This window comes from Chenopodium quinoa, unplaced genomic scaffold (assembly GCF_001683475.1).
Source record: "Chenopodium quinoa cultivar QQ74 unplaced genomic scaffold, ASM168347v1, whole genome shotgun sequence".
Taxonomy (NCBI): Eukaryota; Viridiplantae; Streptophyta; class Magnoliopsida; order Caryophyllales; family Amaranthaceae; genus Chenopodium; species Chenopodium quinoa.
The window spans coordinates 2,006,161-2,078,249 of record NW_018742963.1 but is presented as its reverse complement, the minus strand read 5'-3'; the positions used below and the strand labels follow the sequence as shown (position 1 = coordinate 2,078,249).

Sequence of the window (72,089 nt, the reverse complement as noted above, 5' to 3'; positions counted from 1 at the left end):
ATGGCATGAATGAAACCAATCTCGATTCTACTTCAGAAGACTAAAGGGGTTCTATCTCAAAATCCTATGGTTGTAGCTAAGAGGATTAGTCCCTTTACCATAATGTGCTTAATTCTCTCCATTTTTATTTTTATTTATTTTATTTTATTTTTTATTTTATTTTTTGTTGTTGTTGTTTTTTTGGCAATGCAGAACTATACACTCACTTGTATTGTTATAGAGGATTATGGTTCAACACTCCCCCTCAATATGAGCTTTATTTTTAATTCGGTCACATGTGACGTTTTATGGGGCTCGAGTGTGTTTTCAATAACCCTTGAGTGTGAATTGTTGTAGATAGATGGAAGGTTAGTACTACATATATGGAAAGAGAAAATCTCTGTTTCTCACCGTAAGAAACAGAAGAGTTTCTCACGATGGCATTTCTGTAATAAAATTAATGTTTTTCACTTACTGGGATGCTGACTCGGATGTGCCTATGTGGCATTTTGCTGAGTGGACGCTGAGTGGGGACATTGTGAGAACGGGATTCGCCTATGTTATGTTACAGATTTCGGTGTTTAGGCGGGATACTATTCACACATCACATCAGTTAAACAGTTGAATTAGCAGGTACTATCTTCGTCCAGTCGCTTCGCTTCTTCTAGTGCATTCTTGCAGGTACTATCTTCGGGAATTCACACATCTTCAAACATCTTCGAGTTGAACAGCTTCCCAGAACACTATTTCCAGACCCAGTTGAATTAGCAGGTAATTATGATGTTACAGAGCTCATAATTGCGACCGAATTCAGAATAATTTTGAACGTAATGGTATAATGAGGTTAATGCCTCTTTTATAATTGCGGCCGAATGATTTTGTTGAAAATGCAATTTATACTTGTTGATAATGTGTTGTCTTCGTATGCTTTGAACAAATCCCTCTGTTAATGCCTCTGTTAATTTTTGAAAATTGGTTGTTTTACTTTGTTAGTTGTTCAACTGGTTGATTGATTTGTGTCGGTTGGTTGTATTTCTGTGTTGGGTTGAATTTGTGCTGTGAAAACGTGTTGGTTGATGAACTGGTTTAATTTGTATTGTAATTATGTTGGTGTTCTGTATTAGTTTGTATTGTTCTGTATTTGAAGGGTGAATTGTTTTTGATGGAGAAGACTGGTATCATGACTGATATTATGGAAATGGAAACTGAAGGCGTTATTAGGGGCAGTGAGGTTGGTGTTGGTGATTGTGGGAGTGTCGTTAAGTTTAGGAGTAACGTTGATATAGAGGAGGAGGGCAATGACATGGAGGGTATAGAAGACATAGTTGTTGCAGATAGTTGTGATGAGGGTGTTGGTGTAGTTGGTGTAGTTGGTTCAGTTGACATGAATGTAAATGTTAGGTATTTATCCCCCGTGAAAACAATTCATACGACTCACACTGTGGTTGGTAGCAACGAAATGCGTGTAATTGTTGAGGAGCCTAAGGAAGGGATGGTCTTCCGGTCTTGGCAAGAGGTTGAAGCCTACTATAAGGAGTATGCTGAGCAGATGGGGTTTGGAGTGTCAAGGGTTCAAGGCGTAAATTCTAAGACGGCGGACAAACAAAGAATTGCAAGCACGTAGAGGTGTGAGTGTTGGGGTAAACCCGACATGAGGGCTAGGAGGGAAGCGAAGAAGAGGGCAAAGGCAATGGGTGTTGGAGGTTCAGGTGGTTTAGTTGATGGGGTGGTATGTGAGGATGAGTTAAGTTCGTAGGAAGAGGACTTCGAAAAAGTGTGAATGTGAGGCCCGTGTTTATGCTAGAGTGAATGAAGATGGCATGTGGGTGTTGAAGACAGTGCACTTAAAGCATAATCACAAGATTGATCCGGCAAATTCTAAGCTTGTGAAGGAGTACCGCATGAAGCAAATGACCTCAACAGTGAATAAGAAGCTGATGGATTTCTATGAGCAAGGTGTACCAATTTCTCAAATACACGGTTTCATGGCGACCGAACGAAACGGTAACATGGCTCTCACCGTCAAAGATTTACAACATGAGGTGTACAAGGCTAGGCGGTTGAAGATGGTTGGAGGGGACTCGGTGGCAATGATGGAGTACTTTGAAAAAATGCAATCCGGCAACCAAAATTTTTTCCATGCTCAACGTTTGGATGAAGAAGGGAGGCTTAAGGATGTGTTGTGGGTGGATGCAAGAAGTAGGGTAGCTTATGAGGACTTTGGTGATGCGGTTTGCTTCGACGCAACATACCTAACAAATGAGTACGAGCTCCCATTTGCGAACTTTGTTGGTGTGAACCACCATGGGCAATCGTTGTTGTTGGGATGTGCTCTTGTTTCACATGAAGACTGCGATACGTTTGCGTGGATATTTCGATAGTGGCTAGCTTGCATGAACAACCGAGCTCCTAAAGCCATTTTGACCGACCAAGCGGCAGCTATGCGGATGCCCCTTGCTGAAGTCATGCCAAACACGGTTCATCGTTGGTGCCTATGGCATATCATGAGCAAGATCCCTAAGAAACTTGGCAAGTGTGCACGGTATGTTGTGTAAAATTATGTTATACAAATCTGCACATAAATGTAAATTTGCTATGTTGTAAATCTGCAAAAATCTCAAGGTCTTGAGATCAGTTTCATAGGACGAATAAACTGAATCACTTATGTAAAAAAAGGCCTTGAAATTCAAGGCAAAGCTGAGAGACAGGCTATTGACTTTTCAACAGATTGTAAAATTATGAGTTAAACTGTTGTTCTGCTGTTATGGACTCTAACGTTGCTCATTTTTGTCTAGTTACCAAGAGTTCATAAACCCCCTCAAAGAGCTGGTGTATGAGAGCTTCAACCCCGAGGAGTCCCAAACTCGATGGGCAGAGTTTATAGCCGAGTATAAGTTGGAGGACAATGAATGGCTACAGAGCCTACACAAAGAGAGTCGTATGTGGGTGCCTGCTTACATGAAAGAGTTTTTTTGGGCTGGTATGAAGACCACACAAAGGGTGGAGAGCATCAATCGGTTTTTCGATGGCTATGTTAACCGCAAAACCAAGCTACATGAGTTTCCTCAAAAGTATTGCATGGCCTTGGATCAACGCGTTCGAGATGAAGTGAGTGCAGATGAGCGTTGCTCGAAGTACCTTAGGAGGTTGGTTAGTGGCTTCAAAGTGGAAAAAATATTTCAAAAGTTGTACACGGACAACAAGTTTCAAGAAGTTCAAAAGGAGTGTACGAGAATGATGTATTGCAACGTCCGAGGAGAGAAGGTTTTGTCTGAAAACCTTATTCAGTATTCGGTGGTCGATCGTGTATGGATAGTACCTCCCAGTGCTAGTGAGGATGTCATTACAGATAGGCGACGAACCTACAATGTTACTTTCTTTCCAATGACAAAGGAGGTGCAGTGTGACTGTAGGAAGTTTGAGACAAGTGGCATACTTTGCAAACACTGTATTAGGATTCTCGATGAAAACTTGGTTGAAGATCTGCCAGAGAAGTACATTGTAGCCCGTTGGCGGAAGGACATACCCCGGAAGCACACTAGGGTGAAGGTGGCCTACCATGATCCGGGCGACACGGTCACTGTGAAGAGATTCAACAAAATGATGGTTAAATTCGAGCCCTTATGTGAAACCGCCGCCATGGTGGATGATCAAACGGTCCATATGGTAATGAAACACTGTCGAAGCTTCAATTAGCTGTTAATGACCGTAGGGACAAGAAGAGTCAGGAGAATGTTCCTGTAGTTAGTACACTATCATCAGCAGGTGAAGATAGAACGATTTCCTCAGTTGGGAATCCTGCTCCTACTGCTCCTGCAGAGCCCGGAGACCCCTGTCCAGCTGCCATGGACCAAGTTCTCAAAGACCCTATAATTAAGAAACGGAAAAGGGGCAGGCCTAAGGGTTCAAGGCACAAAACGTTAGCTAAAACTGGCTACAAGAACAAGAATAAGAAGCCTAGTCCTGTTAAGATTTATGCTTTGTTCTTTGTTCAATAACTGCTTATCCTGTTATTATTCTATTCACTCTCTGACTGCTGTTATTATTCTTTAGGACGCAGGAGATGATGTTGGTGTTGAGGAGGATGCAGGAAATGGTGTCAGGAGGATGCAGGAAACGGTGTTGAGGAAGAAATGGTGTTGCAGGAAATGGTGTTGAGGAGGATGCAGGAAAAGGCAGGAATGGGAGAACCAGGTAAGACAAAGGGGAAGACCAAGGGGATGGCAAAGGGGAAGGGCATTCCAGTCCAGGGGAAGTCAAATACGTCTTCTCGAAAGCTACCTGTAAGTATGAAGGACCAAATTTATGTCATTCTACTTCCAGTGATTATTTATATCACATCTAACTAATGGCCGCTAAGTGACCATTTAAGTTTGCTGCACATCACAGGTGAAGCAAAAACGTCTTGATGAACTAATGGCCGATGAGTGAGTCATGTTTAAATATGAAGAGTCTGAGCATAGAAGAAACAAATCTTTTGTCCAAGCGTATGAAGACCAGGCTCTTAAGATGAGTTTCAAGGAAAAAGATTGAATAAACTGATTAATTTCAAAGTTTTGAGATTCAACTCAAAGCTTGTAAGTTAAACTGAAATGTGATCATAAGCATTTGAAACATGTGAAACAAAAGCAACAATGTGTTGTTAAAAGAAAGTTTATCAGGTTAGATGTTCAAAATAAGTGGCTCGATTACAAATGTAGTGACAAACCCTAAAAGCAACTAAAATGGAGAATAAACTTAGAAAAATGCTTTTACATTAGCAGCTTCTCACAGATCTTCTCACTAGACAGAACATCCTTCACCATCAGCAGGCAGCATGCACGCACTTGGTACTAGTCTTCACTGTAACTAGAAACCTGTTTTCCAACATTCAAATTAAAGGATTAGTGAGTTAATTAAGTAACCTAATAATATGATTTTTTAGACAACAACATTGAGGAAGTTCAACCTCAATTGCTTTAACGGTGCCAATAATACGATCATCATCATTCGAGTCATCAGCAGCTATCAGCATGGTCGACTCCACCCTATGAGGATCGTAAAACACCACGGTCCCTCCGAGCAAACCTCCACCCGCGTCATGCCGCCAGGACATAGTTGTGCCTAGTTTCGCTAGGATCCTTTCACAATTGGTGGAAGTTGCCCCCACCTCTGTCACTATCATCAGAATTGGGTTATGGGTTGCAACAATTTGTTCAAAGTGGTCGATAAAGGATGGACGGGTGATCCTCCGACCATTCCAAAGCACAACAGCAGCTCCAATGTCCAGTTTTTCATCGTTACCATCTAGCTCCGGACGAAGGGCGACAGTATGGTAGCGGCTTGTTAGGTCATATGGGATGAACTGCCCCCTAGACACGGTGTAATTGATCTCCGTGATAGGAGACCTCACCTAAACAGATGTTGTGAGCATGCCATGTTAACTCAGCAATCTTATGAATGGGCCACTTATCATCGTTTATCACAATCACGAGTCATGGTAAGTGAAGATGTTTTTGTTTACTTATGAATGATGGAAGTCAAACCCATGTTGCAATGTTATATTATGTTATGTTCCAGGCTGATGATAGTGGAATTTGCTTTTATTTCTATTTAAGTGAATTAGTTTCTTCCGCCTTGAAACTAATTGAAACTAATTTCAAGCCCTTGAGATTTATAATTTTCGACAAGCTCCGCTATTCCGGAACTTAAAATTATTGTGATGAACTTAAAAATAGAATTAATCAAGCAACCCGACTACAATTGGCTAAATCAGTCTACTTCGGTACTACCATCCAAACTTAAATGTTATATTTTGCTCAAAACCCGGTAATCGATAATGGAACAAAAATTGGCATCAAGTAAATGCACTTAAAATTTACGTCTGAAGGAGGCCCAAAAAAATTAAATTAGGTCATATTGCAGGCAAAAATTACGGTAAAATTAGACGAGACGAGGGTACGTATGTATGTTACCTGCAAGAAAAGAACATCATCCGTGTAGCTGCCGAAATCGGCTTTGACGCCAGCCAGTCCGAGGGAGTATATAGGGCCAGTCGTTGGGATTCTTGGCTTCGGGTCTATCTTGTCCATCAACAATTTCGGAATGATTTTGGTTTTACCCTCGTACTCGACATTATCATGTTTTCCCAGCTCACGAATGGCAGCTTGCACCTCCGGTTTCGCAACGACATCAACAAAGTTGGGTAAGTGAGCCGGAAAAATCTCACGAGCCTCATTGACCATCATCATCCTGTCCATGCGGTGCTGCTCTTCTTTAGGGTTGGCGACAATTTTCCTCATGAATATCGTATCCAATGACATGCAAGGTCAAATTTCCTCTTTGGCTATGAAAATAGACATAGTCATTGAAGTTCATTTCTTGTACAGGGTTTGTGTTGTACTTGAAACAGTATTTGATGTTATCAGTCGCCGTAGCCGCGAAGAACCCAGGTGGATAAGGCACTTCTTGGTTAGGTTCCATGGTGGGAAAGAAGAAAAGAGAACAGAGGGTAGGTGTTTCTAAGAAAAAAAAAATTTCAATGAATATACTAAGAAAAAAAAAAATTTCAATGATATCATAGGGGCCAAACAAGTTCACTGCTCGTTGTCAACTTCACTAATTGACTAGTGCCATAAGTTGGATAAGTTCAGTGTTGTTGAACAGGAGTCCGACTGACATACACTTTGAAGACTTGAGTTGTCATTGTCAATAGCCGCCCGACTGACACATGACAACTCAAGTCCAATAGCAGTCCGACTGACCTTTGGCATTGAGTTGGTCATTGTCAATAAGGTGAATTACCGTGTCCTTTTACCATGTCCTTTTACTTGAATCGCATGAACTAAGGTGAATTAACGTGGTGAATAAGTGAACCCGTGTCCTTTTACCACGTCAAATATCTTACACACTCAATCGTGAATCGTATCTCCAGTGTTGGTAGTGCAATTGTGACACGTACAATGATAATTACTGTACGAGAGCACATTGTATATGTGTAACAATAATATATTAAATGGGTTATAAGTTGCATAACCTTAGTATATATTATTTAATGGGTTATAAGTTGCATAACCTTAGTGTATATTAAATGGGTTAATTGAAATGGGCGAGCCCCAGTTACTCACGAGGAGAAACGAGTTTTGTTTCTCTAGTGGCAGTTTCGAAATTACTTCCAACTTTTTTCCTTTCTGAGCTTCTGAGTAGGCATGCTTAGTTGGCTATCATGTGGAATGGCGTTAATTTCGATTCAAACGTTTTCAGTTAAGCTTCTCCTCCCCGTAAAATAATTTTACAAAAAAAAAAAAAAAAAAGCTTATCCTCTCTCCGTTAATGGTGAATCCTCTTAAAATAATTTTTTTTTTAAAAAAGAAAGCTTATCCTTTAAAAAAAATGCTTTACAGAATAAGTAATAGTTATTTACATGCAATTCATACAGGTTAAAACCAACGGTTATAAATGATGAGTCGCCTACCTACTTCCTCCTTGTTATCTTTTGCAGGTACGTAGGTAATGAATACATGCATATAGCTACCTACTGCCTGCATTTCAGAAAGGCCAAATCACTCAAAATCCCCCAAATTATGGATCTTAGACAATAATTTCCCATGTTAAGTTAAACTTTGTTAATTTATCTTTTTACATCTCACATGCCTGAAGCACGAGTCCGAGCTTGTTAATTTATCTTTTTATCTTTTTACATCTCACATGGCTGAAGCAGTCAATTTTCTTTTGGGCGCCATTGATGAAGGAAAGGAAATAAATTTCCAAGAAAGTGAGAAAGATGAGTTTAGAGAGAGAAAATATCAGAAATTTTGGAGCAGGGATGAAGAGAAAAAGTGACGGCTGACAGACAAAGTGAAAAGAAGTGGGAAGGTGAAAAGGGTAGAGGTGAAACGATGTGATGTAGGCTGACAGACAACAATTTCCCAGTTGACTGAGTTACCCTAAGCCATTAGTTTTTTTTATGTTACAGTTTCATATACAACAAATATTAAAGCCAAAATACTTATCTTCGCCATAAAACAGTTCAACTTTATCATGAACAAAATTTATATATCTATGTAACATTTTATCTACTTGCAATAAGAAACCGTTAAATTTTGTCAAAGTGATTTCACCTTGGATAAATTATTATTGTCAAACAAAACAACCTAATATCCACATCAAAAATCTAAATAACTTGTTATATGACTCGGAAATAAGCACGGTAATAATTGCAACGAAACAGACAACTAATCAGTTTAGTAATATGTCTGACGTAGAAAATATTTGATAACATAATTGGGTATCAACACCACTTCAACTATCATTAGGATATTACAATATTAATTTAACTACGACAATGATAATAACACGATCAGTCATTGCAAGGACCGTTTCTCCCTTAGTCGTACCAATCATGAATGGTTGGGTCATCATCTAACCTCACATTTGAAAACCAATCTGCTTCATACTCCTCCGAGTCGCTTCGTGCGTCGTCAAGAACGTATACACTGTCTGAAATGTTCTCAATCACCGAATCCAAAGTGGGCTTCGGCTAATAAGAAGGATTAATGTTACGTGTGTTCTTTACTGAACTTAAAACAAGTTAGCAAAAATTTAATATAACGTATTATACTTTTCAGTAACCTTTAATTGAATGACGTTTAATTGAATGACGTAAATGAATCGAGTTTGGTAAATCATGACTACTCCAAAGTGTCGGAGAATTATGTTTAAGATCATAGACGGATAAGTCAGTATGTCAAATTACCTTGGGACACTTTAGCAACTTCAATACGTAACGATATGGATAACATCATAAACGGATTGTGACATCCCTTTATGACGAGTCACTTAACCAAATTACCTCAGCCCACTATAAATAATAACTTTAAAAATTAACGAATTACCCTTTTCATTAACCTCTACAATGCCACCTAGAACATTGAAGCATTCAATTATTACAATAATATTTGGTTTTAGTTAATTCATGAATTCATCAACGTATCTTGATATTATTACAATCATAGTGATAAAGTCAAAAAAATCTTTAATCGATTACTTGATTAAGTTTATTATATTATATCAAGAGAACTCGATCGATGACAATTAACTTTATCAAGGTATTACAAATTGTCTTCAACCACTTTGATTAACTCAATTCACTATTCGACACCGTATAATTTGAACTTGAACGTGATCAAATGACTATTCACAACTAATTAATGAAATTGAAATGATCAAATCACTAACCACTAACAAAACACTTATGAAACAAAATTATCTAGGTGGTTGCAATTTTTTATGATCTACATAAACAATTTGTTGAAATATTATTAAATAATAAGTTCACTTGAACTATTAATACACTTTCATGAAGATCAAATTAATAAAATAGTAGAGTAACACATGTTATTCATTGCTGTTTGACTTTATCACTAAATCATTTAAGGGTAAGGGTTTGGAGGGTTTGAAGGGTTTGGAGGTACCGTAGGGGTTATAGGGGTGTAGGGATAGTAGCGGTTGTTGTCCACATATAATATCAATGCACAAGAATCAATTAAATATTCAGCAAATTGTACAACAAAAAGTACCAAACTTTGTCTTTTACTTGCTTGGCCTGTTTGATTGAAGTATACCAACTACACCTCCTTTCCTGACATTGTGTTAATTATTTCGCAAATTGTATTTATAGGTCGCACATTGTATTTATTAACAAATAATTATTATATTATTACATAACCTTAGTATGATTTAATAATATCATCTAAATTACTTAATTCCCTAATATCATTCCATCCATGAAGAAATTATGATGAACTTAAAAAAAAGGAAAATCTACTGTCAAAAGTTTAAAGTTTATATCGGAAGAATTAAAAGTTTATTTCGATCTAGTAGGTAGTAGATTAGATAAATCGAAAAACGTTACTTGGAAAAACGTAACTAACAGCGTTATTTCGTTCAACTCGGATAATGTACTTCCACTCGGAACAATTGGCACAATATACACATACTAGCAAAGGACCAATGAATATCGATACTTTGATCAACTATAATTACAATACCTGCTTTATGTCTATGTTACGTTATGCATAACAACTTTACTTCGGTAGAAGAACAATAAATGCAACAACGTCACGTTCATCAACAATACGATCAAATACTCCGGGTAGAACATTAGACGGAACAATTGAACTTCGATGATTAACTAGATGGTGGAGAGAATTGCATGAACGACACTACTTCGTTCATCTACTTATATAGCCGAATTCAGTGAACTACAAAGCTATGATGTATACGAAATAATGTGCCTTATTAAATGCATAGTCGATTAACGAACGACGGATTACAATTTCCAAATATTAGTTACATTATTATTAGATTTGACTAAGAATTTAATACAACAGCGTACGATCAAATAATAGGCAGTGTAGGGTTTAGGGTTTGTAGGGTTTAGCGTTTAGGGTTGAGGGTTTAGGGTTTAGGGTTTAGGGTTTGGAGGGTTTGATTGTTGATTTGTCTTTTATTACAACACAATATAGGCAGTGTAGGGTTTATGGTTTGTAGGGTTTAGCGTTTAGGGTTTGGAGGGTTGAATCTGCAGTGGCTGGTCCCCCTTATTTCAATTTTACGTAACAGTTGCACTTGTACAATATTAGTTTTTATTTTGCAACCAGTTGTTATTAGTTTTTATTAAATGTAGTGGACTTAGTAATTTAATACTCCGTAATATCATTCCAGCCTTTGATCAAGTTAAAAATAGCTCTTACTATCTTATTAACTTATCAGTCTAATTAAGTAACTAACTATATACATAGTAATTAAGTAATTAACGTATCAGTACGTCAGTTATTCTTTGATCCATTACAAAATTAGCGAGTTATTCTCACATGTTAAAAAGCAGTTATAAACCGGAACTAAAATGTTAAAAACCAGTTATTCTCACATGAGATGGTTTGAAACGCGGACAAAACCGTTTACACCGACCTGTTAACAAGCCGCATGGAACCGATTGAAACCGTACAACAGCAAAAGGAAACCGAATGGAACCGAACTAAAATTGAAAACTGACACGTAACATAGTCGAACCAAATTCAAACCGACCGGATTTCATACCGAATCGATTTCAAACCGAACTTGAAAACCGTTAAAATTCAAGTTTATATATTCCTAGTTCACACCCACGAGAAATATATTCCAATGACATGAAAAAACATTGGCAGCCCCGTGTTCAGCAGTATCACCCAGTCATAGATATTCAATCCAAATGTTGGAGACTATGAGCGGCCGTCACAGCCTACTTGAGCAGTACGCGGTTGGCTTTAGGGTGGGCGGACGAAAACGCCGCCCTGGAGTGCAGTCCCAACGATGTGTTGCTTCGACCATCGAAGATCCTGTACTTGACCTAACGACACATAGAGGACGTGCTGCTAAAGCACCTAAGGTTGCTTTACCTTCCGAGGAGAAAGATGCTGTTTCTGAGGAAACCCAGAAAAGCCAGAAAGTTGATGCTGAGGAGAAGGAGAAGCATGATGCTGCCGGCGAGAACAAGGGTGTTGCTGCTGAGAAGAAGAATGAGGTCGTTGATGTTGTGGACGAAAATAATGGCCTTGGTTTTGTTGTTGAGCAAGTGATTAACATTCCTGCAGACAACCCCGTTCAGAGAGAAGATGTTGACCTGGATGCTGTGGTTGTCATGGCACCTGCCACTGCTAAGCCAAGGGCCGTAGAGCCTTCACCCAAGCGAGGGGCTGTAGTTAAGCAAGCAATGGTTGGTCGTCCAAATCTCGGAGGATTGTTTCCAAAGATCTCGTTCAGGGTTCGGAGCCTAAACGACGACGACCTCGGTGTCGAGTATGAGCTTAAGATCAATGAAACATTCCAGAAAATTTACTTTAACTATGCTATGAGGGTAGACTGTCACACGAATGATATTACCATCAACAATGCTCGCGGCATCGTTCTATGTAATATGAATCCAATGTTGGTTGGGATTAACAATGGGGCTGTCCTGTTTGTTCGGAGCGAGGTTCGGTTCTTATGTTCCTGTTATGAGAATGAAGTCAAAATGTTATGTCAATTTACGAAAATGTCGTCCGATCCAAATGTGCATGTTTATTTCGTTTAATTGAAGTTGGTAATTTGGCTAAATTGCAGTTGTTAATTTGATAATCTCGTTGAAGGTTGTTTGGTTTTAATATTACGTTAGTTTATGCTAAGCTCGTTAAAATGTAGCTAATTTCGTTACAGTTAGGGTCGTGAATTTAAATAAATTTCGGTGTGTCATTAAATTATAACCAATTTAGTGGTGTCATTCATTAATTTCGTGTTCATATTAGCTCGTTCAAAGGTAGTTTTAATTTCATGTCATTTTACGCTTATCTCGTCATACATTTCAGTTCCCTTAAAATAAAGTTGTTGTTAAAAGTGCAGCTTGTATCGAGTGTTTTTTGTCGTCATAAGTTAAAATTTAGTTAAAATGGGGCTGTAATTTGATTTAAACGTAGGTACCTGAGGCCAACATGGATGTACGTAAGAAGCTAGTCTATCTCCGAGAGCCCCAAACACGTTCAGTGAGGAAGAAGGTATTAGTCATGGTGGATGACGATTTTGACGGGCTATATCGAGTTTGGAGTGACGAGGTGGATGTGAGTCTAAACAAAATCATTATCATTCACGAGAACAAAAAGGTGTCTCCACTAGTAAGTCTTCGGGGTGTGAGGTATGGCGATGAAATATTTTGCTTCACAGACAAATAACCCATGTGTATGTGTGTGTCAGCAAAATCAACTGAACACCCTTTGTAGGAAGCCTACTGATTTCACCTTTGCACTTCATGTTGATCGATCAGAGACTTTAAACTTAAAATCAAAGCTTTTGACATACTTAATGATGTATTTGACTTTTTTAATGTACTGCACTTTGTAACTTGTTGTATTTGGTGGCAATGTTTGTAATTTGATGGCAGTTTCTCTATTACCCTATTTGGTGGCACTGTCCTCACTTTACTTCTTCATTTCATATTATCTTGTTTGTGTAAAACAACCTCCTTGCACCACATTGTTTGCCACGAATAATCACTGAATGCTGATACTATATCCTCCTATTTCAATCGCCATACTGTTTCCTCCGTTGTTTTCCATGAATTCTCTTTTTACCTTTTCCGGCCAACAAAGCACAAATCCAAATTCACCATGAATTCCAGAGTGCAAGTGCCATTTTCCATCACGAAGCAGCTTGGGATGATGCAAATTTCTGGTTCCTCTCGAAATATCTTATACCACCCGAAAGGCCCATTAATGTACTTTAGTAGGGTTCCTTTTGAAAACGTCCCGGAAATGGACTTCAACGAAACCCGTTACTTTTACAATGATCAAGATCTATCCGAGTTCAATCAGGTGTGCTTGCGTCAGTTGCATGCCGAGTTGTGCTCCAAACCCAAGGACGGTATCCCTAACGGCACCCCTTTTAGGGTGATGCGCAGTCTTTCCCAACCAAACCCACTCCGACCGGCGTACATGCCTTTAACCGACGACGTGGCGGCATACCTACCCAAAGGGGTCGCCATTTTCATGAAATGGTTTTGCATTCGGGAGTGCCCTTCATCTCCTTACTACATTCCAACCGAACTTGTTCTTGTTTTTGATATGAAGATTGTGCTTGATTTGGCCAACACACCGACTTTCTCACTCCCAATTCCGTCTCGAGAGGTCCTTTTTTGTGCAACTAAGGTTGGTCTCCACGTCATGCAAATTAATACTCCATTGTCTTCCATTTGGTTCACCGTTAACTCGGATGTGACTCGTTTAGGTGGTACCAGATACTTCAACGTTGCCGTTAGGTCTGAAGATTTTGACCGGTTTAATAATGGTCTAAAGTTTGCTAAAGGTCAACATGTGGTCATTTGGAATTGTCGTAGCGTCCACCAGCCTTCTTTCCGTGAAAATTTTGAAAAAATCCACAACAAATACAACCCAGTGCTATGGGTGATGACAGAGACGAGGACTAGCAAGCCTATGATTGGGTTCGTTATGAGTGGATTAAGTGGTCATTACCGTGTCGAGGCATTAGGCCCAAGCTCAGGTCGTGGCGGTGTGCTGGTGGCGTGGAATGCAGTGGTGGAGCCCTATTTCTCAAGAAGCCAGGATACATTGTACGGACACATTTTGTCCATGACAGTCATTGTAAGTGATATTCATTCGTTAGTCCCTTTGTTCAACATTGGCTATTTTGTTATAACTTCATTAACGAACACACGTAACGTTAATCTTTGTTATCAACCAAAGCCCACTTTGAATTCGGTAATTGAGAACATTTCAGACAGTGTGCACGTTCTTGAAGACGCACGAAGCGACACGGAGGAGTATGAATCAGATAGGTTTTCGAACGTGGGGTTAGATGATCACCCAACCATTCATGATTGGTACGACTGATCGTGTTACTATCATTGTCATTACTGAAACGGGGACAGATAGATTAAGTTATTATCATTGTCATTATTAAAACAGGGACCGATCGTGTTACTCTCATTGTCATCGTTAAATTAATATTGTTATGGGGTTTGTTATTGGTGTTGTTGCCCAATTAATATTTGTAATGGGGTTTGTTATTGTTGTGTTGATGCCCAATTAATGCCCTTTTTTTGTTTTCCCCGTCCCTAAACTAAATTTACATGAGAATGCAACATAAAAAAACTAAAACTGCAAAGTAATTTTTCATAGTGAACTACTCAAGAGTGAAGCAGTCAAGTGGCCTTGCAGAACCGTCACTGCTGTAACCATCATAAGCAACTCACGTCACTATTCAAACCTGCCAAGACGTCAAATCATCTCACATTTTGTTTGGCCAGAGTCTCTGATATTATTGATGTTGTAAAGTCACCCTCTCTAATTTAATTTTTGTCATAATTTAATTTCCCTCTCTAATGTAATTTCCCCCTTTAATTTTTGTCAACATTTCCTTACCCTTTGTTCTACCTCTGATTTCTTCACTCAATATTTGGATTATAAAATACCCACAGCGTTTAGCTTAAACATGGCATTGTTGACTACATGGTGTACGTCCAGTATTTCGGAATATTAGACAGAGTGCACCAGTTTATGTCTAAATGAAGGCCTTGAAACTGTGTTATGGCCAACAATTTTGTCTTTGAACTTTTTAATATTTGGTCTGTACTAAACAATGCAATTGTCCAAAAAGGGGAGAGTCTAACGCTATTTCTGTTAGTATCTTGAAGTTTTTGAATTGAAGATCCATATCTTCGCATAGTTTGACCTCGGTTTTAAAAACAATTTTGAAATGGTAATTATGCCTTATTAACCGTCACATCACTACATTCATCCCTCTTTGCATGCATCTTCATTTACTCTCCTTGACTCCTCACATCTCGTCTTAACCGTCATCTCTCTCCTCCTTTTAGAGACTCTGTTTCTCTCTCTTCCTGCACTTCATCCTCCTTTCTCAATTTTTTCCACCTCAATATTCAACGTTAGTCTTCGTTCTTCATCATCGATGGCACCTAAGAGAAAATTCAGGGCAACAAAACCCTCCCCCAGTAAAGTTCCAAGTACTCGTGCTACTCGTGCTTCGTCCAGACGCCACGTTCCTGAAATCAGTCTCTCCTCCGAATCAGCGGCATCGGATTCTTCTCAACAGCCAACTGTCCGATCCGGTCCAGTCAATCAACGTGACACAGAGGTAAATTCCTCAATTCCATCATCTTGGTTTCGAAATCATACGGCCCATGGTAAATGGAAAGATGGATTTCATTGTCGAAAACTTTGCTTTCCTGAATTGATGGATGTCGACTTCATAAACTCTGCCCAATTAAATTGTTTTGAACTTTTTTGAGAGTCAAATTTGTTTAATTTTTCATGTGTGGCTGATTTTACCGTCCCTCGTCTTACTCGTCTGTTCTACTTAAACATGGTTGTCTCAAAGAGTCAGGGAGAAATTTTTCTAACTTCTGTAGTCAAAGGGAAGGAGATCTCCCTGAATTCTTCAACCCTTGCTCAAATTCTCGGCACCTCTCTTGATTTTTCAAGGGATTCCCATCCTCCCCGCGCAGAATATGTCTCAAAGGCTAAAGAACAGTTCTTGCTTCCAAATTCTTCTTCCTCTCGCCAATTGACTCATTCATCTCTCCTGCTTGAGCCCAAAATAATTTTTACTTATTTGGTTCGTTGCATTCTTCCCCGATCAAATTCACGGGAATTAATCACTGATCAGGCCCTTGAGATTCTGTTTCTGCTTTTCAATGGCTATAATGTGGATCTGCCATATTTGGTTCTTAATTATATGGTTCATTGCGTCTCCTCTACAAGGCCTATGCCTTTGCCCTATGCCAATCTGATTCCCAATATATTGTTATTTTTCGGTATCTCTGTTGAAGATGAGGAGCGACAAAAAATTCAGACTCCTAGGGTTGGTCTTCAATCCCTTACCAAAATTGGTATTCTGCTTCTTCCAAACGGATCTTGGAAGCTTCGTTCTGACCTTACTCCAGAGGAAACTGCTGCCCTACCCTCTCATTTGTCCAAGGGGAAAGACATTGCTGACTCTTCTGTGTCCTCCTCTCGTCTAGATGCTCTGGAGTTTGGTTTGGATGACATTCGTCGTGATATCCAAGACCTTGATTCGAAGCTGGACCAAACTCATGAGCTTTTGGCCATTGTTAATGCCAAAGTCAATCAGCTCTTCCATCTCTGCGCTCTCAATTTCACTGCTACTGGCAGCATCATGCCCCTCCACGAGGATGCTGCTGAGCATGCCCGTGAAAAATCTGCCAATGTCCTTCTCAACTGTGAGCGCTCTGTGCGTAACCGTCCTATTCTTCGTCCTTCGGTGTCTGAGCCCTCTATCATTACAGTGGAGGAGTATGGGGTGGTTAAGAAATACAGAGAAGCCGAAGAGCAACGGAGGCTGGATGAGATGATGAGGGACAAGACCATGAGAGAAGCTCACAGGCGCTTCGTAAACAGGACTCAGGCTGATGTTCGTCATAGGCAAAGCCAAAAATGATTTGATGCTTCTCTCAAGGCCTTGACATATGTTGTTTCGCTGGACTCTTTTATTTTGAACATTTCATCTGTTATTTTGGTCTGTAATCTTTTAAACAATTTTTAACTTCCTGCCTGTGTTCTAAACATTGTTATGGTGTAATCTTTTATTTTAACATGTGATATGTTATGCTGAACCGTTTCTATTTGCAGGTTGTAATCCTTTAAAATGACATTGTTATGGTGTTTTATATGTATGATGGGCTATATTTTTTTTGTGTATGTTTGTTATGTATGTATATTCTGTGCAGGCTGAGAACTTGAGAACTCAGTTCAACCCCCCCCCCCCTTATTGATCCTTCAATGTGTGATCAATTACCATAGTATACGTGTCTTGTCTCAAGTCCTAGAGATTATGTCTGCAAAGATTGCGAATTGAACCTGGTCAAATAATTGATGTTAAAGCATTGTAATTTTGTCCGTTGCTATTATTGTTAAAGGGAACTATTTATTTTTTTATGTTCAGGTAAATGAAGAACTTCTTACAACTTAGTTCATCTAGTTCAAAAAATTTAAGGCAGTTTTGTCCCTCATTAGTACAAAAATTGAAGGCAAGCATTAGTACAAATTGTAATTTTGTCCCTCATCATTTCATCTATTTCTTACAACTATTTCAAATGTTGGAGGTTGGCAGTTGCAATTCATGACTTTAAACCAGTCACCTCTTCCATTTCCATTGCTTCAAGATGAAACCCTGTCACATGAAGCCATTGACTGTGCAGAAAAATATAAGTTAAACCAAAACAAGAGCGTGAAATGGACAGGGGGAGTGCAAGCAAGGAAAGTGTATAAGTGGGGGAAATGTCGCCAAATAGGAGGGAAACACAATTAGTGGGGCAATGCAATAATTTCAGCCTCCGAACCTTTCAAACGCTGTCACCAAATACCTGGTGATAAAGATAGTTTAATGAAGTGTATCATTCGTGAAAGTCAAAACCTGGAGTGTACTATTGATAATTTCCCAAATAATAATTAACTGACATGTTCTCATCAATGTATCATCTACTTCGTACATTTTACATTTTCATTAAGTGCTTGTCTCGAAAAATCTATAATCTTACCGTTGAATGAAATTAAATGAAATTTGGAAAATTCACCTAATCTAACAAAAATTCGGTCAAGTAGTCTGCTTGAGTTGGCTTCGGTTTTGTCTCATTAAGTGCTTGTCTCATTTTTATTTATGTCAATTGCATTACCAACACTACAGATACGATTTTAAAATGGGTGTGCGACATATTTAAAATTATGGGTATGAACTATGGGTATATTATGTTTGAAAATATGGGTAGGTATGAAAAAGTTTTGGCTTAATCAATTGGGAAATGTTTGTGACAATGACAATACAATGACAGGGATAAGGACAAAGTACTGGAGGACGTACTATTTGACAATGACAATACAATGACAAGGGCACACTTCCTAAAAAGCTGTTACCAAAATTTATTTTTTACCCTACTTCCCAGTGCCAACCTTTATTTTTTGGTTTTGTAAACGTTCCTGAAGTCCGACCGTACTGCTTCCTTTCTCATTTCCTCTGTTGTCCGGATGTGAAGCTATTACCGGAAAAAATAAAAAAAAATGTTTCAACCTAACAATGAAGCACCATGTACCCACCACCCTTATGTTCCTGGGCAATCTATGCCCCCTTCAATTCATAATCCTTCATTGACGTACCCTCCTCAGTTTCAATCTGTCTACTCTAACCCTTCTGCCTTTTTTGAACCGAGGCAATATCCATCAAACACTCCGGGTTTTGTTCGTGGGCAGTATCCATCGAATACTCCGCGTTTTGGTGCTGGGCAATATCCATCAAATACTCCGCGTTTTGGTGCTTGGCAATATCCATCAAATACTCCGGGTTTTGGTGCACCACAACCTGTTTATTCGGACCCTCGTCATTGTCAATGTCTCTACTCTAACCCTTCCGTCTCTCTTCCTCCGGGTTTTGCTCCTGGGCAATATCCCTCAAATACTCCGGCTTATGGAGCACAACCAGTTTATTCGGACCTGGGTGGTACTTCAGCAAATTGGGTTGTCAGACAACCGGCCCCTGCTACGTATTATGTGGTATGTTTTCGCTTTGTCTGGAAAATGGATAGTTGTTGAAAGTTTGTTTGTTGTTTCTAATTTCGTTTATGGTTTATGATTGAGTTTATGGTTTATAATTGAGCTTATGCTTTATGGTTTGTTGTTGAAAGCATGAACATGTGTACTCAACTATGGGTACTATGATTGGGAAACCAACCAAATCATGATTTCATCATACCTTTGAAGTTTTAAATATTAAAGCAAATTTTTTAGGGGGTGATGAATTGCTTATTTTCAAGGGGGGTTGGTGTTGGATTGAATTAAATGAGGTTGTGTTGAGATTGGCGGTCAACTTCATTTGGTCGAAATTGAAAATTTTTATATATCCGGGGAAATTAGTTGAATATGTTTACTAAGATCAGGGATTAAGTCAAATTAAATTCAAGCTTGTATTTAGGAGAGGTAAGGTTGAATCGTTCATGGATTGATGTTTACAGTGTTTGGTTGTTACAATTACAAATGATCTTGTTTCGATAAGTTTACTTGAATTAATGATTTAACAATTATGCAACTATGTTGTTGCATACAATTAAAAAAATTTCAACATTTCCTTGTACTCAATTTCAACAATTCCTTCTGTTGTTATTATTAATAGTGATACTTATGCAGATTCTTATTTTTATAATTCGATTATAATCTTATTTGTTGTTTAGATTATGCGACATTAATCTGATCCAATCTTTGCACATTACTGTTTGTGAAATTCGAAGTTCTGTCTTTTGTTTCTTTCTAATCTAATTTCACCAATTTTCGGTAAACGCTGATAATCGGATTGTACAGCCCAACCCTCCAGAGATAACAAAAACCGAAGGACCGTGGTGTGATGTTTGTCAAATCACCTGTACGAGCACTGACTGTCTTAATACGCACGTAGTGGGAAAGAAACACCAGAAGAGCTTACGAAAGCTCCAGTAGAACTCCATTAATACTGTCTCAACTGTTGCTTCATTGCCCCACACAGCTGCTGCTAACACGCAACTTGAAGTGCGTACCGGGGAAACCAGTGCACAACACAACCTTCCAAAGCAAAGAACAGAAGGAGAACCGTGGTGTGATCTTTGTAAAATCAGCTGCACAAGCGACAATGGTCTTCAGACACATTTGGTGGGAAAGAAACACCAGAAGAACTTACGTACGCAGGAGTCTCTGTAGTTGTCTGTTTTAAAAACATGGACATTAGGATGTAATAGTTTAATGATCGATTCTGCTGCATAATGTGAATGACTTAAACATATGATTTTATTATCCTAACCCCCTCGGTTGGTAACCATAAAATGAATTAGATTTTTTGAAAAGTTTGTACCGCATATGTTATGGTCATTTTATAAAAACCGTGCAATATCAAGTACAAGTAGCGTTTCATACGGAGTGTACAAAATTCTGATGCACAGGCAGTTAATGATGCATTGCTTCAGTTATGATGCATTAAAACTGTGGTTTAAAATTGTGACATTTCAAAAATGTGCCTTTTCAAAAATGTGCAGTTATTGTGTTTATTGTGTTTTCTTTTATGTGCAGTTAATGTGCAGTTAATGTGCAGTTATGATGTGCAGTTAATGTGGAGTTATGATGCATTGCTTCGTTTATTGTGTTTATTTATAAACCGTCCTTCAGTTTTCTTTTCAGTTCTCCATGTTCTTTGAAATATTTTGTGCTTTCTCCAACTTCTTTTAAATCTTTTCCTCTTCCTACGAGCACCGAAACCATGGCTAACAAAGAAATGCGACAGTTGAAAGCGGATCTTGAAGTGTTGTACGTTGAACTGGCTGAAATAAGTGCGCAGCAGAAGGCTAAGGGAGAAGAATTGGGTGAAATCCGTGCGCAGGAGAAGGCTTAGGGAGAAGAATTGGGTGAAATCCGTGCGCAGAGGAAGGTTAAGATAGAAGAATTGGCTAAGATTAGAGCAGCACATACCGCCAAGCTACAAGAAGCGAGGGTTTTGTCAGCCCAGTTGCACCGGCTTCGAGACCAGCGCATTGCAGCGCTTTATGGGCAAGTTGATGAAATCCGTACAAGGGGTTTGGCAGGTTATGGCGGAGATGGGCCGACTGTTGAATATGTGGAACCTGTTGACAGGATTATTGAACAGGACAGGGGTGAAAACGTGGCTAGGAATGTTGGTGTACGAGGAGGTCATGTAGAACAGAAGGATGATGGTGGTGTTGGCGGTGTTGGAGGAGGTCCTGTGGAACAGAATGAGGATGATGATGAGATGGAATGCATAATTCAATATAAGAATCACCATAGATCTGCTCTGGTATTGTTTTTCACTTGCGTATTCGTGTGTTTGTCTTTCTATTCGTGTGTTAATGTGTGTGATTTGATGTTGTGTTGTTTTCCTTGTGCGTAGCCTCTTCCTAAACATTGGAAGTCTTTTGCTTCTGTTTTTTCGGATCCTGTTCGTGTTGAACGTGGTCCCGGAGGGCCAGCGTGGAATGTGGAATTGCTCGGTGCTAAAACTAGTGACACTCGTGATCTATTCATGTATTCTAGTTGGGAGAACTTTGTGGTTGACAATGATGTCCAGGATGGTGATATTCTGAGTGTGCGTTATGTTGGTCAAGGAGTTTTCCATATTCTGATAACTAGGATCCGAAATGGATGCTATTAAATTCTTGTAATTCTGTAAAATTGGAACCTAAAATCATTTTTAGTTATGTATTTGGTGCGTTCCATTATCCCTCGCGAACGAATTCGAGAGAACTTTTGAATTGCGCTTCTTTCTTTGTATCTTACTTACTTACTTTCGAATATTCTTTCTTGTATCTTCTTTCCTGACGAGGAAGGCGTCTCTCCTCTCCTAAAATTGGATTATTATTGTACACTTTGTGGGTTGAAAGTTATAATCTGCTTTATTTACAATTTTTGTAAGTCTCCTAAAATTTAAGTTTTTTAAGTTTTGAACTGAATCTCAAAGCCTTGAATTCCGCCTTAGGTTTTGAAGCTGAATTCAAGACCTTGAGATTCATATTGAACAAAGACATTGACAACTTTGCTTCGTTTATAGTTTAAACGAGTTGTCGAGTCTCATTTTACTTATTTAAATCCCACATAGTATTTTGTCAATTGAAAATAATATTAATCTGAATAGTATTCAACGAAACTGAAAATAAGAATATCCAAATACAAATAATATCCAAATCATTAGAATACAAATAGAAATACAAATAAGAATATCCGAATTATTCATCTGTTAGCTCAGGAATTCGGCCCCTCCTTTGCCTAGCCTTGAAGTTAAACCCAGGCACTGGTGGTTAATCATGCATCTGCATCCAAATAAAGTTCAATAAAGTTCACCGTATGCAACTACTTTAAGATCAGAGAACACAGGTGAAACAACTACTTTAAGATCAAACCTCACATTATTCACTCCAGCTTGTAGGGGTCCAACACTATCCCTTGCATCCCTTGGGTGGTGTTCACCATAAGCAACATCCAATAGCTTGAACCACAGAAAGACATACAAATGGAATAAGGTTACTCTAAACCATACTATGCAATATAATAAAAACAATACAAAAGTTGAAACAAATACAAAAGTGCTTACCCCTAGTTTCCCGTAGTCGTCGGACAGCAATTTGTCTGATTTTGCTGCCTTCCCAATCTGCTGCATAGTCCACACTTTAATTCCTGGAAAAACATCCCATTCAATAGGATCCCTATCCAACCGATCCAAGTAAAATATCTGCCAAATTGTAAAAGAAAAAGAAGCAATTACTAAAACAAAACGCACAACGAAAAACAAAACAAGCAAGAGTACACTGAAACACTTACTACGGCAAATATTGCACACCCGCCGCATCCACTGGCAAACCCGTTAGCATGGAAACGTCGAGCAAACTTTTGAAGGCTCTCCAGCAACTTCGACAACACTAAAGAACACCAATCAAACTCAGTTGCCTCCATAGCACAACTTACTGCAGGTAGTAGGTCAGACGCAAGCCGGGGGATCTGCGTGGGACACAACACCATCTCCAAAGAAATTATCAAGAACAACGTCTTGAATTCCTCTTCCTCTCCAGCATCAAAGTACCCCTCCAACCGATTCATCATATCTGAACTTAATGGTATGCCTACAGACGTGTATACCTGACCAGATTGTCCAACAGACTTCTTGGACTCCCACGATTTACCATACTTTAAAAAAATTCTCTGAACCTTTTCATGATCACGTGCGGTCATGGTTTTAGTACAAGGAACAAACCTAGGACCCATTGGTATCCCTAGTACCCACCGAACCTGATTCTTTAAAAACCTAAACTCAACACCGTTGGTACTTCTAAGTATTTTACTGATTGGATCCATCCGTGTCATCACCCAGTATGCCAATTGTCTTGGTAAATGCATATCTAAAGCAAGATGTAAAAGACTACCAAATCCCATCTCACAAACCCAACGTCTTCTCCTGTCATCAAATTTCTGACATATGCGCCCAAATGACTCAATGCGGCAACTCATGTTAGGAGGCTGCCAATGAAGTTACATTAATTAAGTTCATATCCCACACCAAATGACCACTGAATCAACAAGCAAACTTACCCGGCTTCTGGCCTTTGAATGTTCAGCCATCACCTCCGCTCTACCTTTGACAGCCCCTCCATAACTTAATCCGTCATCCTAAGCAGCACACACCAGTAACTTAATTCATGCATAAACCTTAATCATGCAAAAACACCAAACACTAAATTCACACGCACCGAACAGAATTCCATGCTATAGTACCTTAAACAATTCCGGGTACAAATGCATGGTCTTCTGCCGACATACCTTACTCTTCATACTGAGCCCATACCCCTCTTCATTATCCTCATCCTTCGTTACCAAAATATAAAACCATAATTCAAAACATAATCACATCCCAGCCTCACCATTGTATCTAAAAAATCTAAACAATATATCTATAAAAAACCAAAAACCCTCACCATTGTACGTTTACGCTTACCATTCCCCTCTGACATTTTCGTAATCCTGTCAAATACATCAAATACGGTGTGTTAATTACATTACACACAATACTCAATCTAATCTAATCTACCCACAACCAATCATAACAAATCGAAACTCGATACGATTTCACACCATCACACAATATCACATATATCACATATATAGAACGAATAATGAGCACCAATGAATCAATAATTCACCTCAATTCCATCAAATGAACATTTCAAATGCAAAATTCACCTCATTCCATGAACATTTCAAATGCAAAATTCACCTCATTCCATCAAATGAACATTTCAGAGCAGCAAAACGCATCTAATTCCACTATTTAATTCCAGATAATATAATAAATTATAACAATTAACGACGAAGTAATCCGAACTGCCTTGAAATAATCTGCAAATATTTCTGTCAATGAAATAATTCTGCAAATAATGTCAATTGAAATAATCCGAACCCTAAATAAATCTGAACTGCCTCGCCGAAATAATTTTGTCAATTGAAACAATCGACGTACTGAACATCGACCCTCAACTCTATAACATTCGGAAAAACAACAAGCCAAGTTCGAATTGAGAAAAAAAAAGAACCCAAGTTTGAAATGAACATGAATCAGAAAGAACCTGGATAAACCAAGAGTTCGAGTTCGGACCTCTTCGAGTTGAGTTGAGTTTCGCCCAGCTCTTCAACTTGAGATTCCAAGAAGTCGAATTGAAAAACCGGAATCCTTGCCTTCTTCGACTTGAGTTTCGCCCAGATTCGACTCTTCAGGAATACCCAATAACCGATGAAGCTAACGGGTCACTGTGAAAACTCCATAAACACAGCTGGGCAAACCAAGTAAAACACGTCAGAATAATGACGCCACATCACACATACACCAAATGACTTATATGAGGTGTAATGTCGGTTATACCCCCAACATGAGAAATGGGGGCCTCCTCATATGGAAACGTGTAATTTAGTTCACTTGGTATAAATTCTGTCAACTAGCTTAGATAGGATGCATTCACGATGTTTAAAGATAGGAGAAATCAGAAAATTGTTGTCAGGGACAATTAATAATCCATAGAAAAGGTACTATATTATTTTACATTTTTTGTGTAAAAAGAGCACTAAAACGCAAATAGTGTAGAAAGATTTGATTTTAATTCAATCAATTTAGTTGACATCAACTATTATCTTGTCAAAAAAAAATATGACATCAACTATTAGACTTTGATTTAACCGACATTGAATATATATTGACGTACATAAAGGCTTAATATATATTACTCCCTCCGTTTTATAATGTTAGTCCCATATGGAATCAATTACATAAAATAAGAAAAGAAAAATATTTGGAATCTAACATTCAAGTACAAAGTAATTCATAATTGATTTACCTTATTTAAGTTTTTTTTTTTTTTTTTTTTTTTTTTTTTTTTTTTTTTTTTTTGAGAAACCATAAGTCATAATTGCATAATTTAAGGTAGAGATTTCCTTACTTAGAGTCATGTCATCAATCTACAACCAATTAATTCCAAAAAATTTAAGTTAAAAATGGAACATATTCTACATGGATAGATCTTTTTAAAACGCCCAAAATAATATATGGGACTATATTATAAAACGGAGGGAGTACCTCCTTTTGGTTTGCAATGTGTGTGTACTTTGTTTTTGAGTTGCAAAATTACTTAATTGAGGTTTAGAGGGTAATTTTAGTCCATTATGTTCAAATTTGAGGTCGAAGATAGAAAAATAAAAGGAGAAAAAAATGCTTCAATCGATTTCCAATCACACATACCAAGTAATTAACTCGCTCTTAATTAAATTGGGGCGTTTCTACTAATTTAATGCCAATTTCAAGTCCAAATTTGATCCAAATGGACCAAAATTACCCCAAAAACATAATCGAGCAATTTTTGAGCACGAAACAAACATCAAATCGTGGAATTTGCTTGCACGCAAACTGAGGGGTTTTTGATTTTTTTGCAATTTCAATCTCAAATCTGATCTTGAAGGACCAAAATGATCATAAAAGGAATCATAAAAACCATGACCTAACATTACATACTTTACAGGTCTATATAATTAGGATCATATTATACATGATAGTTAAGTTGGGACGAACACTGCACCAACTCAATTAACTCATGAGAATAATCAAACCATAACTTTTGTTCATTCCCAATCTATTTATTTCATATAAGTACACCCAAATATATATGAGTATATATTAAACCTTTCAACGATTTCATGCACAACGTATCATTTAGTTACGCTTTTCCTCAACAACCTTAGCCATCTTTTGTCTCGGGGGTGGGTTTGGATAACCTCCTCCTGGATTACCAAAACCTCCTGGATAACCTCCTGGATTACCATAACCTCCTGGGTTACCATATCCTCCTGGATTATCATAACCTCCTCCTGCATACGACTGCTTTGACTCCTGCACGGACTCTGCAAAAACGAAATGAACACACGAACTCACGATCTAAATATCACCAATAGCACAATATCATTACAAGGTTTATTTATTTGTACATAAAAATGATAAATATTGCTACTTAAATTAGTTATGTTATTTCGTTAAATATCAAAAACATATGTATAGCACCGTCATTTTTGTACTTCGTATTTAGATTTGCTCATTCTTAAATTTTAAAATGAGCAAATGAAATAATAAAACAGTACGAGCAAAATTTGCAGCATTCTTTATTCAACGATAAAAAAATGGATAAATAAAAAAATATTGATGATACTCTTTTTATACCAAAATTAATAATAAAAAAAAATATTTTATAATTTAAAGAAAAAAAAGTCAATCGTGAAATATATAATCATTAAAATATTATAATAGTTATATTTCAAACGATCAATATAAAATTTTTAATAGAGAGCATGACAGCAAAACTAACTCAATAAAATTTTAGGAAAAAGAGGTCATAAATAATGGGAAGGATTTATAAGAAACTAACGAGTTTGTCTAGTCGACTGAGGGTCAGCAATCTCACGAGCTGAGACCTCATAGGAACTGATAAGAAGTGCAGCGAAGAGAATAACAACAAGAAAAGCTTTTGTGTTTGCCATATTTTGTAGTCTCCAATTAATATTTTTTTTTGATGGGATATGAAAGAATGGCAGGAGTTGTACATGTATTTATAGACGGTTGTACTAGGTACCCGGACCACGAAGAACCCTAAAAGACTTATAATAATATTCCCTCAGTTTTGTATTAGTGAACATTATTGGTCAACAGTAATACAAAAATAAATAGAGTTGGCAAAAGTTGACACGACACGAACCGGACATGAAAAAATTGGATTAGCATTAAGAATTTATGATTCGAATTAAACATGTCAACAAGACACGATACGTGTAATTAAACAAGTCGAATTAGTGTTTAGATTTCCTACACGAATCAACCCGCTTACGAAAAATAATTAAAACTTACGGATTTTATGATAAATGTTTTGTTTGGGGCTAACATTTTACTTATAACATGACAACACGACACGAACCGGATACAAAAAAAAGTGGGTTAGTGTCAAGCAATTATGACACGATTAGTTAAACAGGACAACATAAGACACATCACGTTTATTAAACGGGTTGAGTTAGTGTTGTGTTCCTCTAACTCGTTTAACTTCGAACACGAACATGAGAATGACCAACACACATGGTTGCCAGCTCTAGTACAAAGTATGTACAAATTATGTATATATAAATTGATCATATACTCCCTCTATTTTTAACTACTTGCTCTACTTCTCCATGCGCAGAGTTTACGAGAAATTGGAGAAAGTAATAAAATATAGAGGTAGTAGGGTTAGTGGAAGGTAAGTTGGAGGAGAGAGAATCTAAAGGTAATAAAATGAAATACTATTGGGTCCCACTAGTTGAGAAAAATAAATTAAATATTATAAGACAAATTCAAATAAGGAAATGGAGCAAGTATTTAAAAACGGCCGAAAATGAAAAGTAGAGCAAGTATTTAAAAATGGAAGGAGTATTAATTTGACAGCTCGTAGAAGATAGAGGGAGTGCAAAATAGCTTTAAATATGATGAAAAAATAAAGAATGACAAATCATCATGCATGTGATTCATGTCTATGTATGTATTGGGTGAAGGGAGTACAATCCCTACAAACACATACTGTAGACACATAATTATGTCACCTCAAAAATACCCAATGGTTAATTAAATAAAACTCATCATTTTGGTTTGAATTAAAAGATGGACCGATCAACTCAAACCCAATTGAAATATTTACTTATAATATCATCCAATGGTCCTAATACCCACTTAACTGACCTAATATATAAACATAATAGATTCAACCTAAACTATCTTGAATTGACTCTAAATTAGCTTACATAAACAAACTTAAGGTCCAGTATAAGCTCAATCAGCGTGACACGTTAAAAAGTATATAAAATTGAGACACCTAACCTAATGCGGACACCAGCCAGCCTTTGTACAGCAACATCGCATTGCACCATTGGCCAATCAACGTAGGATGCTGGTTGCTGGTGTGAATGTGTGATACACTAGTCTAACTTAATGATGCAACCTATTTTTCGTTTTTTCACATATAAATTGGACATGTTTTCCCTCTATTTCAAGACACTGAAAAGATAAACCCAAAATCGTTTACACCGGTAATGTTTCGGGGTTTTTTGATATTCTTCGGGAGAGTTACAATTCCAAGACTGACCTTTGGACGCCTGTACCTGCAAAACAACGGAGACTCTGGTGGGTGGGAGCTCTGCCTCCGACGATCAAGTTAAAACGTGTATGGGGAGTAAAGTGCGAAAAGTAAAAGGTCTCTCTTGGAAATCAAGGGAGTATCTGCAATGTGAAATTGCTCAGTTCGAGGTGTCAGGTGTCTGACTTTCTCTAATTGTGAGTTGATGTGAATTAACTATTTCTGAATAGATGTTCCTAAGAGGGAAACATCTCCCTTTTATAGTGTGTTGGAAAACGTGCCCAGTACTAGGTTTTAGTAAACCTAGGCCTGACTAGGCTTTGCCTAGGAATTTGGGCCGTAGAAGGCCATTTTCTGATGGGCTATCTGTCTGCCACGTGTCGTGGCCTGATTGGTCCACCTTGGACCTTTCACAAGGTGACACGTGGCGGACTCTGGTTGGTCCACTTGGATAACACGTGGAAGGATGTGAGTAGTCCACGTTGCGGGGAAAAATCCCCTAATCATTTGCCCCTCACAGGGGTGACATGGCATGTCACGTGGCGTCTGTGACAGATGTCACACCATGATTGGCTAACTGTTATCACCGTTTTTTTGTTTTTTTTTTTTTTTTTTTTTACTGTCTCTTGGAATTCACCACCTATAAATAAGGGGTGTCCAAATCATTTGGACATTCTAGAAACTTTTCAGACAGAACTTTGGACGCTTGCTCTAACACTTTAGACGGCTGCCGCTTGTATACAGACCGCCTGTTCTTAGACCGCCTACTTCCTCAGCCGCCAAGTTTTTCAAAAGTTTAGACTTCTTCTCAAAGGTAAACGCTTATTCTCTTGTACTTTTCTCTTTGCCTTTTTTTTTCCAAAAATGGTAGCCCAAAAGCACGCGGCACGACGTAGGTTAGTGATCAGCCGGTCACCGGGGATGGCTGAATCTAGAACTAGGAGTGCTGGCTGCCCCTTGCTGGACCACCCTTTGCGAACTGCCCAGAGTCCAACTGTCTATGTGTCTGTGCAGGACACCATGGCAGAACAAAAAGATCTACAAGAGTGATAAACTCAGACGACTCCTCACTTTATGTGCCCATTAGCGAGATCTCGGACGTGCCACCAGGCGTCCCTAGCACCCCAAGTGATTCTATTTTAGCAAAATCAGAGGAGGTACAGAATGACCCTCCTATCATTGATCTATCTGGGCAGGCGGCTGCTTCCCCGAGAGCTCAAGCGATGACTCTGAGCCTAGCACCTCGAGTCGGCATTCTGGCGACTTAGAGGAGAGGCACTCTCAGCTACATATTGCGAAAGAAAGCCATGAGGTGGAGAAAGGAGAGAAATGGGCATAGTCGGCTGCTACCCATAGAGAAATGTATACCCCCTACTTTTGCCATGTTCCTTAAGGCAAGCGCAAGGCCATGTCTGAAAAGATTGGGAGTTTTAGGGCTGACCATGTGATGGGTCATGGTTACATTCTTACGGTGTCGGATGCCGAGGATAAGGTAGTCTGGCCAGAGAAGTCCAGCTACGGGGACGAGTGTTTTGGCTGCTAAGAGGCGGCTATTAAAGCTGGTTTAAGGTTTCCTCTACATCCAGCTGTTAAGAGGATTTTGGATGGGTACCAGTTGGGTATCTGGCAACTGGCCCCAAACTCATGGTTCAACATCTTGGGCTATGTTACCGGCTGTGAGATGTATGAGGTGGATCCAAGCTTCAAAGCATTTGCTCATATGAACTATCTCAGCCGAACCCCAAAAACAAGCGGGACCGGCTGGTACAGTTTGTCTAGCCACAAGGGCTACATGATGACCATGAGGAAGGAGAACAAATGGAAGGATTGGAGGAACAACTTCTACATAGTCTCCTGCCCTGATAAGGTCAAGAACAGAAAGTACAACAGGTGAAATAGGGATCCACCGTACTTGACTGGCAGCTCTGACCTGCTGCCTGGTTCCTCGAAGAGCCAAGGAAGAGATCTTAGACCGAGGGCTCTTCAAAGTAATTATACAAGCGAACCCCGAGACTAGGGTGAGGGAGTTCATCCCTCAAAATTACATTCCAAAGTATAACTGGTTATACGATGGGACATATCTGGCCGCCTACGGCCTTAGCGAGGAGATGCCGAGAGGTAGTAGACCGCCTGTTTAGAGTGTCTTGTTAGACTTGGCTGATTTTGTGTAACCATTTGATTCATCTTTTGCAGATAAAGCTATGGACAAGATCTCGGCCTCCAAGAAAGTAGCCGCCCAAATCCGCGCGGCCATTCTATGCAAGCGGTCCATTGAGGAGTCGCTTGCCAAACAGGTGCCTAGGGTGAGTTTCTCTTCATTTAACACAACCTCTTTATGTCTGTCGCCTCTTCGTGGCTAAATGACTTGTGTTGCAGGGCAACGTGGTCAGACCTTTCTCCTCATCCCAGCCGGACCCCAAGGTCAGGAAGCAGACGGCCGGGGATGTGTCGACTCCTGGAAAAGCTAGGAGACAGGCGGCTGAATGGTCAAGAAGGACTCCCCAAAGCGGGGCAAGGACTCCGGCTACCCCTGGGAGCAGCCGACCCCCTAGAGAAAAGGAGGTGGCGAGAGGTATAACTCTTCAAATTTTCCAACTTTCATCAAGCAACCACCTCCTCTGAAATCAGGCGGCTTGTTTTCTATTTTTATGCCGCGTATTAATCAAGGTCTACTTTGCAGATGCCCCTGAAGAGCCGGACCTGGTTCAGATGGCCAAGTCCATGTTGAAGGTCATCCCTGTTGAGGACAGGTAGTCTGTTAAGGGAGTCGGCACCCTAAACCTTGAAGCCATCCTGGCTCTCCTTGCCGAGGTATACTTAGTAAAAAGTTCTCTTTTTTCATTTAAGCATTTGCTTGGTCGCCTGTGACTGACGACTGCTTTTTGCCGACTACAGTCTATGCTGCGAGTGTATGGTCTCCGCAAACCTATCTCCTACAAAACAAAGAGGTAAAAGCTGCGAAGGCCATGGCCGCCTCTGATTCTGATAAAGTTATAATCCAGATAGCTCGAAACGAGATTCTGACCACTGACATATTGTATTACTAGGCGTCAGCCACTTTGCAGGTCAAAAAGGACTTAGAGGCGGCCAGGAAGAAGATCTTGGAGCTGGAGTAGTCTATTAAGGACCTCAAAGCTAAGATGGAGCCTCTAAAGGAGGCGGACAAGGAAGCCGAGGGACTCCGCAAGCAGGTAAATAAAGGCCGCCTACAGAGTCAAGAGGCTGACCTCACCCAAAAGCTTACGAGCAAGCTGGCGAAGAGAAGATGGCCCTTGTTCAGGACATGATGGACGACTGCAGCGCCATTATGAAGATGACCTGGGCGGCCCTCTTCCCTGAATCCGGCTATGAAAAATGGGAGAGCCAATTCGCCGTCTGTTCTGATCAATACATCAAGAAGATCATGGAGCAGGCAGACGGCGACGAGGATGCGGAGGATGAGGCGTCCGACTCCACCTCCGAGGAGTCGAACCAAGAAGAGAATGACAAGGAGGAGGAGGAGCCGGCGCAGGAGGAGGCGGATGGTGAAAAAGAACAGGCGCCGGTTGAGGAACCAAACCAGGCGGTTGTCGATACTGAACGCCCTCCAACTGCTTGAACTCTCATCTTTTTATGTCAACTTTCCTTGGCCTGTGTGCCGCTTGTTTTGTATCATTACCCGACCAAGGGGTCGGGGTTTATTGATAATTTTTAATTTTCAACATTTATGTCGGTCAACTGGCCGACTGTTAATTTTTAAACATCCGGCTGTTTTTGCCGGTTTTTCCAAGTTTTGAAGTGTTTGAAATTTTTTGCTTTTCATGAATTTTGCTATGTGTATGTAGCTTCTTGTCTTCATGAATGCTTTATATACCGACTGATCTTGCCCCTGGGCGACTGGCGCCTGGTTTTCAAAGGTGAATTGATTGTCATGGAATTTTTGATACTTAAAGAGTATTATTAATTCTAGGTCAATCAATCACTATGGTGATTGCCCCAAACCAGGCGGTTAGTCGGCCATTGTACAGGTGAACACCTATCGTAACTTGGCTCTCGGCCTTATAGTAAACAACATTATACTAAGTTTGTACTTAGTTTATTTTATTGATCATCAATGGTCCATCTGCTTGGTGCAAAATAGGCGCCAATCTGGATGTTATTAATCAAAGTAGCTTTCACGGTGTTGCTAACCTGAATAGGAATAGTGGCTGAATGGCACCTGTTTTTTACAAGGACAGGCAGCTTCATTCGTACCTTTTAGATTCCATTGCAGGTTGACTATGAGTTAACCTTTTGAGGGTTAATCTGTCTCCGTCATTAGAACTTGAGTAAACAGAAGAATCAATCGGCCGTGGCCACACATTATTTTCCCGTTTACAATTTTTAAGCCATTGATCGTTTCTCATATGGAAACAGGCGGCACTTGGAATATTCCGCCTAGTATTCGCCTATAGGTGTACAAGCAGTTACTGTTTGATAACCTTTAGAAGGAATAGTGGCCGAATACCGTCTATTTTCCAAAAAACAGGCGGTTTGATTCGCACCGTTTAGGTTCCATTCCAAGGTTGCCAGTGACTATGAGTTAACCCTTTGGATTAATCAATCTCTGTCACTTTTGTTTGAGTGAGTAGAGAAAATAGGCGGCTTTGGCCGCATGGTGTCTCTTTATTCGCCAAGTTTTGCTTAGCTATTTACTTAAATTATGCCGACTGTATTGTCCCAAGCAATAACAGGCGGTTTCTGACTTAGATTTTATTGTCTACCGTGTGTTTGCAGTATAGCGGTACGTTTATCTTTTACTCAGCGCAAACGACTGCGAGGTTGTCTTGGAGACACTCGGTAGGGCCGTTTGTTTTAGGTTTATAGAACAATGTGCCACCGAAATGGGAAATGCTCTCTACGACGAATTCACCCGGATGGATGTCGCCGGACGCCTGCTCTTTTTTGGGACAGATGTATTAGTTTAATTTTATTAGGGTCATCCGGCCATGGGCCTTAGGTTGATCATCCGGCCCGTGACTTCAATAAGTTCAGAGAACAGTTTGATTAAGTCTAGACTTAATCATGTTTACTCATGCGAGTTGGCGATTAAAAGAAATAAGGCCGACTGTGTACAGGTGGCTTGCCCCATTGAGGATACTTGCAAAAAACTGAAAAAATCGATTGCAAATTTAATTGATATGCTTACAAATAATTTACAAATATCAGAAGTAGTAGTTTTTCAAGTTGTCTACGTTCCAAGTTCTGGCTAGCTGTCTGCTGTCTGGTGTTTCCAGGCGGTAGGTGCCCCTCTAACTTCTTCATAGATTTGGTAGGGGCCATCATAGTTAGGATTCAGCTTTCCCTGTTCGTTGGCCTACCGACTGCTTCCATTTATCGTAACACAAGGTCCCCTACTTTTAGGGGCCGCTTGTGCACTCTTTTATCGTAAGCTCTCATCATTCTTAGACGGTAGATCTCATGGCGCAAGGCTACATTGCCCCTGCATTCTGGAAGCGAATCCAATGCTAGACGCATCGCTTCCCAGTTGGCCTCTTTGTCATAAAGCATGACTCGAAGAGTCGGCTCATAGTGCTCAATAGGCAGAACAGCCTCTGCCCTAAAAACCATGAGAAATGGAGTTTCACCAGTCGCCCCTTTTTCAGTCGTCCGGATGGCCCACAGAACATGCGATAGCTTGTCAGCCTATAGGCCGCCAGCTTTTTCAATTTTCTTCTTGATGCCATCAGAGATTAACTTGTTGAAGGCTTCAACCTGGCCGTTTGCTTGGGGGCGGCCGACTGATGCAAAACAACGAGAGATTCCTTGATCCCCCAACCCGTTCTTGAGAGCAGGCGTCTTGAGAGCAGGTGTCTCAAATTGAGGTCCATTGTCAAAAACCATAGACATAGGTACCCCATACCGAGTGATGACATTTCTCCAAATGAAGAAGATGACATCTTTTGTTTTTATGCCTTTGACTGCCTTCGTTTCTAGCCACTTGGTGAAGTAGTCGACTGCTACCAAAATATATCTCCGTTCGCCTTTAGCAGGCGTATAGGGACCCAGAATGTCCATGCCCCATTTGGAGAATGGTACTGGGATATGGATAGCCGTCAGGTCAGTGGTTAGACGATGGATAAGCTTGTCAAACCTTTGACACTTGTCACATTTTTTAACCATCTCCATGGCGTCTGCTTCTAGGGTAGGCCAGAAGTACCTTGCAGCTTGGCTCTCCATGAAGCTCATCAAGGCATGGTCGGCTGTAAAGTCGACTAGACTGTCGATCTTTGGGAGACGATAGCTATCTTTTGGACATGCCTTGTTCAAGTCTGTGTAATCTACACACATGCGCCAAGTTCCATTCGGCTTCTTTACAAGGACAACATTGGCAACCTAATCAGGTAAGTAGCATTACCGAATGAACTTAGCATCTAACAATTTTTTCACCTCGGTGGTACCTCCTGGCTTCTTTCTTCGCCATGGTTCCTTTTCTTTTTCCTTACTGGCTTCTTTTTGGGATCCACAGCAAGCTTGTGGACGGCTAGGTCCGGGCTGATGCCTGGCATCTCGTCCACCTTAAAGGCAAAGATGTCTTTGAATTCTTTTGACAAGTGGTGCAAGTCTGCACCGAGTTCAGTAAAAGCAGTCGTCCCAACCTTAACAGTATAGTCAGGACGAGAGTCATCTAGGACGATGTCCATGTGCTCATCAGCTGGCTGGGGACGGAGTTCATCCGGCCTTTGACCGGTCAGTAATTGCTATTGTCCGTATTTTTTCTTGGCCACCATTTGGTTGGCCTTTCTCTTATTGCCGGCTGCTGTTGCAGCAGGCGCACCTTCCTTGACTTGGTTAAGGTCAGTTGTTTCTCCACTGGGGTCGGCTGCAACCACAGTGGGCTTGACATCAGAGAGGTAACACTCCCTAGCCATCTTCTGGTCTCCCCTTAGGGAGCCGACTGTTCCATCATCCCTCTCGAACTTGAGAAGCATGAGAAACGGAATGATAACAGCCTTGGATTCATTCAGGGTGGGATGCCCAAAATCATATTGTAGGCCGTCAGTTCTTCAACAACTAAGAACCGGACCACCATGTGACGTCCCTCCCTTTTCTTGCCCAGACGAATAGGTAAGTCTATTCGACCTACCGGATGTACAACACCACCCCCTAATCCCACTAAGGGATGAGAGACCTGGTGCATACTCTCGGGCTTGTACCTGAGCTTGGTCAGGCATTTGTGACTGATGAGATCAGGCAAACTCCTAGTGTCAATGAGGATCCGGCCAACTCTTTAGTTGGCCACTTTGCATTCTATGACTGCAGGATCATCATGCGGCCTCATGACCCTGCTCTTGTCTTCCTCAGTAATAGTGACTTCGGGAAAGGAATCCTTGGACGCATGTCCCTCGTCAACTGAGTTAACATCGAGCCGCCTAACGTAGTCTTTATTACCCCAGATGGTAGGGCCGCCTCCAGCGAAGCCGCCTGCTATTGTATAGATCGGAGTTTCATCAGTATCCGAACTATTAGCAGAGTGATACTTCTTTTTGGGCGGCTGTCTAGTGTTAGTTTGTAGGGTAACTTTGGACCTCAGAACATAGGACTTGAGTACCCCTTTTTCGGCCAGGCGGTCCAACAGACGCTTGAGGCTATAACATTCATTGGTATCATGGCCAATATCCTCATGGTAGTGACAGTATTTGTTCTTGTTCCGATTTTTGGCGGAACCTTTCATAGGAGCCGGCTTCTCAATAGAGACCCGGTCCTTAATCTCCATGAGGATGGAGTGACAGTCTTTATTGAATTCGTACATTAGGGAGTACGTCTTTGCTTCTCTTTTTTTTTTTCTAGGATGGCTGTTCAGAAGTTTCAGCCACCCAGACTTGTTTTCTTTTCTTTTCTTCTTTCTTAGCCGGTTGTGATGGCCGACTCTCTCTTTTGTCAGACCTCCTTGAGTCCGACTGTTTACCGACATTGCAGAGTCCGGTCGCCTGTATATAGGCGTCCGCCTCCATCAACGCCTCTTGGAGGGTAGCCACCCTCTTTTTGACGAGGTCGAACTTGAAGGCCAACCCGTCCTTCAGACCTTTGAAAAAGTATGTGTAGGCTACCACATCAGACAGCCCTTGAATCTGAATTTTCATCAAATTAAAGCACCTGATATATAAGCGCAGCCCCTCCTTCTCTCCCTGCTGTATGGCTTCCAAGTCAAGACTTGTCTTCTTTGCAGGGATATTCATTGAGAAGTTTTACGCGAACAAGTATGCGAGCGTTTTAAAGTTATTGATGCACATCATCCGAGCATCGGAATATGTTTTCTTGGAACCATCCGGTTGTACATGCCGGATGGCCTTTCTCTTCTCTGGCTCAGGGAACCGAAGTCTGGCCAATTTAATCAAGGACTTTTGTCCCTCCCTTGGTTTAGGGTAAGGAGTCGCCTCTCGATCCTTGACTGACTTTTTTCTCCCAGAATGTGAGGGCTTTTTGGCCGACTGGTCCTTGGTAGGGACAACCGTCCGTCTATCAATAAGATCTTTAATCTCCCTTTGAAACTTGTCATGAGGCTCATAAGCTCATTTCTAGTGATTGGGGTGGATTCTTGGCCACCTGGAGCTGACCAGCCGGCTGGGCGACTGTTTCACTAGGCCCTGCCTGGTCGGTGTTCCGTTCTCTCCTTTCGGTGGGACAGATGCGCCGTGTTCTCAGGGACCCGTCAAGGGCCAAGTGGGTGGCGACTTCGTAGTCGTCATCTGTATCCTGGTCTGAGTAGACCTGGACGTCAGCCATAGGCCGTTTCTCATTTAGAGGCGGTACAGGTTTTTGTGAAGTCATCTCAGAATTACTCTCCTCACATACGGCGCCAAATGTTTTTTGACAGCTTGTAGAAGATGGAGGGAATGCAAAATAGCTTTAAATATGATCAAAAAATAAAGAATGACAAATTATCATGCATGTGATTCATGTCTATGTATGTATTGGGTGAAGGGAGTACAATCCCTACAAACACATACCATAGACACATAATTATAACACCTTAAAAATACCTAATGATTAACTAAATAAAACTCGTCATTTTGGTTTGAATTAAAAGATGGACCGATCAACTCAAACCCGATTGAAATATTTACTTATAATATCATCCAATGGTCCTAATCCCCACTTAACTAACCTAATATATAAACATAATAGATTCAACCTAAACTATCTTGAATTGACTCTAAATTAGCTTACAGAAACAGACTTAAGGTCTAGTATAAGCTCAATCAGCGTGACACGTTAAAAAGTAGATAAAATTGAGACACTTAACCTAATGCGGACACCAGCCGTCCTTTGTACAGCAACATCGCATTGCACCAGTGGCCAATCAACGTGGCATGCTAGTTGCTGGTGTGAATGTGTGATACACTAGTCTAATATAACGATGCAACCTATTTTTCGTCGTTTCACATATAAATTGGACCTGTTTTCCCTCTATTTCAAGACACTGAAAAGATAATCCCAAAATCGTTTACACCGGTAATGTTTTAGGGTTTTTTAATGTCCTGCGAGAGAGTTACAATTCCAAGACTGACTTCCGGACGCCTGTACCTGCAAAACAACGGAGACTCCGGTGGGTGGGAGCTCCGCCTCCGACGATCAAGTTAGAACGTGTATGAGGAGTAAAGTGCGGGAACTAAAAGGTCTCTCTTGGAAATCAAAAGAGTATCTACAATGTGAAATTGCTCAGTTCGAGGTGTCAGGTGTCTGACTTTCTCTAATTGTGAGTTGATGTGAATTAACTAATTCTGAATAGATGTTCCTCAGAGGGAAACATCTGCCTTTTATAGTGTATTGGAAAACGTGCCCAATACTAGGTTTTAGTAAACCTAGGCCTGACTGGGCTTTGCCTAGGAATTTGGGCCGTAGAAGGCCATTTTCCTGATGGGCTATCTATCTGCCACGTGTCATGGCCTGATTGGTCCACCTTGGACCTCTCACAAGGTGACACGTTGCGGACTATGGTTGGTCCACGTGGATGACACGTGGCCGGATGTGAGTGGTCCACGTGGCGGGGAAAAATCCCCTAATCAGGTAATATTAGCCTTAAACCCACCTAAAAAATTTATTTTAAGTCGTTCAAGATCAATTCACCTTGAGCCCTATTAGGTGATCTAATCCATCAATCTTAATCCATAATATACATTATTAGTCCTAGACATTTTGAGGTTCATTGAAGGTTCAAATCATACAGTGATAAAATGTACTTCCCCGTTCTTTTAAATGCACCATTTGTGATTTTACGCTTGACAATACATTACTTTTTCCGTAACATCTTTAATCTTAATTTAGCAAATATTATAAAAAAACAATGTGATATTTGAAAAGAAGATATCGAGATTAATCTCAATAGAACTCACGTGACTATGTTTTCCTTACGTATAAATTACAAAATATGGCCAAAGGAGATTGCGTGAATAGCGTAAAAGTTCAAATGATGCAATAATTTATAAAACGGGAGAAAAACTATTCTATGGGTACTTTTAAAACAAAATATTATCTCGGTTAATTCTGTAAATCTATTCGAAAATACTAAATATTTTTGATGTAGATATCCATTTTAATTAGTTTTTGTTTTTAATTATATATACTTTATACAATTTTACTGTATTGTATGTTATATATGAATATTATACTTTGTGTATATGATTATATATGATAAATTTTATTTTAATTAATTGTTTATGTTTACATATTGTTAATCAAGACCAAAAAAAGCACATGCAATCACATAACATATATAATATGATTTGGAATGACTTGTTATGATCTTTCTAATTAATTCAAATTCAAGTGGTCCTTTATTAATAACTAGCTTACTCTTTTATATATGTGATTGATTCAAGACAACATGTCATAATTTTAGGATTTGGTTCAAGACAACATGTCATAAATTTTTGCAAATTGCATTTATCCTTTACATTGCACTATTCCTTCATTCGACCCCCAACTTGCAAAGATCAATAAGTAGGAGCTGGAGCTCTTATCAATTCATCATTCCGTAGACGTCAACCTTAGTGATATTGTTAAAATGCACATTCATTTAAATTAGTGATATTTATTTAAGATTTACTGTTTCTGGTTTTGTCATTTTTGAGGGGATGATTGTCAACTGGTTTGAAAATGACCTATATTTATTATGGACAAAAACACAAAATTAATAACAAGTATAACACATACCAACTAAAACAGTCATTGAGTGCAAATATTTAATTGTCCGACGATTATTCAAAGGGCACAAGCAGCCCGTAACAAAAGGCAAAAGAGAAATACCAAGATGGAAAGGGACTTATGTAATTCAATATAGTTGGCTAGAATTTTAATGAAAACTAATCCATTTAGAACGCATTAATGTCATGGTAATCGTAAAATAGATTTTGTTTTAGGGCTATTTTATGATTTTAATTTTTATATACTGTGGTGTACTAATCAAGGAAGTGAAAAGAGGGGATAAGAAATTTTAATTGTTTGAATGAAAAGAAATACATCGTGTTAATTGTGACTTGAAATCTAGTGCAATGGGGAAGGGCCGACTTCAAATGCACTATCGATCCAGAAGTAATATTCAATTGATTTAAGTTGGAGGTGATAGCTTGTTTCAAGAGATTTCCAATGACAGGTCATATGCCCAATTCCGATAAGAAACGAGAAAGTTAAGGTCATTTTACAATGTATTGTCGAAGCTGGGGAAGGGACACGGGCGTGCCCATGTAGAGCACGCCTGTGCCTAGTCTAATGAAGACGTTTTTGCTTCTGATTTTCGGGTTTGTTTATAACGGGTACTACTAATGATATTTCGGGGAATAATTTAGGGTTTCTTTAGGGTTTTCTTATGTTATATAAGGTGTTGTTGGGTTGACAATTAGAAGTGCTAAAAATTGATTAGCCTAGTCAATTCAAGTCAATATGTAACTCCACTTTTGAGAGATTTTGTGAGATGGAGAGTGTTGTATCTCTTTTTGTTATCTCTCTTGATTTTGAAAGCTAATAAGAAAATATTATCCCTTATCCCTTACCCTGTGCATGTAGGTCATGTTGACTGATTCACGTATATCTGTGTGTTCATCTCATCTATTTTCCACTATATATCTCAAATTTAAGTTTTATATATTGTTGTCAATGTTCCGCGCTTATCAAACACTTAACTTAAATCAATTGATCCTTGTTTATTTTCTAAAAAATTAGTATCAAGAGCTTGGTAATAGAGATTTAGGTTTTAGATTTTATAGAGTGTTTGATATTTTGTTTTGACAACAAATAAATTCAAATTTATTTTTTAAGAAATTTTTGATGTGTCGATGATTTGATTTTTGGTGTTTAAAATGTTATTATTCCAGATTTTGAAGGGTAGTTGGGAGACTATGGTGATGAATTTTTTTTTTATTTTTTTTATGATCTTTGTGATCTTGAAGGCAATTTGTTTATGTCTCATTTGCTTTATGGTTATTGAAGACTTGATGATTGGCCATGGTTTCAAATTCTCAAAGACCCCTTTTTTTTTTAGATTTTGATGAATTTGGGAAATCATTTTTAGGAATGGAGTTTTTTTTGTTATTGTTTACTTTTGATTTATTTTGAAATCTTGATTATTATTGGATGCATAATGAAGGAAAAGTGCTGAACTTGTGTCTATTGCATGCTTAGGATTTTTTTGATGTTCTTCCTAGAAACGTGTTTAATGAAAGGTAGTTTGGAGAGAGATTGGTCAATTTTGTATGCATAATTCGAGTTAACTTTACGTGTTGTCACATTATGCTCTAATTAGGATGTATATTGGCATTCCGGGATTGTGTTATCGGAGACATACTAGTTCACATATTATTGGTTTAACCGTCAGATGTCTCTTAATAACTTTAGACTAGTTCCCAAATTATTTGTTTGAGGTGGAGTCCGTTCATTCCGGGACTTCTTTGGTAATTTAGATTATGGTATGGATATAATAGATGCTTTCATATGGTTTTTTTTTCTGTTTTTTGTTTGTTGAACGATTTCAAGTCAAGGTGGAGACTTATTAATTGTGACTTGAAATCTAGTGCAACGGTGAAAGGCTAACTTCAAACACACATATCTCTTAATCCACTTATATATGTGTGTTCATCTCATCTATTTTCCACAATATTTTTCAAATTTACGTTATATATTTTGTTGACTATGTTCCACGCTTATCAAACACATAATGTAACACCCCTACCCCAAACAAATTAGGAAAGGGTCTATTGTCACAAAATGTGCATCAAGGGACAACAACTGTCCCCACAGACCAGTACGAGTCCTTCTGGTGCATTTTGTCCTCACTCATGCGCACCTCGAGAAAACTTCCTAGGAGGTCACCTATCCCAAAACTACTCCCATCCAAGCACGTTTAATTGTGGAGTATCTTAGCATATGAGCTTTCTAAAAGGAAGATGCATCTTATTGATATAAGTAATATATTAAATCCTTTTTAAACCAATCATGAGGGATATTATATACACCCCCACTTAAGAACGATGACGCCCTCATTGCGCCTAGAAAGCTAGGAACTCCAGTATTATGCCTAATGGCAACTGGGTAGCCAAAGCGTTACATCCACTTTGGACACGGCCATATGGCCCAAGAATTCTCCTCCACTAGACGACAGAGGATTAATTATCCACAATCAGCACGCGGTCCTGGGGTTGCTCTGATACCATTTGTAACACCCCGAACCCAAACAAATTAGGAAAGATCCTATAGTCACAAAATGCGGATCAGGGCAAACAACTGTCCCCATAGACCAACACGAGTCTTTCCGACGTATTTTGTCCTCACTCATGCGCACCCCGAGAAAACTTCCCCGGAGGTCACCTATCCCAAGACTACTCCTATCCAATCACGCTTAACTGTGGAGTATCTTAGCATATGAGCTCTCTAAAAGGAAGATGCATCTTATTGTTATGAGTAGTATATTAAATCCTTTTTTAAGCAATCATAAGGGGTATTTTATACATAACCTAAATCAATCAATTTCGTCTATTAAACGTTTATTAAATGAGTTGAATTAGTGTTATGATCCTCTAACTCGTTTAACTTCGAACATGAACATGAGAATGACACAACACAAAATAGTTACCAGCTCTAGTACAAAGTATGTACAAATTATGTATATACAAATTAATCATATACTCCCTCCATTTTTAACTACTTGCTCCATTTTTCCATGCGCAGAGTTTAAGAGAAATTGGAGAAAGTAATAAAATATAGAGGTAGTGGGGTTAGTGGAAGATTGGAGGAGAGAGAATCTAAAGGTAATAAAATATAATTCTATTGGGTCCCACTTATTGAGAGAAATAAATTAATTATTGTAAAAACTTTTCAAATAAAGAAATGGAGCAAGTATTTAAAAACGGCCGGAAATAAAAAGTAGAGCAAGTATTTAAAAATGGAAGGAGTATTAATTTGACAGCTCGTAGGAGATAGAGGGAGTGCAAAATAACTTTAAATATGATCAAAAAATAAAGAATGACAAATTATCATGCATGTGATTCATGTCTATGTATGTATTGGGTGAAGGGAGTACAATCCCTACAAACACATACTGTAGACACATAATTATGTCACCTCAAAAATACCCGATGATTAATTAAATAAAACTCGTTCATTTTGGTTTGAATTAGAAGATTGACCGATGAACTCAAACCCAATTTAAATATTTCCTTATAATATCATCCAATGGTCTTAATCCCCACTTAACTGACCTAATAAATAAACATGATAGATTAAACCTAAACTAACTTGAATTGACTCTAAGTTAGCTTACGGAAACAGACTAAAGGTCCAGTATACGCTCAATCAGCATGACACGTTAAAAAGTAGATAAAATTGAGACACCTAACCTAATGCGGACACCAGCCGGCCTTTGTACAGCAACATCGCATTGCACTAGTGGCCAATCAACGTGGCATGCTGGTTGCTGGTGTGAATGTATGATACACTAGCCTAATGTAACGATGCAACCTATTTTTCGTCTTTTCACATATAAATTGGACCTGTTTTCCCTCTATTTCAAGACACTGAAAAGATAAAATTCTAAGTCGTTTACACTGGTAATATTAGCCTTAAACCCACCTAAAAAATTCCTTTTAAGTCGTTCAAGGTCAATTCACCTTGACCCCTATTAGGTGATCCAATCCATCAATCTTAATCCATAATATACATTATTAGTCCTATACGTTTTGAGGTTCATTGAAGGTTCAAATCACACAGTGATAAAATGTACTCCCTTGTTCTTTTAAATGCACCATTTGTGATTTCACGCTTGCCAATACATTAATTTTTCCAGTATCATCTTTAATCTTAATTTAACAATTATTATAAAATAAAAAATGTGATATTTGAAAAGAAGATATCGAGATGAATCTCAATAGATCTCACGTGATTATGTTTTCCTTACGTATAAATCCCAAAATATGGCCAAAGGAGATTGCGTGAAATAGCGTAAAAGTTCAAATGACGCAATAATTTATAAAAACGGGAGAAAAACTATTCTATGGGTACTTTTAAACCAAAATATTCTTCTCGGTTAATTCTATATATCTATTCGATTATACTAAATATTTTTTATGTAGATATCCATTTTAATTAGTTTTTATTTTAAATTATATATATTTTATACACTTGTACTATATTGTATGTGATGTTTGAATATTATACTTTGTATATATAATTATTTATGATCTATTTGATTTTAATTAATTGTTTAATCATATGTTTACATATTGTTAATCAAGACCAAAAAAAGCACATGCAATCACATAACATATATAATATGATTTGGAATGACTTGTTATGATCTTTCTAATTAATTCAAATTCAAGTGGTCCTTTATTAATAACTAGCTTACTCTTTTATATATGTGATTGATTCAAGACAACATGTCATAATTTTAGGATTTGGTTCGGGACAACATGTCATAAATTTTTGCAAATTGCCTTTATCCTTTACATTGCATTATTCCTTCATTCGACCCCCAACTTGCAAAGATTAATAAGTAGGAGCTGACGCTCCTATCAATTTATCGTTCCGTACACTTCAACCTTAGTGATATTGTTAAAATGCACATTCAACTAACCTTAATGATATTTATTTAAGATTTATTGTTTCTGGTTTTGTCATTTTGAGGGGATGATTGTCAACTGGTTTGAAAATGACCTATATTTACTGTGGACAAAAACACAAAATTAATAACAACTATAACACATACCAACTAAACAGTCATTGAGCGCAATTATTAATTGTCCGACGATTATTCAAAGGGCACAAGCAGCCCGTAACAAAGGGCAAAAGAGAAATATCAAGGTGGAAAGGGATTTATGTAATTCAATATAGTTGGCTAGAATTTTAATGAAAACTAATCCATTTAAAACTCATTAATGTCATGGTGATCTTAAATAGATTTTGTTTTAGGGCTATTTTATGATTTTAATTTTCATATACTGTGGTGTACTAATCAAGGAAGTGAAAAAGGGGATAAGAAATTTTAATTGTTTGAATGAAAAGAATTACATCGTGTTAATTGTGACTTGAAATCTAGTGCAATGGGGAAGAGCTGACTTCAAACGCACTATCAATCCAAAAGTAATATTCAAGTGATTTAAGTTGGAGGTGATAGCTTGTTTCAAGAGATTTTCAATGACAGGTCATATGCCCAATTCCGAAAAGAAACGAGAAAGTTAAGATCATTTTACAAAGTATTGTCGAAGCTGGGGAAGGGACACGGGCGTGCCCTTGTAGAGCACGCCTGTGCCTAGTCTAATGAAGACGTTTTTGCTTCTGATTTTCGGGTTTGTTTATAAGAGGTACTACTAATGATATTTCGGGGAATAATTTAGGGTTTCTTTAGGGTTTTCTTATGTTATATAAGGTGTTGTTGGGTTGACAATTAGAAGTGCTAAAAAATTGATTAGCCTAATCAATTCAAGTCAATATGTAACTCCACTTTTGAGAGATTTTGTGAGATGGAGAGTGTTGTATCTCTTTTAGTTATCTCTCTTGATTATCTCCATTAAAGCTAATAAGAAAATATTATCCCTTACCCTGTGCATGTAGGTCATGTTGACTGATTCACGTATATTTGTGTGTTCATCTCATCTATTTTCCACTATGTATCTCAAATTTAAGTTTTATATATTGTTGTCAATGTTCCGCGCTTATCAAACACTTAACTTAAATCAATTGATCCTCGTCTATTTTCTAACAAATTGATATCAAGAGCCTGGTAATAGAGATTTTAGGTTTTAGGTTTTATGGAGTGTTTGATATTTTGTTTTGACAACAAATAAATTCAGATTTATTTTTTGAGAAAATTTTGATTTGTCGATGGTTTGATTTTTGGTGTTTAAAATGTTATTATTCCAGATTTTGAAGGGTAGTTTGAAAGACTATGTTGATGAATATTTTTTTTATGATCTTTGTGATCTTGAAGGCAATTTGTTTATGTCTCATTCTCTTTATGGTTATTGAAGACTTGATGATTGGTCATGGTTTCAAATTCTCAATGATCTTGTTATTTTATTTTTTTTTTTTTTTTTTTTTTTTTTGTGATGTTGATGAATTTGGGAAATCATATTTAGGATTGGTGTTTTTTTGGTTGTTGATTACTTTTGATATGTTTTGAAATCTTGATTATTATTGGATGCATAATAAAGTAAAAGTGCTCAACTTGTATTTATTGCATGCTTAGGATTTTTTTGATGTTCTTCCTAGAGACGTGTTTGATGAAAGGTGGTTTGGAGAGAGATAGGTCAATTTTGTATGCATAATTCGAGTTAGCTTGACGTGTTGTCACATTATGCTCTCATTAGGCCGTATATTGGTGTTCCGGGATTGTGTGATCGGAAACATGCTAGTTCACATGATATTGGTTTACCCGTCGGATGTCTCTTAATAACTTAATACTAGTGTTCAAATTATTTGTTTGAGGTAGAGTCCGTTCCTTCCGGGACTTCTTTGGTAATTTAGATTATGTGTTGGGTTTCGTAGAGTCCGACTCTACGCGGAAGGGAAACCCTCCCACTAATTAAGGCAACTAAGCATGTAATCACAAATTAAACAACAAATTAAAAAGAGAAAGAAAAGACATTCTTACCCTTGGCGCGTGCTTCGCTCGAATCCCGAGCTCTTACTTAAAAAACCGAACCCCACAAATGCGAAGGTCTCCGACGGCTCGTACCCACGAACCCGACCCGAACGGTCCAAGTCCTGAAGGCTAGTCGGGACCCAACCAATAAAAACTAGAGTTTTACGAACTTAAAGTTTTCTCACTTTTCTAAGGAGATGCCTTTTTAGTTCCACTCAAGTGTTCTTCCCAAATCCCAAAACCTTGGTATTTATAGGGAAATGAACCTTGAACTCCCATTCTGAATCAATGTGGGAGATTTGCAATTTTCCCATTTTTATTTTAATTAAAACAAAAACAAAATTGCATTCAATCATTAAGTTACAAGTGGCAAGGGAAGGGAGGGAGAAGGTGAGGACCACCAAAGGGGGGACCAACCACCTTGCTTCCCAAGGCATTTAATGTGCCTTGGTCCCCACTAGCCTAAACCGGACCACCCATGCAAAGTGGCTGGCTGGCAGCCTGTCTTGACTGCTAAGGCTGCCAGCTGGCGCCTAGCACCAAGGCTGGGCAGCTTGGCCAGCCAGCCAGTTCACTCGCACATGCTAGCAAAGGCATACGTGCTGCTAGCGAGCCACACATGCTTAGCGCTGATGCTATGCGAGGCACAGCAAGCAGCCATGACACGCCATTGCTAGGCCAGGCTGTACGAAGCACACGCACACGCACACACGCACAGTGATGCTGCTGGCTGGTGCGTGGTGCTGTGCGATGCCATGCGAGATAGACGCACATGCACACGCTCACACGCACAGCGCGCCATGCCTAGAACAATGCTTGGCTGGTGCGTGGCGCTATGCGATGCAATGCAAAGCACTCACACATGCGCACAGCGATGCCTAACATTGCTAGCACGCATGGTGTGCAACAATGCCTAGCATTGCTAGCACGCATGGTGCGAGGCTGCGATGGCTAGGCGCCAGCACGCTAGCAAGCACGCATGGCTGTGATGCTTGCGAGGGGTGCTGGGCCTTGCTGTGCGCCAGCGCCTAGCATGCTAGCAAGGCCTAGCCTTGCGATGCTTGCTGGGCTAGCCATGTGCCAGCACCTAGCATGCTAGTAAGGCCTAGCCTTGCGATGCATGTTAGGCTTGCGATGGCTGGGCGCTTGTCATGCTAGCACGCACGCAAGGTTGCGATGCTTGCGATGGCTAGCTAGCATGCTTGCCCTAGTGCGCCTAGCATTGTAATGCGTATGCTAGCTCGAGATAGCCTAGCCCTCACATGGCTAGGCCAAATGCGAGTCTACTACTTATCTCAAACTTGTAACTTGATTGATTTCTTGTCTCGTCGAATTTTATATTCGACTCGACTTGCAACGCTTGGTCTCGACGCTATAGGATCGATATCCGACGTCTTTTTTCGTAAAAATCAAACGACTCTTCAAATCCTTCGGATTGATTCGTCGTCTCGGATCGGTTGTTCGATTGGTTTCTACCCAAAAGGTTCAGTCAAGATTAAGCAGCAATATTAATTGTACATTAATATTACTGATCGGAAGCGGCCTCCACCTAGGCATTCCGATCACTTGACCTTACTGAAGAATTAGCTTTCTAATAATTCTGAACCCTCTATCAGAATAATGCCCTTGTTGGAAGGACACCATTCCTTTCAATCTCCCACTTGTCCTTCCGGACAAGTGTACAATTTGTGTATAGCCCTTTTCCTATGTCGCTTAATGTCTCTTCATGAACTATAAGGTAAGATTCTTCGTCATCCTTATTACGTCCAGAAGTGTTTCTCGATTCCCGAGTTTGACTGTCAACAAACAGATGATTTCTAAAATCCATCTGAGCATTTTCACAGTCTCGCTCTTCGAGAGGTCTTGTAAACAACAAAGACATGTTCTCTACGGTTAATAGGGGGACATTCCCAGTCTTGTACTGTAGGCTTCTCTTACTAAGAGGACCTTAGTCGCTTGAGTGTTGCCGTTATAATCCCCATTTACGACAGACGTTTGACAACATTAAAACGGCTAGTACTCAAACAAGAGAACTTGCAATACTCATGGTCGAGGAAAAAGGTTCTGATAGCTATAATGAGAAATATACTTATGACGATTTGATATCTCTTAAAGTATTCTCATAGGTTTATCCAGTACAGTTCTAAACTGGTACCTATGCAAATGATTTATGACTATCATGTCCTTGTAGAAACGGTGCTATAAATCATACTACACACTAATCTCAAGCGGTCATTAATCATCCGTCGTTTAAATGACCTTGATTAGGGATTATTTTCGATTAAAATATTCAATGTTCACTTAATAGGTGTTTCTTTATTCGAGACATGGTCTTGATACCCTGTTTTGAATATTCTCATAAATCGAACGGACTCATTCTTTAATTCTAAACCACAATTAAATAGATATGGAGTAATCATAAATTTGCAGAAAAATTTAATTGCTTCAAAATTTGAATGGTTCAACATAGTATTTTACATTAAGACATCGAGTTTTAATTAAAACATCTATACAGGGAAATCAAAGCCAATCTACAATGTGCTTGATTCTCATTGCCTCAACGTGCTTATTTTGCTTCACTTGAGACAAAGGTTTAGTCAGAGGATCGGCCACATTGTCGTTCGTTCCAATCTTACAAATTCTGACTTCACCCTCGGGTTTCCATTCCCTTATCATGTGAAATCGCCGCTTGACATGTTTGACCTTCTAGTGTTCCCTTGGCTCCTTGGCCTGAGCAATAGCTCCATTGTTATCACAATAGAGATCTATTGGACCCTTAATTGAGGGTACAACACCTAGTTCACTAATGAACTTACGAATCCAAACTGCCACGTATTCGGCTTCAGTTGTAGAATCTGAAGTGGTGCTTTGCTTAGCACTCTTCCAACTAAACGCTCCTCCATTAAGGCAGAATATGTACCCCGACTGCGACTTGGAGTCGTCTTTGTCAGTCTGGAAGCTCGCGTAAGTATAACCTTTAACAACCAACTCATTACAGCCACCATAGACTAGGTATTTATCCTTATTCCTTTTCAGGTACTTTAGGATATTCTTGGCCGCAGTCCAATGTGCCTTTCCTGGGTCTGATTGGTATCGGCTCGTAGCACTCAAGGCATAAAATACATCTGGCCTAATACATATCATGGCATACATGATCGATCTAATAAGCGAAGCATATGGAATCTGACTCATTCTCTCTCGCTCATCAGGTGTCTGTGGACACTGTTTCTTGCCGAGAGTTATGCCATGGGACATGGGTAGGTGCCCTCTCTTGGCCCCTTCCATGTTGAATCGTGCCAGTACCTTATCTATATAAGTACTTTAGCTCAATCCCATCATCCTCTTAAATCTATCCCTATAGATCTTGATGCCCAATATGTACTGTGCCTCTCCCAAGTCCTTCATTGAAAAGCACTTTCCCAACCATCCCTTTACGAAATCTAATAGTTTAATGCTGCTTCTAATGAGTAATATGTCATCAACATATAAGACTAGGAATGTGATGTCACTTCTAGTGACCTTCTTGTAGACACAAGACTCATCTGGATTCTTGATGAAACCAAACTTACTAATAGCTTCATCGAATCACAGATTCCAACTTCTGCTTGCCTGCTTTAGTCCATAAATGGACTTTTTAAGCTTACATACTTTCCCGGCATTTCTTGGATCAACAAAACCTTCCGGCTATGTCATGTACACAGTTTCTTCCAAAATCCCATTGAGGAAGGCGGTTTTGACATCCATTTGTCATATTTCATAGTCGTAATATGCAGCAATCGCTAAGATGATCCGGACGGACTTAAGCATTGCAACTGGCGAAAAGGTTTCATCATAATCAACTCCGTGAATTTTCCTGTAACCTTTTGCCACCAGTCTAGCTTTGTATATGGATACATTTCCATCTTTGTCTGCTTTCAATTTGAAAATCCATTTGCAACTGATAGGTGTGTAACCTTTGAGCAAATTAACCAAGTCCCAAACTTGATTTTCAGACATGGAGTCCATCTCGATTTCATGCTTTGCCATTTAGCAGAGTCGGGGCTCATCATAGCTTGTTTATATGTTGCTGGCTCATCTCCATCCATAACTAGGATGTCTTGATCTTCGGTATCTGTCTGTTGAGATCTTGGCCGTTGCGACCTACGCAGGGTAATAGGTTGAGCATTTACATTGTCGGTTTGACCATGACAAATGTCAACAGCTGCTTCTAAAGCACTTTGATTGTCAATTTTGTCATGTTGACTTTGTTGCTCTACCTCTCGAACTTCGTCGAGGTCGATTTTTCTCCCACTTGTTATTTTGGAAAGATGTTCCTTCTCCAAAAAGACACCATCTCGAGCAACAAACACTTTGTTCTCGGATTTATTGTAGAAGTAATACCCTTTGGTTTCTTTTAGGTAGCCCACAAAGAAAAACTTGTCTGATTTTGAGTGAAGTTTGTCAGAAATTAATTTCTTGACATATACTTCGCAACCCCAAATCTTAAGAAAAGACAACCTTGGAGGTTTCTTCGTCCATAATTCATATAGAGTCTTTTCGACAGCTTTTGACGGAGCACGGTTCAGAGTTAGTGCCGCAGTTAAAAGTGCGTATTCCCAGAAAGAGATAGGAAGTTCACGAAGACCCATCATTGATCGAACCATGTCTAACAAGGTTCGATTCCTCCGTTCGGATACTCCATTCCAGTGTGGAGTTCCGGGAGGTGTCAACTCGGAAAGAATACCATTTTCTTTCAAGTGATCGTCGAATTCATGGCTCAAATATTCGCCACCTCGATCCGATCGAAGTGCTTTTATTTTCTTGCCAAGCTGATTTTCAACCTCACTCTGAAATTCTTTGAATTTCTCAAAAGATTCAGATTTGTGCGACATAAGATAGACATAACCATATCTACTATAGTCGTCGGTGAGGGTAATGAAATATCGATAACCTTGTCATGCGGGTGTACTCATTGGTCCACATACATCCGTATGTATTAGACCCAATAAGTCACTTGCCTTTTCTCCCAGCTTGGAGAATGGCTGCTTTATCATCTTGCCTAATAGACATCCTTCGCAATTTTCAAACGACTCCAAGTCGAATGAGTCAAGAACACCTTCTTGAAGAAGCTTCTTGATGTGTTTGACGTTAATGTGGCCAAGACGACAATGCCACAAGTAGGTTTGATTCGACTCAATGGTCTTAGCCCTTTAGGCGGTATCATCAATGTTATAAACTTGTTTGTCTAGAGAAAGCACGGAAGACCATTTTCTGAATATGCCTTAACATATAAAACATTATCGAAATATAATGAACAACTATTGTTCTTGATTCGAAATTCAAAACCTTTGGCGTCCAACGCCGAAATTGAAATAATTATTTTGGTAACTCTTGGAACATGATAACAATTGTCAAGTTCTAAAACAAGCCCAGAGGGCAAAGACAAACTGAGAGTTCCGACGGATACGGCAGACATCCTTGCTCCATTGCCGACCCGAAGCTCGACCTCTCCCTTCTCTAGCCTCCTATTTATCCTTAGTCCCTGAGCATTGGAACAAAGATGTGAGCCACATCCGGTATCTAACACCCATGATGTTTTGCTAGCGAATTTTAAATCTATAACAAAAATACCTGATGAAGAAGCAACGGTGTCGTTCTTCTTATCTTCCTTGAATTTAAGGGAATCCCGCTTTCAATGTCCCTTCTTCTTGCAATAGAAACATTCGGAATCGGATTTAGAAGGGGCTACCTTCCTGTCCTTGCCACTCTTAGCAGCACTTGACCTAGGCGGAAAATTCTTCTTCTTTTTCCCTTTAAAGCTTCTCTTCTTGCTCGAGCGCTTAAACGGCTTGCCCTTTCTCACCATGAGCATGTCATGCTTTCCCTCATCCTTGAGGGTTTGCTCGGTTTACTTCAACATACCATGAAGCTCGGTGAGAGTTTTCTCCATGCTGTGCATATTATAGTTCATCTTGAACTGGTCGTATATAGCCTTTATGCAGCGAGTGGAGAATGATGTCAATTGCCATCTCGGTCGAATACCCAGCATCGAGCCTTTCCATGTTCTCAAATAATCCAATCATTTTAAGAACATGTGGGCTGACTGGCTCTCCTTTCTTGAGCTTGCTCTCAAGGATCCGCCTGTGGGTTTCGAACCTTTCAGTTCGGGCCTACTCTTGAAACATATTCTGAAGTTCAGAAATGATCTCCAAAGTCGTCTCCTTTTCAAAGAAAGTCTTTTGAAGGTCCGGGGACATTGTGGCCAACATGATGCACTTGACATCGCGATTGGCACTTTGCCATCGGTTAAGGGCAGTCTGGGTGACCTCCTCATTGGGAGTGTCGGGCATTTCCTCATCAAGGACGTATTCTCTTTGCTCTTGCATGAGAACAATACGCAAATTCCTTTGCCAATCAAGAAAATTTGGCCCACTCAACTTCTCCTTGTCGATAATTGAGCGTAATGAAAACTGGTTGTTTGAGTTACTTGCAGACATGTTTCTACAATTGAAAGAATTTGAAATGAAAAAACCATTCATAAACCAATAAGTTTGAAATTTAAAGCATTCATGCAAATATTCAATCTTATTGAGCATTTTATCCACACATTAACATTAGTCCCTTTTAGGCGAGAATAAAATGATTCCAAGATCCCAAAAATCAAAAAGTGATTAAGCATGCTGGCTTGTCTTAACACTTAATATTTTAGGGTAAGCAATCCATTTACTAATAGCTCCAAGCTATTCTTGGTTCGATAAAACGTCGCATCTAATGCTTCCTTGACATTTTATCTCCATTGCCATGTCATATAAGGATTCCTTACAATATCGTTGAGCTTAACCAAGACAACTTGTATACCTAGTATACCTTACGTTCCTAGGGAAGTAGTGATGCCTCGCTTTGGCATAGCCCATCACATACGCGCATTAGTTCAGTAAGTGTTGTTCTTGAAATGGCATATTTTAGCTCAATATTTTAGGGACCTAGGGTTTCTATGTTGGTTGATTTAAGTGAACTTAATTAATCATCGCAACATTTGAAATCCTAAACATGCATCTAACATATCATTTGCATATATATGAAACAATTATATATAGAAAACATGAAATAAATACATTTGGCAACTAGCATGACCCCTTGAAATCTTCAAATCTTCAAGAGTCTTCATCTTGGCTTGTCTTCATAGAAACTCCGTCTTGAGACATTTACGCCAAAATAAAATTTCTAGCTACTACGACTAGGATTAATCTAAATATTAAGGTACAAAAATACGCAACGGTACGCAGACCGTATTTAGATTTACAAAAATACATAACGGATCGCAGTCCGTATTTACTATCCTAATCGGGCTCCACTAGTTGTCATTTTCACGAAACCTGTGAAAACAATATATCTTCCATTCATCCATTCACTATATGTGAATGGCCCATGCATTGTACAACGAAAAACAAGTAACAATGCATAACGCGCGCGAACTAGTAACTATTTAGGTGGTTAATCAAATTAACGCGCCTAATTAAAACTAGTCAAAGTTGTTTAACATTTTATGTGATTAAGACGCAATTAGTTCATGCAATTAACGAAGCTACCACTAAATTCCGCATCCAACTTAATTAATCTAATTAATTAAGCCGGTTAACCCAAATTTTGTCAAAATTAAAATTTTGCATGAGCCGAAAAAACCAAGGCCTAGCCTCGTTAAAATAATTAAATAAAATTAAAAACAGCAAAATATTGCAAAACACATAGCCCACGCATCGAAAAATGATCCAACTCAAAACCGAGTGCCTAGCATCCTAGCCATGGGGTTAGGCTTGCTAGGCACCAAGGCTACGGCTGGGGCTGCTTGGGCGCAGGCATCATGCCTAGCACGGCATTGCTGCGCCTGCTAGCACTAGCATGCATCACACCATGCTGCGTATGCGCTGCGCGTGCTAGCATGCGTGCTGGCAGGTGTGGCTAGGCCTGCTAGGGGCTCACTGCCTTGCTACCCAACAGCATTGCGAGCAAGCAACACCCTTACGCACTCCTAGCCCTGTCACACAGTCGCAACGCTTCGAGGTGGGAGCACCACCATGCGCACCAAGGCAACCACATGTGGGGTGCGTGAGCAGCCCGGCTAGCCTTAGTGACGTTTGGGTGATTTTAGCTTGATTTGCGTGCCTTTCTCGGGATTTTAATACCGTTATACGCGCGACTTAAAATTAATTCTAAATTTATTTTAGAATCAATTTAGGGCATAAAAGAAATAAAAACAAGTCCAACTTAAATAGTGCACAAGCCTAAATTATTCAAGAACCATTCTGTAAATCAATTTAGGTCTAGCTTGATGCTTCAAAATTAAAGGGCTACTCTCATAATTAATTTAATCAAATGTAAATTAATAATGAGATTTTGACAAAATAATGGGGTTGGAAAAATAAACCAATTCATCCAATGAAAAATTTTCAACTTTAACTTGTGTACGAATGAAAAATTAGATCTTCCAATATGAAGATTAATCAAAATCAATCACAAGTTTTGAACTTCAAGGACTTTAATCAACACAAAATGATTAAATCCAAAATTAGTTCAACATGGAATTTAGCAATAAAGTTTCAACCAAATAAACAATTAAAGATTAGATCTTTGAAATATTTGGGGCTTCTTAAATTACAAGTTCACCATAAACATTCACACTTGGAGCAATTTATTTGCAACAATGTGAAAAATTCAAGCTTATGTGAAAAATGAACATGCCAAATTAGGCACCAAGTATGACTTCATAAACATGCTTAATGAGGTTTATAATTACAGTAGATTAGGGATGCAACCATACATTTAATCTACCTTCAACATGCAATAATTAATCAAGGTTAAAGATTTAAAAACTTTCGTTAAAAAACAAAAAACCCCTCGAAAAACATGTTTCTAGGTGGATTTTGGCTTTTGGACAACCCTAAAGGGCCCTAAAGGAACAGAAACGATTTTGAACATCGATTCCACCCAAAAATCACTATTTTTGAGTCGAAATCTGGGTTCGTAAGCCAAAATTAGAAAAAATATGAGACTAAAACTAATTAAAACGAGCTTCTAATCTAATTAGAAAGCACAATTAGAAATTTAAATCTATTTTAAATCACCTTAATTAATTATTAGTTACAAAAATTAAAGTGAGCGCGGCTCCGATACCGCTGTTGGGTTTCGTAGAGTCCAACTCTACGCGGAAGGGAAACCCGCCCAAGACCCGCCCACTAATTAAGGCAACTAAGCATGTAATCACAAATTAAACAACAAATTAAAAAGAGAAAGAAAAGACATTCTTACACTTGGCGCGTGCTGAGCTCAAATCCTGAGCTCTTACTTCAAAAACCGAACCCCGCAAATGCGAAGGTCTCCGACGGCTCGTATCCACGAACCCGACACGAACGGTCTAAGTCCCAAAAGTTAGTCGGGACCTGACCAATAAAAACTAGAGTTTTACGAACTTAAGGTTTTCTCACTTTTCTAAGGAGATGCCTTTTTCGTTCCACTCAAGTGTTCTTCCCAAATCTCAAAAACTTGGCATTTATAGGGAAATGCACCTTAAACTCCCATTCTCAATCATTGTGGGAGATTTGCAATTTTCCCATTTTTATTTTAATTAAAACAAAAACAAAATTGCATTCAATCATTAAGTTACAAGTGGCAAGGGGAGGGGAGGGAGAAGGTGAGGACCACCAAAGGGGGGGCCAACCACCTTGCTCCCCAAGGCATCTAATATGCCTTGGTCCCCACTAGCCAAAACCGGACCACCCATGCCAAGTGGCTGGCTGGCTGGTAGCCTACCTTGGCTGGTGCGTGGCGCTGTGCGATGCAATGCGAAGCACTCGCACATGCCCACAGCTATGCCTAGCACTGCTAGCACGCATGGTGCGCAACAATGCCTAGCATTGGTAGCACGCATGGTGCGAGGCTGCGATGGCTAAGCGCCAGCACGCTAGCAAGCACGCATGGCTGCGATGCTTGCGAGGGGTGTTGGGCCTTGTTGTGCGCCAGCGCCTAGCGTGCTAGCAAGGCCTAGCCTTGCGATGATTGCTGGGCTAGCCATGTGCCAGCACCTAGCATGCTAGTAAGGCCTAGCCTTGCGATGCATGTTAGGCTTGCGATGGCTGGGCGTTTGTCATGCTAGCACGCACGCAAGGTTGCGATGCTTGCGATGGCTAGCTAGCATGCTTGCCCTAATGCGCCTATCATTGTAATGTGTATGCTAGCTCGAGATAGCCTAACCCTCGCATGGCTAAGCCAAATGTGAGTCTACGGCTTATCTCGAACTTGTAACTTGATTGATTTCTTTTCTTGTCGAAATCTAAGTTCGACTCCACTTACGACGCTCGGTCTCGACGCTCTAGGCTCGATATCCGGCGTCTTTGTCGTAAAACTCTGACGACTCATCTAATCCTTCGGATTGATTCGTCATCTCGGATCGGTTGTTTGATTGGGTTCGACCCAAAGGCTTCAGTCAAGATTAAGCTGCAATATTAATTGTACGTTAATATTACTGATCGGAAGCGGCCTCCACCTAGGCATTCCGATCACTTGACCTTACTGAAGAATTAGCTTTCTAATAATTCTGAACCCACTATCGGAATAATACACTTGTTGGAAGGACACCATTCCTTTCCAATTCATTATGGTATGGATATAATAAATGCTTTCATTTTTTTTCTCTTTTTTGTGAGTTGAACGATTTCAAGTCAAGGTGGAGATTTATTAATTGTGATTTGAAATTTAGTGCAACAGTGAAGGGCCAACTTCAAACACACATATCTCTTAATCCACGTATATATGTGTGTTCATCTCATCTATTTTCCACTATATTATTCAAATTTACGTTATATATATTATTGTCTATGTTCCATGCTTATCAAACACATAATGTAACACCCTAACCCCAAACAAATTAGGGAAAGGCCTATTGTCACGAAATGTGCATCAAGGGACAACAATTGTCCCCATAGAACAGCACGAGTCCTTCTGGTGCATTTTTGTCCGTACTCATACGCATCCCGAGGAAAATTTCTAGGAGGTCACCGATCCCAAGACTACTCCCATCCAAGCACGCTTAACTGTGGAGTATCTTAGCATATGAGCTCCCTAAAAGGAAGATACATCTTATTGATATGAGTAGTATATTAAATTGTTTTTAAATTAATCATGAGGGATATTATATACACCCCCACTTGAGAACGACAATGCCTTAATTGTGCCTGGAAAGCTAGGAACTCCAATATTACGCCTAATGGCAACTGGGTAGCCAACGTATTACAACCAGTCTGGACACGGCCATATGGCCCCAGAATTCTCCTCCACTAGACAATAGAGGATTGATTATCCACAATCAACACGCGGTCGTGGGGTTGCTCTAATACCATTTGTAGCACCCCGAACTCAAACAAACTAGGGAAGGGCCTATAGTCACAAAATGCACAGCAAGGGCCAACAACTGTCCCCACAGACCGACACGAGTCTTTTTGACGCATTTTGTCCTCACTTATGCGCACCCCGAGAAAAATTCCCAGGAGGCACCTATCCCAAGACTACTCCCATCCTAGCACGCTTAACTATGGAGTATCTTAGCATATGAGCTCCTTAAAAGGAAGATGCATCTTATTGGTATGAGTAGTATATGTTTTTTTAAGCAATCATAAGGGATATTATACATAACCTAAATCAATCGATCCTTGTCTATTTCTTAACAAATTGGTTGAGAAAATACCATTGATTACACTTACTTGTAAGGCTGTAAGTGCACGCTGCATGTAATAACTTTAAATTGTAATTTGTTAAATTAAATATGTCTAATTTTGCAAATTTATACTTCCTCCGTTCTAGTAATATTGCAACAATTAGATTTTTACACTATTCATCACGCTTGTTTAACCACATATTATGATTTATACGTAAAGTAAAATATAGTCATGTGGGGTCTTGTTAGATTCGTCTCGTAAAATACTTTCGACAATATCAACTTCTTATAATTTTTACTCTTATATAATTATAGATATTTAGCATAAAAAATGTGATTTAATATGCGTAATTTTATCCTTGTTGTAATATTTGTGGAGCAAAGAAGTATCTATTACTCTGTACTAAAGCTGGACCTGGGAATTTCCCCTTTTAATATTTATTTTTACATAATTATTTATTTTCCTAGGGGCATTATTATCTAATTATTTATTGTTATGCATATTTTTCTACACACATTAAATTAATTAATTAGAGGCTTCTATATTTTAATTACTTTTTTGTATTAACTTAAAATCTGATCATGGCTCGCGCGGACATTATTAGTAATAATAAATATATTAGACTTCCAAATCTAAGGATTTTCCAGGAAGAGGTCTCCAATTGAAGAGAAAAATTATAAAAGAAGAAGATATGCAAATAATTAAAGTAAGAATTTATGTTACCAAACTAAAACAAATAAGGCTTTGTTAGTTGGTTGTTGGGTCTTTTATGTTTGTCTTTTAAATATCATGACAAGTTAGACTGTGATTTTTAATTGTTGGATTTATTATCGTTTGGGAGAAAGTTGAGAGGAAAAAAGATCCTTAAAAATGGTGCATGAAAAGGTTTTGAAGGTAGATGTTTCTTGTGACAAGTGCAAGCAAGAGCTCTTCTCTATTGTGTCCAAAATAGAAGGTAACAAAACTTTCCTTAGTTAATTATTAGTTCATCTTTTTCTTTTTCTTTTTTTTTTTTGACAAGTAGTTCATCTTTTTCTTTAATGATGCAAGTTTCTTTTTAATTATGCAAACTATGATAGATATATGTAGTTCGATATTATAATCTTTAAAGTTTCTTCTAAAAAAAATCAATAAACAAGAAAAAGGTTTTTTTACAACAAAACAAGAAAAATTTAGTAAAAGGTAAATAGCGCGCTTGGTCAACAATCTTTAAGATTGAAAGTGGATGTGGGAAGGAGAAAAATGGTCAAAGGGAGACGGATAGAAAAGGGGTAGGTTGTTTTTTCCTTCCATATAATTAGTAGAAGATCATGATTCAACTAGGTGGTTCTGGCTAGATGGGTAATCAAGTTCGAATTAGTGGATTAGACACATTAAAAGTAAGAGGATACATAAGGGATGATCATCACTCTTAATCTAAGGTTGAAAATCACTTGTTGACTTGACTTATGCCAGGTTCACCTTACAAAATTAATTTTAAGTAAAAATAAATTAAGTTTAGTGATATGATGTGCATATAGCATGTGAAAAATATAGGGACAAATATCCAACAGGTGCCATAACAAATACAACAGGTATGTCGTACATGTACAAATACAAATAGATTGGATTTGGCAGGAGAGAGAGAGAGAGAAATAAGAGACCTGTTATCATAAATAACATATTTCTTCTTTGCAACCGTGCATTAGAAAAATTTACAAAAAAAAAAAAAAAAAAAAAAAAAAAAAAAAAAACAAAACAAAGAGACCTGTTATCATTATTAACAAGTCTCTTAAATGACGAGTATGAGACCTGTTGGCCATGATAACGAGTCTCTTTGCCTTCTTAAAGTTCTAATATAATCACGTGGAAAGAGACATGTTGTCTCACTTCTTAGGTCTCTTATTAATACCAAAGGTATCTTTTCTATTGACGAGGTCTCTTAATCAAAGAGACTTGTGAAGCTAGAAACCTCCTAAGAAGAGGTCTCTTAGGCCTATTTTAACAGGTCTCTAAGGCATACTACCTCCATTTTTTTAGTTGACACCATTTGACTTTTACACTATTCACAAACTATGTACACTTTGACTAGCTTTTGTGATTTATAGCTATGATAAAATATAGTCAAGTCAGATCTTATTTGAATCGTCTCAATGTATATTTTATTAATATCCACTTTTTATAATTTTATAATGTCGAGAATTAGAGATATCAATCGTTAAAATAGTATGTTGGCAAGCGTGAAAAGAGAAAGGTGTCAACTAAATAAAAATGGAGGTATTTTTTTTTATAGTTGTGAAAAAAGTTAAGTTCAGTAAAAATTAGTAACTTTACAGAAGAAACATAATAGAAAAATCAGTAATAATAATTTCAGTTCAGTAAAAATAATTTTAGTTCAGCAAAAATAAGTTAAAGAGAGCATGATCTTGCTTGATAGCCATATCGAGTCAAGTTGATATTAATTATTGTTTAATCAAAGAGTGATGGTGTAACTTTGTTTTAACTTTGTTTTTCTAATACATGATTATGTTGTTAGGTGTGAATAAGATTGAAGCTGATACAGATAAAGGAACGATAACAGTGATAGGAGTTGCAGACCCATTTGCTATAATCAAAAGCATAAGGAAAGCAGGCAAATCAGCCTACCTTGTAACTGTTAAACCTCCTCCGAAGCCCGATGAAAAGAAGGATGAAAAGAAAGACGAGAAGAAGGACGAAGAAGTGCACGTGTCTGTGTCCGTACCTGTATTCGTATCTAGGTGGATGCTATGTTTGCAAGCCCATTGCAATGATGATTATGGATTACCAAGATCCAACTCCACCTTGCACCATTATGTTACTTCAATGAGTTATATCAATTGTGTTCATCTTTTTTGCTCCATATTCTTAGTTTTTTTTAAGCTTGCATTGGTTTCATTTATCTGTATAGCAAATTTGTATATATAATTTCTGCTTTATGTTGATGAAAGTTTGTGATAAATAGGTCATATTCTTGTTTTCTTTTAGTTGTTTTAGTGTAACATATCATTATACTAGTACATATACTAAAGTGAAGTCCTTTTTAGAGGGAATTTTCCCTCCTAAAATCTACTTTTTTTTTTTTTTTAATGCAAAATCATTAATTTATTTACAAACTTCATTATTATATATTTATGGTTTGACTATTGACTTACATTTCTATAGAGACTTCTATATTTCAATTAAAATACAAACATATATATAATTATAAAGTTATAGTTTGATGTTCTTTTTGTTTCAGTATGAAATTCAAATCTTGCATGGAAAAAGTAAGTTATTTAAGAAGTGATGACATGATATAAGTGTTTACCTACTCTATTAGTGTGTTGGCATTTCACTACAAGAAAAAAAACAGATTTTCGATGGACACATAATTCGGTCGCGAAATCCAAAATTTCAGATGGACACATAATTCCTTCGGAAAAACAGAAATTTCTAACGGATTTATACTCCTTCAGTTATTTTCGACAAATTCAAAAATTTCTTCTGAAATCCGTCGGAATTTTCAGACGGAATTTAAATCCATCGAAAATATTAGTTTTTCCGACAGATTTATATCCAAAATAAAAAAAAATAAAGCAAACCCTAAACTCTTTTTTACCCTAAACCAACCGCCCCAACTTCATTTATCTTCTCCTTCTCTTTCAATCTTTTCGCCTCTTCTCTTCCCTTCTCTTTCTCTTTCCTTTTCTCTTCTCTCTCCTCTCTTTCCGCTTCTCTTCTCCTTCTCTTTTTATTTCTCTCTCCTCTTCTCTTCCCTTATCTCCTCTTTCTCTCTTCTGTTCTGTTCTCTCTTCTTTTTCCTCTTGTCTTCTCTTCTATTCTCTTCTCTTTCTCGCCGGTTTCTAGTTAGTGGTGTTGACGGCGAGTGTAGTAGGTGGTCGATTTAGCGATAGGGATGATGTTAAACAAATTAATGGTTGTTACGGTTAAATTCGACCATGAAACTCTAGATGTAGAATTTTCATGGTCGAATTTGGCCTTTTTAAACCAAATTCAAGATGAAAACAAAGCCAATTTTGACTATTAAGGTATGTTTTTTGTGTTTTTAATTTTTTTCTTTTGTTTTGTATTTTTTTTGGGGTTGTGGTTCCATGGTTGTAATACCCCGTATTTTTAGACGTATATTAATTTAAAACATATTTTATGAAGTATTTAAATAATTCGAAATGAATTTATTTATGATATTTTAATAATTTCAAAAGTTTATTTTAGTTAAAAGTCCATTTTTATTTATTTAATCATTTTGAAAATATTTTATTTTATTATTTAGAAACTTTGGGGCATATTTAATTTACAAAAGAAGTTTTAAAGTCAACGGAACTTTAAAGAAAGTCAATGACCACTTTGCATAGGAGTAGGAATCATTAAGGGTAGAAAAAGAATTTAAGTTGGAGGGTTTTGAGAGAAGTTATAAATACCTATCATATGAGCAAATTAAACTTTGCCCAAGGTGGAGAATACCAAAGATAAAATATCTTTCTCTCTCCTCTTATTTTTCTTTCCCCTTAATTTTTCCCTCTCCCCTCATCTCACCTCACACACGCACGCACGCCACACACCACCGGTGGCCAACTGCCACCAGCACAGAGCAGCATCAGCCGCAGGGAGGTGGCACCGACCACTCTCCCCTCTTTCCCCTTATGTGCGCAAGTTTTTTTTTTTTTTTTTTTTTTTTAAACTTCTCTTTTGTTGTTAATCCAATCTAGCCTTGATTTAATTATTTATTTTAGGTGTGTGTGATGATTTTAAGATTTTTTAATTATGATTAATATGTATATAATTTTCAGATTTAGTTTTTGAATTAAAACGCCCCAAATTGAAAACCCTAGTTTTCTAAATTAATGTTTATTGATGGATTTTGGTTGTAGTTGATTAAAACTATTGAAATAAATGTTTAATCTAAATTACAGCAAGTTTAAAAGTTTTTATAATGTTTGAATTTTTATGTAGGGGCTAGAATTATGTTTCTAGAAAGGATTTTTAATTACCCATTAATTGGGAATAAAAGTAGGTGGTTTAAATTAATTTTTAGCATGTTTTAGAAGGTTTGAAAGTGATTTAAAGAATTTATATATTGCTTGAAATTTATTGTGGATAGGTATTAATGTCTCTTTGTAATTTTGGGTTGTAGGAGACTTCCAAGTGAGTGATTTTGTGTAGTTATGGCAATTTTGAGAGCATATTCGAGGTACGTTCGCGTACTCGGTAATTATTTAAGTGTGTAGAAGCATGCTAGGCTTTGTTTATTAAATTCCATGGTAGTATCATGATAGGTACGTAGAAGCATGCTCGGTAATTATTATTGATTTTGGTAATTGATTTGTGGAGTATGGATTATTTGAGGTAAATCGTTGGTTGGAATTAATTATGTTGGCATGTTGATTATGAACCACACTTTTATTATTGGCATGAATGAGAGCAGGTTTAAGTGGACTAAATCTGAAGTCTTCCTTAATGAATGTTAGCCCTTGATCAATTGATAATGATAGGAAAATTAAAGTCCAAAAGATGAACAAAGATGCACCCTTCACAAAATCACAATGATAGCGTCTAGAATCAAACTATGGGAAAGACAATGACAAGCATTTAGAGATTATAGATAATTGTATAGTCCAACAAACCTTATCTTCATGGACCACCCCTTTAATCAATTTCTCCGTATTATGGTTCGTATAATTTTTATTGATGCTATAAGCATGAGAATTCAGCTATTAAGTGTCCTAGTACACAGGAATAAAATATATTATGGAGCCTAAGTCCACTTAAGGTGTTCTAAACACCGAGGGATAGGTTTTGCGGTGCCTTATGCGCTTAAGGTGCTTCATTACCGAGATAGTTTAAAAAGGCTAGGGTTCAATATTTAATTATATGTGATCACTAAATATTCAAGAATTGAATTGGAATGTAAAATTACTTGAATGATTTATGTTGATTGATTGTATTGAGGATGAGAGTCATCACCAAGTCTAAAATATGTAAACAACGTAAAGTGAAAGAGATTGCGCACCAAAACTTTTGGAACGTATATACCTCGAGTATAAACATATGGGGGGAGTTATAGGGTTTTACATTTAACCATAGCTTCTACTGAAAGTACAGGACGCTGTATTTTCCTTTTATTATTTTATGCGCAGGACGTCTGTCACTCTCATATGACAATTGCCTACCCGGTTAGCTCTTGGTGTAGTTTACCTCAATTTATTAAATGTAGGGATTTGGTGGGAAACCCGTTCGATACGTAATCAAATTAAATAAGAAATTTATTTATTTATTGGTCGTGTTGTATGTTGTATGCTTGTAAACAGGTGCAACAAGCTAAGTTGTGTGTTTATAGGATAAAAGCATGTCACTGTGTATTGTTTAAGCTTATTATGTACTCAGCATTGCTAATTGTGTGTTTGAATGTTTTTTTGGCCTTGTCTTTATCTTGGGCTTACGACGACCCATTTCTAATGGGGAGTAGTGGAGAGAAAGTAAAGAAAAGTTTTTTAGGTGATGAAACATATTCATGATAAGCATGAGTGAAGAGCAAATCCTATTTAGTTTCCGTAGGAATATGATGTATTTTATTTGCTTTGATTATTATATATTTGTTTGTGAGACTAACGCAAAGGTTTTAATATTCGTTTTGGGTTTTGATAAGGACCTACAATGGTTCCAAGTTGTAGGTTGACTTTGTTTGACTGTATTTTCGTTTGGTTTGACTTTTTAAGTTGACTTGTTTGAATGGTTTTTAAAGTGACTTTTCCGTTGTGTGTCTTTGGTAATTGTCTTAGCCGTTATCACGGTGGCGCTAATGTCTTAGATTTTCCTATTTCGTAATTTAAAAAGAGAAAAACATGTATTTTAACGGAAAGGAATTTCAAGGGTGTTACAGTGGTGGTTGGGGATGTGGTGGTCGGTTAAGGCTTGTGCCAGAGTGGGTGGGGATCTGGTGGCTTGGTAGGGTTTCTAGGTTGGGCTAGGGTTTTCGGGTAGCTGGTTGTGTTTCTGGGTTTGGGATGTTTTTCGAGGCAGCTGGTGTGGGGTAGGGCTGGGGCTGATACGTGTCGTGTAACGTACAAAATTAAAACCCTATCTTGAACCTTCAAGAAATATAAACAACTAGTAAAAGGGTAAGAAGAGTGGATCCTACGAGGAGATTTTATTATTTTCGGAATTTAAGATTTAACTACTAAAAATACTATACACTTGACATACTTTAAATACGACTATTCACATAAGATAGGGGGTTTCGAGAATTTAAGATTTAACTACTAAAAATACTATACACTTGACATACTTTAAATACGACTATTCACATAAGATAGGGGGTTTCGAGAATCGGAACAAATTGATAACACAATAAAAACAAAATAGGACAAGCAAGCTGGAAAATATTCACCATGATAAATTTAAGAATTTAGCCGCAAATCTCTTTATATTAATTAAACTCGAATGGTAAAATACATTAACTGTAGAAATTTAGATAGCTAAATTTCCCTGTCCTTTCCTATTTGATAAGTAGAATTGAATTAGGCCGATACTAACTCTAAACTAGAATTTCTGTTGTAAATATAATCGCAACCTACAATAGCCAAATCAAGAAGCATTTGATCATATAAGACAACATTAATCCCAATTAGACTAACACATAGGTAATTACTCCAAATAGATCAAATTACACTCCAACCTAAACTAAGACCAATCACAGACCTCGATTTAGATTATTACTACTAATATTATAAAATTTAAACAAGGCCAAACCACATAATTAGCATTCAATTGTACTCCATACATAATAAGATAGCAGATTAAGCATGAAATTCAATTATAAACTGTACTGATTGAACAATGTAATTCAAACATTAAACTAAACTTGAATTTAGATAATCAATCAAAAATCATACGACAAAGTACTCAAATCAACCAAAACTACAAGTTCATCGAATTGAAAATAATATTACGAAATTAAGGGTAATTCTCTGTTTCTTATTGTGAAAAACAAGTTTTGTTTCTCATGGGGTATGTGTCAAGATCTGGGGCTTTTACTCATGACACATACGTGGTCCCCACCAGTGAAAAACATCACATTATTTTCCAAAATGCCAATATGAGAAACAAAAGCTCATAACGAGGAATTGGGGCTCCCTCCGAAATTCAGAAGAAGAATACAAGGAGAGTATCACTTATGAATCTCGTCGTCATCGATCCCTCTTGCTCCAATCACTCCTCCGAATTGATGCTATTACTCCTCTCAATCTCACCAGTAATTCACTCTGTACTGACCAAGCTTGCATGCCTTAATTCAGTACAATAGCCCCCAAATTTATACACAATTGACCCTCGAAATTCATGGGAACCCCAAAAATAATTCGCATGATTGGGTGAAAATTAAATATGCGGCAATCAATTGCCAATCTTGTCATACTATGAAAAATTGATGTCAAAAAATAATGTTTGAGCAGATTTTTGGGATGATTGAAAGTTAATAGGGGAAAAGAATTAAACATGATTTATTGTGAGCAACACACAAGGCAAGAGGAAGAAGAAATATTTTCTTCTCTGATTTGTGCGTGAACAGGGATGGTAAGTGACGGAAAGGTGAGTGGTTTTCTTGGGTTGGTTTAATACTCCATATTAGGTAAGATTAAGGAAGTAACTATTTACTTTCTTTTTCTCATCTTACATTTTTCTTGATAGTAATTAACGAGAAATTCTTTGATTTGCAAATATTACACTTGACCCGAGCATCTCACATTCAAATTATCACTATTAGAGTAGAAAAGTTGTAAGATAATCATAAAAATATAATATCGCCAATAAAATATTCACAATTAATAAACATACACAATCTTAATATATTGAATAAAAGATGACTTTAATAATAAAATTAGAGAAAAAAAATACAGACAAATATGCACTTATCAAGGCTACTGGGTAAGGCGGCTATGGGCGGAGCTGTTGTGATAATTTGGTTGGTCGTTCGTCTTGTGCAATAGCGGATGGGGGTTGGAGGTGGTGGTGGTGAAGTGTGAGGTGGCGCTTTTTATGGCAAGAATTTCCGACGGAAAACACTCCATTGGAAATTTCTGACGGACTTTCCTGGTGGAAGAAACTCTGACCGACGCATGAAATTCCGTCGAAAATTCTGTTGGATAAAATACGTTTTCGTTTTCACGGACTTTTCATTGGAAAATGTCGTTTTTCCGACAAAAACATTTCCGACAACCATTTTTCGACAGAATTCCTTTGGAAACGTGTGTTCTTTTCGAGAGATTCATTCCGTCAAAAATTGCTTGCTTTTTTGTAGTATTCTAAAGAGTTGCTAATTTAGGAGTCAAGGTGAATGTGTGGCCTAACTATTAAGATGATTGATGCGCAACAAGCCAACTAGTGGTATTATAGCCCAATGAATGACTTGTTGCTAGAACACGAGAGGGTGTATCATAGAGTGGTGTGGCTCAAATATAATGGCAATGGTATAATGCAAGTCTTTTAATCAATGTGACCTCACAATCGAAGATTTTGTGATGCCTTGTGTCAAAAGTCCTACCAAATATTGTGGTGGTTTTATATGCGGCGTCGTATGAAATATGCCTACTTTAGCATACGTGAATATGCTTGGCAATTGCACTAAAAAGTTTTTAAAGAACTTGTAAATTAAATTTTCATGGTTCATGGTTCATTTAAGGCAATCACGATTTGATCCATGAAGGTTACGCTCAATTCAAAATCCATGAGCTAATTGCTGAATCAACACATGTAGTCTCGAAACACGCACGGCCGGAAGGTGCGTATATTATGGTACGAAATTGAATTAGGAAGATAATTTTGATTGTATAGGTCTCTACTCGATTCTTATAGCGACATGTATTATTTACAACCTAATAGTAAACATACAAATGAAGGTTCAATTTGCTCCAAAAATAATTATGGTATGTTTGTTTAATATTAATGCATACATAAAACTAATTATTATGATCATATAAATTAAGCACAAGATTCCTATAAACCTAAACCGATATTCCAAATTATCTTATTACGCGTTATTACAATCACAAATCTCGTTTAAAACATGCAATTGGTGATAACAATAGTCAACAATAGACTTGAATTGCTTCAATAATATGGGAAGCAAGGGACTCAACAATCAACTCAAAGCATCCTAAACAGCATAATACAAACTTATGAATAAAACCCTAGGCATGATACTAACATGACTAATACAACACCTAGACATGATACTAATAATTAAAATAGCCTTAAACATTATACTAAGCTAGGAACATCATATCGAATAGTAATTAAACTAATTAAAGCGTAACTACTACTTATTTTGAATGCAAAACCTTGAAATAACATCACGAATAGAATTAATGTTTTCATCACTAATTTTCTGCACTGGATATTTAGACCGTTGAGCCTCATATTCTGGATCGTACCTCTTTGGAGGTATGCCCCTTGTGCCCCTGGGAGGTAGCTCATACCTGCTTGGGAAAGTATCACTGGGACAAGAGTTAGTTTCAGTAACAGCAGTATCAAACTTCTCAGAATTTACCTCTAAGGGAGAGTGCTCATCATTAGATAGATGCTCATATGATGGGGCTAGAGTGGACAGACGAGGAGATACTGCTGTTTCAGAGACAACATCGGTGGTATTGCCTACTTGCGTTGTAGGGTCATCAACAGAATCCATCTCAACTGGATATGTCAGCCAGCTAAGCTCATCACTCATACTCTCCCCCTGAGGACCAAGCTGGGTGTAGTAGTAAGAGTGCTCAAAGAATTCATAATCTAAAGTAGTATAGACTCGGTCCTGGACAAGGTCATAACATCGATACCCCTTTTGATTGACCCCATACCCAATAAAGACACATTTAACAGCTCTTGGTTCAAACTTTGTACGAACTCTCTTAGGAAGATGGACATAAACAACACAACCAAAAATTCGTGGAGGTAGAGAGTGTGAAGATGGAATCGAAACATGGGAACCAAGTGTGTTAAGTGGGGTTTGGTAATCAAGTGGTTTTGTAGGGAGACGGCTTGTGAGTTATGTAGCCGCAACAATGGCTTCAGGCTAGAAGTGACCAGGTACACGAGACTCAATCATAAGGGCTCGGGTGATTTCCAGTAAGGTTCGGTTTTTCCGCACAGCCACAACATATTTTGTGGTGGAGTGTCAGGACAAGTAGTTTGGTGAAGGAGGCCATTGTCAGTAATAAACTGTTTCATGTCTAATGTAATGCATTCCCTTCCATTGTCAGAACGTAAGATCTAAGGTTGGGCCTGAATTGGGTGCAAATCATTTTATAGAACTTAACAAAGACAGTGAACACCTTAGATTTATGTTTTAGAAAGTATACCCAACTCATACGAGTGCAATCATCCACAAATAAAACAAAATATGAATGACCATGATAATCAATCTCTTGGGCAGGACCCCAAACATCAGAGTGAATTAAAGCAAATGGTTGAGTAGTATGAGTTAAACTAGGGTAATATGAATGCTTATGACTCTTAGCTAAAACACATGCTTCACAATCCAAAGTTACATCAATGTGCTTTAATGAGGGAAATAAACGTGTTAAGTAACCTAGGGAGGGGTGACCTAGTCGTCGGTGCCATATTCAGAGTTGATGTTCCGGTGACCCATGAGCAAGCATTGCCTGACCTTGTTGAGTCGCCTCATCCACATAGTATAAGCCTCCTCGTTCAGTACCATGTCCAATGATCTGTCCTGTCTGAGCATTCTGCACAACACAACCAGTTGACGTCATGAGAACAGTACAATTAAGTTCCTTAGTTAACTGGCTAATAGCTAATAGTTTATGTGTCAGATTGCGAATTAAAAGACAATTTTTTAAATGGATTTTAGAGGTAATATCCATAGCGCCGGCCCGGGTGATGGGAATACTCTCCCCATTTGCAGTTTGGATTTGGGTCCGGTTTGTCGAACGGGGAGATAAAATATCTGAGGGCTCATGGGTCATTGTGTTAGTTGCACCACAATCAAAAATCCAGGGAAAGGTTTTGTTTGTACAAATCAGGCTATGTGTTCTGATATTGAGTTTTTCAGCGATACGCATTGTTTGTGGTGTCGCGGTTTCTGTTGGATTTGTTGGTTTGTGAATATTCTAGAACATTTGTTCCAGTTGCTCCATGGAAATCATTTGGGTTGTAGAGTCACTACTCTGTTCGGCCATTACAGGTAAGTAATGGTAGATGATGAGAATCGAAAGAGGTCGGATTCCCGGATCTTGAACCTTACGGCTCTTATACCATGAAGAAACTTATGCGGAAATGTGTTTTGGGTTTGAATACTGTTTTTTGTGTAATATAATCACTTTACAAGAGTTTAACTTATGCAAGAGAGTCCTAAAAAAATATGGAAACTAACACCTTAATTACAGCCTGCAAATTCTAGAAAACATACTACTAACTATATTGGTTCCTTTAATCACATAAGGAACCTTGACTAATTCCTACATAAATTGAATATTTTAAATTAATAATGAATTGTAAAAATAAGAAAAATGAATTTTAATTAATTTTGACTTTAAAAAATAAATAAAAAAAAAATGCTTATGTGGATAATTAGAGTCAATCACTATGTCCCACCTAGTTCACATTAAATTACACAATTTAAGAATGACTACTGTAGAATCATCTTTCAAAATTATCTTCTATAAATCATGAATCTACTAATTAACAAAACATTTGTTGTTAATTCTTTCTTAGATACCAATTGTTTGGGGTACAAAATGGGCTATTATCGGGCCATTCATGGACAATATGTCAATGTTATGTCTAAACATGCAAACAAAATGCAAAACTTTTGTATACATCTGATGTATAGTTTACAAGGTAATTTTTATCGAATTTAGGGCAACTTTTAGACTTTTTAAGGTCACTTTTATCAATAAGGCATAAATAACTTTTATTTATATTAGGGTAACTTATATATATTGGGTAATTTTCATTCATTACAGGGTAAATTTTGATCATTTAAGGTAACTTTTTTGTGGATGTACAATATTTTATTGTACATTCGAGATTTTTTAAATGTTTGTCAAACGCAATACTACCGCCGTTTTTTAATTGACACATTTCTATTATCATATCACACTTGCCAACACATTATTTTAAATTAATATTTTTAATCAATATCGAAATTGTAAAATTATAAAAAGTAGATATTAATATAATATATAATAAGACGATTCAAACAAGATCCTACATAGCTATATTTTATCGAAGTCATTAATTACAAATGATAGTCAAAGTGTAATTTATGAGTGGTGCAGAAGTCAAATTGTGTCAACAAAAACAACGGAGGAAATAGAATTCAAGACACTAGACCTCTAGCTAGCATAAAGCCCTTTTAGGCCCATTTTTTCAAGTACCCCAAAGGCTATCTAATATCAACTTGCTGGGCCTATCTCTCAAGTTTACTTGTGGAGGTTTTTGGCCTCCAAAGAAGTTTTCAGCCCAATTTAGAAGTGAACGTCATCCGATCTGATTGTTTTCATCACACTGTAACACTACCAATCATTGTGATAATGTCTTCTTCAAATTAATAATGTATGATTTTATTTTATTTTTA

The 72,089-nt window shown here is 38.2% G+C and overlaps 3 protein-coding genes and 1 pseudogene across 3 annotated transcripts; 2 read left to right on the top strand and 2 right to left on the bottom strand.

The window, feature by feature from the left end:
• The first annotated feature begins 1,630 nt into the window (after window positions 1–1,630).
• On the top strand, window positions 1,631–3,977 carry LOC110728889 (protein FAR-RED IMPAIRED RESPONSE 1-like). The gene is made up of 4 exons (XM_021908557.1): window positions 1,631–1,708; window positions 1,815–2,338; window positions 2,775–3,621; window positions 3,666–3,977. Exons 1-4 carry the CDS (start codon window positions 1,631–1,633, stop codon window positions 3,975–3,977), a joined length of 1,761 nt encoding a protein of 586 aa, XP_021764249.1.
• A 17,602-nt stretch (window positions 3,978–21,579) lies between these two features.
• LOC110728855 lies at window positions 21,580–24,832 on the bottom strand. The gene is made up of 8 exons (XM_021908526.1): window positions 24,659–24,832; window positions 24,031–24,056; window positions 23,811–23,900; window positions 23,628–23,705; window positions 22,863–23,555; window positions 22,636–22,773; window positions 22,445–22,530; window positions 21,580–22,354 (listed from the first exon to the last, which is right to left on the bottom strand). Exons 2-8 carry the CDS (start codon window positions 24,031–24,033, stop codon window positions 22,282–22,284), a joined length of 1,161 nt encoding a protein of 386 aa, XP_021764218.1. The 5' UTR covers window positions 24,034–24,056; window positions 24,659–24,832; the 3' UTR covers window positions 21,580–22,281.
• Window positions 24,833–25,960: 1,128 nt separating this feature from the next.
• On the bottom strand, window positions 25,961–27,162 carry LOC110728856 (dormancy-associated protein 2-like). The gene is made up of 2 exons (XM_021908527.1): window positions 26,996–27,162; window positions 25,961–26,477 (listed from the first exon to the last, which is right to left on the bottom strand). The coding sequence occupies exons 1-2, from the start codon at window positions 27,105–27,107 to the stop codon at window positions 26,290–26,292; spliced, it is 300 nt and encodes a 99-aa protein (XP_021764219.1). The 5' UTR covers window positions 27,108–27,162; the 3' UTR covers window positions 25,961–26,289.
• Window positions 27,163–59,117: 31,955 nt separating this feature from the next.
• Window positions 59,118–61,628, top strand: LOC110728782 (annotated as a pseudogene).
• The last annotated feature ends 10,461 nt before the right edge of the window (window positions 61,629–72,089 follow it).

What these genes read in the sequence shown, in the direction of transcription:
- LOC110728889 (XM_021908557.1), top strand. Translation starts at nt 1,631, where the DNA reads ATGAGGGCTAGGAGGGAAGCGAAGAAGAGGGCAAAGGCAATGGGTGTT. An exon ending in TCACATGAAGACTGCGATAC is followed by an intron (nt 2,339 to 2,774) that starts GTTTGCGTGGAT and finishes ATTTTTGTCTAG; the next exon opens with TTACCAAGAGTTCATAAACC. An exon ending in TATGTGAAACCGCCGCCATG is followed by an intron (nt 3,622 to 3,665) that starts GTGGATGATCAA and finishes ACACTGTCGAAG; the next exon opens with CTTCAATTAGCTGTTAATGA.
- LOC110728856 (XM_021908527.1), bottom strand. Translation starts at nt 27,107, where the DNA reads ATGGCAAACACAAAAGCTTTTCTTGTTGTTATTCTCTTCGCTGCACTT. An exon ending in TCAGTCGACTAGACAAACTC is followed by an intron (nt 26,478 to 26,995) that starts GTTAGTTTCTTA and finishes TCGTTTTTGCAG; the next exon opens with AGTCCGTGCAGGAGTCAAAG.
- LOC110728855 (XM_021908526.1), bottom strand. An exon ending in TGTACCCGGAATTGTTTAAG is followed by an intron (nt 23,706 to 23,810) that starts GTACTATAGCAT and finishes TGTGCTGCTTAG; the next exon opens with GATGACGGATTAAGTTATGG. An exon ending in GCTGGAGTGAATAATGTGAG is followed by an intron (nt 22,355 to 22,444) that starts GTTTGATCTTAA and finishes ATTTGGATGCAG; the next exon opens with ATGCATGATTAACCACCAGT.